The 54,525-nt window shown below is 38.8% G+C and overlaps 1 protein-coding gene across 2 annotated transcripts; it reads left to right on the forward strand.

The window, feature by feature from the left end:
* The first annotated feature begins 28,942 nt into the window (after nucleotides 1-28,942).
* LOC136221969 (uncharacterized) lies at nucleotides 28,943-34,088 on the forward strand. Of its 2 annotated transcripts, XM_066009443.1 has the most exons (7): nucleotides 28,943-29,081; nucleotides 29,217-29,408; nucleotides 29,598-29,825; nucleotides 31,692-31,798; nucleotides 32,407-32,557; nucleotides 33,444-33,596; nucleotides 33,739-34,088. In XM_066009443.1, the coding sequence occupies exons 1-7, from the start codon at nucleotides 29,043-29,045 to the stop codon at nucleotides 33,862-33,864; spliced, it is 996 nt and encodes a 331-aa protein (XP_065865515.1). In that variant the 5' UTR covers nucleotides 28,943-29,042; the 3' UTR covers nucleotides 33,865-34,088. The 2 variants fall into 2 exon arrangements, with proteins under 2 accessions (XP_065865515.1, XP_065865516.1); XM_066009444.1 differs by lacking the exon at nucleotides 29,598-29,825.
* The last annotated feature ends 20,437 nt before the right edge of the window (nucleotides 34,089-54,525 follow it).

Here is a 54,525-nt window from a genome sequence, read left to right on the forward strand (position 1 = left end):
CAATATAGTATGGGATAAGAGTATTTCCAAGAGAGGTTGTTTCAAAGAGTGCCAAAACTTACCACATCATACTAAAATATAATATTTTATTAATTTAATAATCCATATCATTTTTTACAACTTTTATTTAAAATTGCTCTAATAGTAAGCAACTTTAAAAGTTGTCAAAATGACTCCACAAATTATTACTTAATATATAATTTATTTTAATTATAAATATTGTTAACCAACAGTGAAATGAGAGAGAGTCATCAAAAAGGTGCAGCAATAGTATTCAAGTAAATCACATTTTTTTATATATTAAAAAAAATTTGACAACTTTGAAGCAAGGTTGCCAAAAGTTGGCAACCTTCTTGGTACCGACCATCACTCCAATAGTAAGCACCCTTTAAAAGTTGTAAAACTTAATGTCATATCAGCTGTCACTCTTTTGAGCACACTCTAATGGAGATGCTCTAAGGAGTAAATTTAATGTTGATAGTCATAACTAATTGTATCACTAACGTTTAAAATTATGTAATTTTACCTTTCAACGTCAGTAGTCTAGAATAATTTTACCTATAACATTAAGTTGGCCAAAGAGGATTTTAGGATGACTTTTGAACTAATTACCTCTAAATTTGGAGTTATTATATTAAGGATCGGTTCTTCTATGTCACTTGGAGGATCCCAATTCACATTTAGACGTGTGTATTGTGATATCACTTAATAAGTAAAATAGTGGAACTTCTTTGCTGGAGTAGGGTTACTTTCTTTCCCCGGTCCGGTGGATATGGCTGAGGCTCATGCACTTACACTTAGTAAAGGTGCTGACCTGTCTTTTTCTTTACAACTATCTTTTGTTTGTATGTATGAAAACAAATGAATCTCAAATCTTGAGGGTCCATATTACACATATCAAAATATATACGGAAGGTCTTCCATTTGACATAAAAAAAACAAAGAACGAGGTGCTTCTAGTAATTTCTCCTCTTGTCAACGTTTTTGTTATGGAATAGATGTTTGCTTATGGGGTGTTAATAATATACTTTCTCTAATTGGTAATAATAGTGTTTTTTTAATCACAATGTGTCTTCTTAAAAATTTCACTTACAAATGAAAAAATTAATTAAAATATTTTAATTATAGTGTTATTTTATTAAAAATATATTTGTATTGAAATAAAATATCAATTTTCATCAAATTATTACGAAAGCAAATTTGATTAGAAATGCACTATAAAACTATGATTTTGTATTTCACAAAGTATTATTGCTAGTTCAATATAATTCCTTTATAAAACAATTATTTTACAAGTGAAACCAATACTTGGTAGTAGATCTGTCCACGGGTCCGAGTATCCACCCGGTTCGTCCAGGCCCGTACCTCTTGGATTGGACTTGGACAATGCTAATTGATGTAAGGTCTAGTCCAGTCCAGATCCACTAAAGTCTGTCTATTTTTTGGACGGGTTTGAAATTAATAAAAATAGCGCGACCCTGCCCAGACCGGCCTGTTTATTAATTTTAATTAATAAATTTTATATATTTATAGATTTATATATTAAATATTTATTTTTAAATATATTAAAAAATTATGTATATATGTTTAGGTGGGTTTATATGGACTGGGCTTGAGATTTGATTTTTAAACCCGAATCCATCTAAATTACTAGTGGGCTGGATGTGCTTGGACTGAGGACTTTTATAGAAAAACCAGTCTGGCCTAATCCAAGCCCGACCCAGTTCGACCCATGCCATATCTACTTGGTAGTAGTTACTGGTAAATCTAATTATTCGATTACACACTAATAGAACACTTTTTAGTTTCACTTAAAATCTAGTCCAGTTTGTATAATAGAATTTCAAGTCAAAAAACTAGTTTAAATTAAATGACTTTGAGATTTATAACACTTAATTGATTAATAATCATATTTTATTAGTTTATAGATGTAACTCATTTAAGTTCATAAATAACGTCATAAAATATTTTAATTTTTTTTTTAAAGTATAATGGAATTTTCACATTAGCACTTGGCAATAAAGCAATTTAATATTTTTCCATTCTACAATCAGCTATAGCACACTACTTAAGATTCTACCATGTCCTTGTGTCGCCGACCTTTTAGCTAATCATGCCAGGCTCTGCTCTTCGGACATGTGGTGGGATTCTTCTCCTCAATTTTGTAATGGTACTGTGATAGCAGATTCGTTAGGCTTAGATTCTTTTCGGTTTGTTTAATTGCCTTCTTGGCTGGATGATCTTGTATTCTTGTATTCTTTATTCTTATATTTATTCTTTCGGGTTTCTTTCCGGGTGCTCCGAGGGGTGCAAGCATAGCTGGGATGCCTTGGACCCTAGATCAGTCCCCCGCTTTTAATCAGAGAGAGAGAGAGAGAGAGAGAGAGAGATCCAGTGTGACAATTTTTTTATGCTGAGACAAGTCTTATGGTGTGACAATGACCAATTTTGTAATTAAGTAGGGGAATGTGGCAAATTTGTAAATAAAAAGAAAGAGAAAATTGTTTTATTATTTTTCTTTAAAATGCATTTTCCAGACTTTTCCAATCTCGTTTTTCAATTATCATCAAAACTACGTAGTTTTGTTATGTCACACAATAAGCTAATTGCCACATCTAGACTCATTATCGCACTGGATTTCACCCCTATATATATATATATATATATATTAAAAAGATAAGGTCTTGACCCAAAATGTTAGAGATATTTTTGCACCTTAATCCGAGTTAGTATTATGGTTTTTGTATTTAGTTGTTACAGAATAAGCAAGTTTAAGGAGCTGGTGAGACACTTGCAAAGTTCAGGGAACTAATAAATTTTTATGGAAAAGTTTAGGAAGCTCGTGCTACGAAATAAGCAAGTTCAGAAAGCTGATGAGACACTTGCAAAGTTGACTTTTTAATTTCAATTAAAATCTAGTTTGTATAATAGAATATGTGGATTACTAAACCCAGCAATGAATTCCCACCCCTAGCCCCATGAAAAGACCAAACTACCCTTTACCCAAAATTTGAAAAAACACAAAACCTCTTAAATACCCTACACACTCTTTGATCAAATCCGGACTAATTTGTGAACCAAAACATGGAGTGTAACAACAACCGTAAAGGGAAAGCGAAAATAATAAGATTTACCGTATTTGTTTTTTGATTTAAGCTTAAAAATTGAATATGTGGGTGATTTTTTAAAAACGCCGGAATCGCAGTCGGGCGTATGAACATCACGCTCGACCTACGGTTCCGGCGTATGAATATCACGCCCGACCTGTGGTTCGGGCGTGAGGCTATCACGCCCGACCTATGGTTCAGGCGTGATGTTCATACGCCCGCACCATAAGTCGGGCATGATGTTCATACGCGGGCGTGATGTTCATACGCCCGAGGGATTTTAATTAATTTAATTAATTTTTTATAATTTTTAGTTTGTTTAATTTAGTTTAACTAAATTTTTATGTTGTAAATTTTAGTTGTTGTAAATTTTATTTTGTTTAATTTAGTTTAACTAAATCTTTATTTTGTTAATTTTAGTTAAATTTTTATTTTGTTAATTCAGGTATTTACGGGTTAAATTCAATAGCGGGCTAATTTTTTTACGGGTTTAATTCAACAGCGGACTAATTTTTTTTACATAACAGGTATTTACGGATTTAATTCAATAGCGGACTAACTATTTTTTTTTGCTCTTCAGACACGCGGGCGTGTGCCTATCACGCCTCACCTTGTGGTCGGGCGTGATAGCCCCACGTCTCACCGTGTGGTCGGGCGTGTAACGATCACGTCCGACCACACGGTGAGGCGTGGGGCTATCACGCCCGACCACAAGGTGAGGCGTGATAGGCACACGCCCGCGTGTCGGGAGAGCAAAAAAAATAGCTTTTTTCTCCCCCAAAACCCATGAAAGGGTATTTTGTCCTTTGTCAGGGCTAGGGGTGGGAATTTGGGGCTGGGTTTAACAACACCTTAGAATATCAACTAAAAAAAGTAGTTTAAATTATATGACTTTGAGATTTATACCACTCAAGTAAATATTAATTGATTAATAATAGATGTAACTCATTTAAGTTCATAAATAACGTCATAATTTGAAGTATAATGAAATTTTCACATTACCACCTGTTTGGCTCTTTTGTGGGAAATTGCGGGCGTGCCAGATAATTATAGTATTATCAAACTATGGAATGAAATTGAGTGTGTTTTCTAACTTCTAAATATCAAATGATTGTAAGAATTAAAGAGACCGAAAATTCCTAAAGATTCGATTATCAAAACGATACCGACCTTACAGAAAATGATTGAACAACAAATACAAATAAAATTGTACTGGAAAAGATGAATGAACTTGAACTTAAATGAAAATTGAATCTAAGGGAATAACTAAGAATTGTAAAATGCTGAAGTCTAGAGGTAATTTGTTAGAGTTTTTGCTTGGGTTTGTTGAGTTTTTGAGTTGTTGAATTGGGGCTTTGGTCTCGTGATTTCTTCCTTTTATAGACGTTGGAGATAACTTCTTGTTTGCTTCCACAAGTCACGTTCTCCACATTCAAACCACGTCTTGAATAACTGTTTCACTTTAACTTTCACGATGAATTGCTTACGACGCTTTCTAACTTTCCTGCATTCTAATTGGCTCACAAAATACACGTTAAAATATTAACTGACCTTCTGATGTCCCTTTGATTTACCTTAAGTTTACTCTGGGGTTCACCTTAGGAAATTGGTTTACCCCGATATTCACTCTTGAAAAAATCTATTTAAACATAAGTTAGACCAATTAATAAATTAAAAATATATAAAAGCCAAAAAAATTAAATTATGGTGCAAACAATTGCCCCCACAAACATGGATTTAAGAGACGAAAATTTATGCTTAGTCCCTGCTAATCCAAACACGAATCAGTAATGTCTGCAGGAGAAATATATCCAGCACAACCTTAGTTTTCCGATTGTCCTCACCGAGCCACCACACTTCAGCTGTTGAGGAGGCCGACTCCTTTAAGCAAGAGTGCTAACATCAGCGCCGATATGCTTTCCGAGAAGCTGCGTTGTCTCGTCTGATTTATTGGCTCCGTTTAATCTTCCTATGACCGCCTAGTTCAGAGAATCATTGCCGAGGTTTATAAGAATCTTGTCCGTGCCCTAACCGTAATCCGCAAGTATAAGCAATGGAGTGTGTTTCACCGGGTTGTGACGATCATCAGTGTTGCCGATTTTAGGAAAGTGCAGAATCTTCTTAAAGCTTCGGTTGCTGATATTAAATGGCCGGAGATCCGGTTTTGGAAGCAGCATTGCAAGTGATGATGTTGGTATTCTTTTTACTTTTCCTCCAATTGTGAGTAATGATCCTATTCTTGCTTGGGTTTGGTCTTCGATTACTTCCCTTTATTTGCGACCGTTGATGGAGAATTGGTAATCAACTTGTGATAGGAGACTCATCCTTTCGATGATGTAAATGCCATACAGAAACTCATCCTCAAACTTCATCCTCTGACACTCAATTGAGAGCCTTTCATCGCTTCCACCATACTTTGAATTTGAGTCTGGTTTCGTTTATCAACATTCTTATTCTGCTTGCTTTGTTTTAGAAATTATTTTCTTCACAACATAACTTCTTTTTTTTATTAAATTGCAGACCGAAGGATCTTATTGACCATTGCATCTTCTTTGAATCGGTGTTTCCTGACAAAGTCATCCCTGGGGCTGCTGTGTATATTACATGTACAGTCCCTATTGTGACGGGAAAGCTTGCTAGTATCCAAAATTAGAGGACGGATCAATCATTGATCGGGTTCCTTTAATCACGGTGCTACCAAGTTGTACGTGCATCACCGACTCTTGTTGACGAAGTTTCCATCATTCGGTTTGCTTATACGTGGGATTAGAGCCCCTGATCATAAGTCCATAACCAGTTCCTGTTCTGATGAAGGTTTCATGGTGAGAAGGATTAGAGGCCGGATCAATCATTGATCGGTTTCCTTTAATCAAGGTGCCAACGAGTTGCTTGTGATTGCATCACCAATTCAAGTTATCAATGAAGCTGTTGTGGACATCAGTGCACTACCAATCCTCATTCTGACGATGGGTTTGCCGGTGCCAAGAAGCAGAAGCCTAATCAATCAATTCAATGGAGAAAGAGAACTTGTCAATAAAGCTGTTGTAGACATTAGTGCACTACCAATCCCTATTCTGACGATGGGCTTGTCGGTGCCAAGAAGTAGAGGCCTCTGAACATAAGTGCACAACCAGTACCTATTCTGAAAAAAAGTTTCATGGTGAGAAGGATTAGAGGTCGGATCAATCATTGATCAGTTTTCTTTAATCAAGGTGCCAACGAGTTGCTTGTGATTGCATCACCAATTCAAGTTATCAATGAAGCTGTTGTGGACATCGGTGCATTACCAATCCTCATTCTAACGATGGGTTTGCCGGTGCTAAGAAGCAAAAGCCTAATCAATCAATTCAAGAGAAAATCAACATGATTCCATCAAGGGAAAGGTAAATTCTCCTTAGAGAGATTTCTTTGTTAGATAGACTTGATAAACATTGCTTGATGAATAAATTGCGGCCTTGAGGCCTGCTATTATTTTATTGCAACAAAATAGCGGCTATAAGCCAGCTTTACAATTTTCAAAGTGAAATTGCTTTGCGTTACATCAAATACATATTGCCTATATCCTATGGCTGATGCTCCCTCAGTTCCCAAAGGGTGGGATAAAATTTCTTGAGGTACTTTCCATTGATGAACCTCTTATGTGGCTCCCCTTGCAAGTTAGCTAACCAATAAGAATTTCCTTTTAGAACTTGGAAGACTTTGAATGGTCCTTCCCAATTTGGAGACCATTTTCCATATGCCCTAGCTTTACTCCCAATTGATAAGATGAGTTTCCAAACCATGTCTCCTTCTTCAAAGGCCTTTTTCTTCACTCTCTTATTGTATGCTTTGGTTACTTTCTTTTTCTGGGCGATCATTCGATCAAGTGCTTGCATTCTAGCTTCATCAGAATCTTCAAGTTCCATCATCATAGCTTCTGTGTATTCTGCTGGAGTGAGTTCATTTTGTCTGGCTGCTCTGAGGGATGGCACTACTACCTCCATAGAAAGCACGACGTCATGTCCATATGTTAATGAGAAAGGACTGACGCCGGTGGCACTCCTTTTTGATGTTCTGTATGGCCATAAAGTTTCTGAAAGTAAGACATGTCATTCCCTAGGATTATCTTTGATCATCTTTTCAAGGATGTTGATGAGAACTTTGTTGGAGGCCTCGACTTGCCCATTAGCTTGTGGATAATGAGGGTAGAGTGCAACAACTTGATTCCATAATCTTCCATGAAGTCCTTCATCTTCTCTCCGGTGAACATGGTTCCTTGGTCTGTAGTAATTGACTGAGGGATCCCATACATGTGAATGATATTCTCCTTGATGAATTTCATAACATCTCTCTGGTCCACTTTCTTCATTGGTAAGGCTTCTACCCATTTTGTGAAGTAGTCTGTTGCCACGATCATAAAGCTGTGCCCTTTTGATGATGCAGGATAAATTTTTCCTATCAAATCAATTGCCCATCCTTTGAAGGGCCATGGCTTGACGACTGCATACATCTCATCTGCAGGAACTCTTTGAATCTGCCCATATCTTTGACATTGGCGGCATCCTTTTGCATAAAACATACAATCCTTCAGCATAGATGGCCAGAAGTATCCATGTCTCCTTATGAGCCACTTCATCTTGATGCCTGCCTGATGAGCTCCACATACTCCTTCATGGACTTGTTTCATAACTTCCATGCTGTCTGGAAATTCTAAACATTTCAGTAAGAGTCCATCTACATTTTTGCGGTATAAGTCACCTTCCATCAATAAGAAGTTCAATGCTCTAATCTTGAGGGAATAAGGTACTCGTCTTCCTGGGTTCGACAGATACTCTTTGATGGGACTCCTCTAGTCATTAGCTAGATTGACATCTGTATTGAATGTCTCCACTTGAATTCCTCTCTCCATTATGGAAGGATGTCTGAGCTTCTTGATCATTATCAACTTATGGGTGAGTTCTTCTGACATTTTTAAACCAGAGGCTATTTGAGCTAGCTCATTAGCCTCCCAATTCATCTCCCTGGGAACATGAAGAAAGGAAAAGTCATTAAATTCCTGCAATAGTTGAACAGCGGCTGTATAATATGGAGCCAAGCTGAGACTAGTGCATTTGTATTCTCCTGATAGTTGCCTCAGCACGAGTTGGGAATCTCCTTGAATAAAGACCTCATCTACTCCTAACTCCCTCAAGATCTCTAGGCCAATGACCACATCTTCATATTCAGCCTGATTATTCGTGCATTTAAAATCCAAGTTGAAAAACATTGTTGTTTTGGTTCCCATGGGGGATATGATGACTACTCCTGCTCCTGCCGATGTCCTGGTGCTAGATCCATCAAATTTCAAAATCCAACGAGATTTTTCAATACTGAAGATTGGTAGATCTTGATCAATTTCATCCTTCACATCAAGACATGGGTGATCTGCAAGGAAATCTGCAAGTGCTTGCCCTTTAACAGATTTTTAAGGATAGTACACCAGAGTAAACTCTGCCAAAGCCAGTGACCACTTTCCAATCCTCCCAGTTATGAGCGGCTTATTCAACATGTACTTAATCAAGTCAGCCTGAGACACCACCAACACCCTTGGCCCAATCATATAATGCCGCAGTTTGGTACAAGCAAAATACAATGTAAGGCAGAGTTTCTCGATTGGTGAATATTTTACCTCAGTTGCATTCAAGAATCTACTCAAATAATATATTGCCTTCTGTTGGCCCAAAATAAATAAATTTATTTTATATATAATGCTTGTTATCAAATTTAGGATATAGTTTATATTTTGTCTAGGAAATAATAATAATAAATAAAAATCAAAAAAACAATTCGGATACGCGGGGCGTGTATTTGCACACGCGGGGCGTATCCCACACACTCGAAGAAGTTCCGCTTCAGAGAGTGCTTTACGCAGGGCGTGTCTTCCTATACACCACGGTAAAGCGCATCAACAAGGCGTTCCAAGCGCAGGAGCACGAACACGCGGGGCGCCCTTCTCTTACGCAGCGCGTACTTTCCTACGCGGGACGTAACACCCGAGGCGCCGCGCGTAAAGTGCATCAATAAGGCGTTTCAAGCTTCAAGACCAGGTACACGTAGGGCGTAACCGAGGATACGCGGGGCGTGTCGTCTCTTCCGGCAACAGTTGGAAGTAGTCAATGGAAGTTGATGGTAGTTAATGGAAGTTGAGGTGGTGGGATGATGTGGCATGGAGGTAGTTGAGTTAGTTGATCACTAATTACCAAAATACCACTCACTAATTACCAAAATGCCACTTCAAAATACTATAAATAGACCCCATCCCCTTCATTAAAAAGCACACTCAACACAAACACAAATCCCTCTCTAAAGGTCCCTTCCAATGCTCTCTTTTTAGTTTAGTTCTTAGCTCTTCAAGTTCTTAAAGTTCTTTCTCTTGTTCTTCATTTTTTCTAGTTTCAATTCCTTCTTTAGCTCTCTTTTAACTTTAATTCAGTTTCCAATAGCCTCTTGCCAAGTTTTGTCTATTCAATTTAGCATTCCAAGCCTTTAATTTGTTCAATTCCTAGTCAAAACTCTGTTTTCAATTTAATTTTCCAGATTCGTCCAACTACTTTCAAGGCCCGATTTCGTCTATTTAAAATCATTTTTTGCTTTCAATCCCTTCGATAAAGTTGTTCCTGACGTCCTAAATTTCGATCTAGTATATTTATTTATCTAATTCCGTGCTCAGAAACTCTATTTACAAGCCGATCTTTGCAGCCCAAATTCTTTTAGCTATTCTATCCAGAATTTTCCAGATTCGTCCAGTCATTTTCAAAGCCAGATTCCATCCATTTAGAATCCGTTTTAGCCTTCGATCCCTAATACAAAATTGTTCCTCACTTCCTGAAGTTAAATCTAGCCTACTTAATCGTCCAATTCCGTGTTCATAAACACCCAAACGAGCCTCCCGAAGTTAAGGTCTAAATCTGCCCCATTTGCCTACCAACGTTTTGCCATTGCACCAAGCACATACCGTACGGGCCCGACCGATTGCAGCTCCCCAAGGACCTCACGCCGACACCAAAATTCAACATCAATCCGAGATAGCTATTGTGGCTCCGAGTTTGTTGTTGAATTCCAATTTTTATTTTAATTGCATTTCAATTCTTTGTATTTGATTTGCCTTTCCAATTCAATTGAATTAGCTATATATTTAGTATAGAAGTACTTCAATTGTAATTCATTTCCAATTTCATATTTCAAACACTTATTCAATCAATAAAATACCAATTTTTATCAAATCTTGTGTCAATTTCGCACTTTAAATTCCTTTATTTTCTCATCTTCAATTTACCCGCATTAGCTTAAATAAAAACAATTTATCTCGCAAAGTTTCTATAACGGCGCGAGAGACCCAAGAGGGACTTTTTCAATCCTTGCGTCCCTCGCCAATCGTTTCGTTTAGAATTCAAGTTTTTGGCGCGCAATTTCCATAAACTTAACCATTTCAATTGAGAAGTAATCTTCTCTGGCACGCCCGCACCCTAACCACACGTGACAAGGTTGAAATTAGCATATTCGCAAAATATCGCTAACAATTTTTGGCACGCCCAGTGGGACGTTTGTTTTAGGCTTTTGCCAAAAATTGTATTTAGGACCTAAAACCCTCTTTTAATTTTATTGTTTCAGTTTTCCACTTATTTTTCATGCTTTGCTTTTATTTCATTTATTTTCTTGTTCTTTCCTTGTTCAATATTAGTTTACTAATTTGATTTCATCATTTTTACCTAAAAATATTCACGAAGAATGCCTCATAGGAAGAACACGGGAAAAGATCCCATCCCATCGGACTCCGAAGAGAGTCAAAATCAGAACCGGGATCAGAGCAATGAACCCGGCATGCCCGAAGGCGGTGCGGCTGAGACCATGAACAATAGTGGAGGTGCAAACCAACAACCACCTCAAGGCTCACCCTCATTCGACCTAACACCATTTTTAACGAAACTAGAAAACCAAATCGACCAGTTCCTACGCGGATTTTCACAATCCATAAGGGAAAGTCATGAGGACATATGCAAGGCAATGCAAGCCAACAACGAGGCAGTGAACAATTCCAACAAGGGATCGGCTCTCGAGGAAAGGATCGTTGATTTAACCGGAGAGATCAGTAAAATCCCGGAAAAGTGCGTCGAGCTGTTCACACAAAGGTCGACATCTCAAGGACCTGGAGACAGCGGGAAGAAAACACTGACATCAGGAGCTGGGGAAAGGTATACCCCGCCACCAGCTCGAGAATAGAATCTCAGGTTCAATGAGCGCGGTGACAGGATCAGCCCAGAACCTATTCAAGTCCCGCCACCTCAACAACAGTTTAGATCTCATACAGGACCTAGTAACCATACCGAACATTACGAGGAAAGCTATGCTCGTAATGTGGGGGGCAATGTGAGACAAACCAACTTTCACCCACAACGGACGACGAATACACGCATGGAGCCCACCACCGCCAACAACTTGGGAGAGGCCCAATGCATAAGAAACATCGTCCAAGAGATCTATGGGCCAGCCGTGAGGGAAGTATACCGACCCGAATTCCAGAAACCCTATCCACGACACTATGATCAGCTATACCCGTTTCCCCACAATTTTAGAGTGCCTGATTTCGCTTTATTTTCAGGGGAAGAAGGACAATCCACCATGGAGCACGTGGCACGCTTCACCTTTCAGTGCAGCGGTTTAAGCATGGACACGAACTTCGACATGTTACGCTTGCGGCTATTCCCAGGTTCACTAACAGGACCAACTTTCTCTTGGTACACCACCTTACCATCCGGATCCATTCATGGGTGGGAACAAATGGAAAGACTGTTCCACAACTAGTTCTATCAAACGGAGCCCGAGATCTGCGTTGCGGAGCTGTCCCGAATGACGCAACGGCATGGAGAACCGGTTGAAAATTTTATCAACCGATTCAAAAAGATGCGACATCATTGTCGAATCAACATCCTCGAGGTCGAGTTCGTGAAGATTGCCCAACGTGGGTTGGAATTCGAAAATCGGAAGAAATTTCAGGGGATAGATTTTCGCGACTACTACGAGTTGGTGGCCAAGGTTTCAGAGTATGAGGAGTTGATGAGGGAAGATCATCGACGCAAGAAGAACTCTGTGGGAAGCTACCAAGGGGAGGTACAAACGCATGAGGTAGCCATTGCCGACTTAATGAACACCGGATCTCGAACATGTCCCGTGTTGTTAAAAAATCCCAAAGCACCGGAAGTGGTCAAGAGGATCCCAACCACCCAATATACGTTTGACGTCTCGAAAACGGAAGAGATCTTCGACTACCTGTTAAAGGAGCAGTTCATCACATTGCCTCCTAGACATGTGATCCCATCCAAAGAGGAAATACGCGGACGAGACTACTGTAAGTATCATGACAACTGGAGCCACAACACCCAAGCATGCTTTGGTTTTAGAAATGCCGTGCAGGACAGGATTAACCGCGGGATACTCCAATTCCCGGAAAAGAAGGAAAGCATGCTAATCGACGAGGACCCATTCCCAGTAGCCAACATGGTCAATGCCACTTCACTAGTGTGGGGGGGCAAAGGAAAGCAACAGGGCGACGTGAAAACACGACAAATATGGGTACCAAAAGCGACGCTACCTAAGTTGGAGGACAGCTCAAAGCAGTCGCAAAACTCAAAGAAAAGAGACGTGCAACAACAACGGCCACGTTTCGTGACACCCTCGAGCACGTCACCCCTCAATCAATGGCAATTAAATAGCCACAAGAAATTCCCAAGGCCTCTCTCCAGGAATGCAAAGAGAAGATTAAGGAAAAGAGAGGCAGAAAAGAGAAATAGTCAAAAAGAGTCATCCAGCGTCAACTCCAACGATGCAAAAAGAGGAGGAAAAAACCAAGAGAAGAACCTCCAGATCTGGGTTGGAGATTTCATCATACGAGTAGATTGTGCAGCTACCTCTTTAATCTTACCTTCGGACTTTAGAAGCGAAGACATTAAGAAAGAAATCCCCAGGCCTAAGTACAAGGAGCAAGAAGACGCAACACCGAAGGAATCGGGTGAAGAGGGCATGAAGAGGGTTTACTTTGACAAACCCACTCCAAGGATGACTCGCCATATCAAACCTCTATACGTCAAGGCTCATGTAGATGGCAAACCAATCTCCAAGGTGCTCATCGACAATGGATCAGCCGTTAACATCATGCCTATGAAGATGGTCCTAGCCTTAGGGAAATCAGAGGAAGATATAATCTCATCAGAGGTGTCAGTTTCAGCCTTCACGGGAGAAATTGCAACGACATACAGCGTCCTACCGTTGGAACTCACCGTTGGCTCCCACACCGCCATGGCCGCTTTCTTCGTGGTAAATTCAACCGCGAGTTATCAGGCACTGTTAGGGAGAGATTGGATTCACTCCAACTCATGCATCCCTTCGTCTTTGCACCAACTTCTTCTGTTTTGGAAGGGAGACGAGGTGGAAGTCATTCGGGCAAACGAGAAATTATTCGGAACCTACTCAGATGTAGTCGAGGCTAGACTTTACGAGGAATCTGTAGGCCCAATCCGAGTGGGATCCAATTACAAAGAGCAATCATGTGGCGAAGAGATTAAGAACAACCTAAGGCCAATGGCAATCGTGCCCCGTCGAAGGCCATTCCGTGATGAACCGATAATTGAAGAGATTCCATGATCAAGACAACATCCGGAAAAGAAGCGGTGGCTTCAGCCGCTATATCAAAACTGAATGCACAACAACTAGCGGAGAAACTATACCAGGAGAATGACATGAGGGTCTCAGAAATCGAAGCACCCAAAGGAGTAGCAAAACTAGATCCTCAAGGAGAAGAAATCCAGTTACAAGATCTGAAAAGGGCGAACCCGAAGTTAGAAGATGAAGGTTCCATGGCAGTCGATCCTCTAGACAAAGTGAACCTAGGGACAGAAGAGGAACCTCGAGTTACATTTGTCAGCAGCCTGCTACGCCCAACGTTAAAGGAAGCCATCATCGTTTTGCTACGAGAGTTCAAAGACTGTTTCGCATGGAATTACGACGAAATGCCCGGATTAAGCAAAGACATGGTGGAACATAGGTTGCCAATCAAACCGGAGTTCAAACCCTTCAAACAACCAACAAGAAGGATGAGCAAAGAGGTTGAAGGCAAGGTGAAGGAAGAAATAGAAAAACTGTTCAAAGCTAAATTCATCAGACCAGCAAAGTACGCGGTATGGCTATCGAACGTCGTGCCCGTAGTAAAAAAGAACGGTAAATTACGCGTATGCGTAGATTACCGCGATCTAAATCTAGCTACGCCAAAAGACATCTATGTGATGCCTATCGCCGATATGCTAGTAGACGCTGTGTCTAAAAACGAATTAATATCTCTTTGCGATTGCTATGCGGGGTATAACCAAATCCCCATTACCGAAGAAGACATTGCAAAAACGGCATTTCGATGCCCAAGGTCAATCGGCACGTTCGAATGGGTCGTCATGCCATTCGGTTTGAAAAATGCCGGCGCCACATACCAAAGAGCAATGAATGCCATCTTTCACGATTTACTCGGCACCTCCATGGAAGTATACATAGACGACATCGTTATCAAATCCAAGCGAGAGGCAGAACACGTCGGCCATTTGAGGAAGAGTTTCGAGCGGATGCGTAAATACAATTTGAAACTCAATCCTCTAAAGTGCGCCTTCGGGGTCAAAGCAGGGAACTTTCTCGGATTCTTGGTCCATCAAAGAGGAATCGAGATCGACGACAATAAGGCGAAAGCAATCAAAGAAGCACAACCTCCGAAGAATAAAAAAGAGTTACAACGATTCTTGGGCCAGGTAAACTATTTGAGACGATTCATATCCAACTTGGCGGGGAAGTCCAGAGCATTCTCAGATCTGTTAAGACTCAAAGACGAAGAAAGCTTCAAGTGGGACGACAAGCATCAAGCGGCGTTCGAAGAGATCAAAACTTACTTGAGTAATCCACCTGTGTTGATGCGACCAATGGAGGGTACTCCACTCAAGCTCTATATATCAGCGACCGACGAGTCAATTGGATGCTTGCTTGCCCAAGACAATGCAAACCGTCATGAACAAGCCATTTACTATCTAAGTCGAACCTTGCTATCGGCGGAGACAAGATACAGCCCACTCGAGAAGACATGCTTGGCTCTCTACTTCGCTTGCACAAAGTTGAGGCATTACTTGCTCAAAGCGAGAGTTTATGTGATTGCTAGCACCGACTTGGTCAAATACATGCTAAACCAGCCGATCCTCTCAGGAAGAATAGGAAAATGGTCACTAGCATTGGCCGAGTTCACTTTGGTGTACCTCCCGCAATCCTCGATAAAAGGGAAAGCAATTGCAGATTTCGTAGCCGATCACCCAACCAGTTTCCAATATCCCGAAGAGGCGGAACTTCCAATCTACCTGACACATAAAGAGCCATGGCAGCTGAAGTTCGATGGTTCAAGCACAGACAGTTCCAACGGAGCAGGAGTGATCATCACAGCCCCATCCGGGACTAAGACAATATTAGCGGTAAAATTGGATTTTGAGTGCACGAACAACCAGGCTGAGTATGAAGCTTTAATCATCGGCTTAGAAATCTTGAGAGACCTAGGAGCGAAAGAGGTCAAGATTTTCGGCGATTCACAGTTGGTCATCCGGCACCTAACAGGAGAATATAAATGCTCAAGTTTATCTCTGCTACCTTATTTCGCGTTTGCAATTCAACTTCTGGAAATGTTTGATGAGGTTAGTTTGGAGCATATTCCAAGAAATGACAATTGGGAAGCTGACGAGTTAGCCCAAATCGCTTCTGGAATGAAGATCTCCAAAGAAACAGCATACAAGGTCATCATCATCAGAAGACAAGGTCATCCATCCGTGGCAGACAGAGGTGTCCAGTTTGAATCGTTCGACATCGACATCAACCTAGCTCAGGATTGGAGGAAACCCTTTACCGACTACCTCAATGACCCATCTAAAAAAGTAAAATATTCATTGAGCATTCAATCTCGAAATTACATGTTGATGGCAGGTGATTTATACCGTAAGAGCTACGACGGAATGCTACTCAAATGTCTCGGCTTCCCAAAAGCAATGGAAGTCATGAAGCAATGAAGGCATATGCGGAGCTCACCAATCCGGAAGGAGAATGCGGTGGCTTATCAATCGCCATGGATACTTCTGGCCAACGATCCTACGCGATTGCATCACATATGCGAAGGGTTGCAAGAAGTGTCAACTGTATGGCCAAATCCAATGAGTCCCGTCAGAAGAATTACACTCAGTGGTGAACCCGTGGCCGTTTAGAGGATGGGCTATTGATCTAATAGGGAAAATATTCCCAGCTTCATCAAAAGGTCATTGTTTCATCATAGTTGCCATAGATTACTTTTCCAAATGGGTGGAAGCAGCACCAATGAAACAAGTCGGCCAAACACAAGTGATCCGATTCATCAAAGAGAACTTGATTCTCCCAGAATCCATCACCACAGATTAGGGGACCATGTTCACAGGCGAAGATATGAACGAGTTCGTAGAAGAGTACGGGATTAAGTTGATTCACTCCACCCCATTTTATGCACAACCGAATGGTCAAGCTGAGGCGTCCAACAAGATCCTGATCCAAATCTTGGAAAAGATGCTAGAAGACAATCCTAGGGAATGGCATAAAGTTCTCTCAGAAACACTGTGGGCCATGCGAACGTCTAAGACACGAGCAACCGGAGTTAGTCCATTTTTTCTAACCTTTGGTCATGATGCAGTAATACCATTAGAAGTCATCGTGCCTTCACTACGAGTAATGCGTCAGAATGACTTGGAGCCAGACAATTATATACAAGCCATGACCATGGAACTAGAAGATTTGGACTACGAAAGGCAGAAAGCGCTCGATTGCATGATAATCCAAAAGAAGAAAGTGGAAGACGTGTACAACAAGAAAGTAAAAAAGAAAAGCTTCAGAGAAGGCGAACTAGTGTGGAAGTTAATCCTACCAATTGGGACGAAAGACCGTGAACTTGGAAAGTGGTCGCCCAACTGGGAAGGGCCATTTCAAATCCGCAAAGTGCTTCCCGGGAACGCGTATTGGTTAAAGAGCTTGGGCGGAGAACCACACAGGAGATACATCAACGGTAAATACTTGAAGAAATATTTCCAAAGTATGTGGGACGTAATTAATGTAGCAACCAGCCCGCAAGATGTAGAAGAGGCCCGACTACGTGGGGCGTGACACCAAAGACGCCACGCTTGAAATGCATCAATAAGGCATTTCACGGCAGGAGCATAAATACGCGGGGCGTATTCGAAAGTAAGCGGGGCGTACCTCCCTACGCACGGCACACACCAAAGACGCCACGCGTGAAATGCATCAATAAGGCATTTCATGGGCAGGAGCATAAATACGCGGGGCGTATTCGAAAGTACGCGGGGCATACCTCCCTACGCGAAGCTTAACACAAGAGACGCCACATGTCAATAAAGCGCTTCAGGTTCAGGAGTACCAACACGCAGGGCGTATTCGCAAGCACGCGGGGTGTGTATTCTCATACGCGGGGCGTATACCAAAACACGCAGGACGCTTCCCCCATACGCAGGACGTGTACTAGACGTGTGTAAAAGACAGGCTCCAGGAGCTCCACTACGCGGGGCGTAACCAGGTACACGCAGGGCGTATGTGCTCTTTTTCTGGGCATTTACAATTTTTCTGAGCATTTGTATACTGTCTTTCCAAGTGCTATATAAAAGAATAAATATGCCATGGCCAAAAAGAATATATGGATGACTTAGCCAATGTTCAAACGGCAATCAACTCACAAAACAATGCCCATTCGTTCTACACAAATAAATAAAAGAATGAGCATACAAACTCAAAACAAAGAGGGAAAGTACGGGTAACTCATGAACATGCCTCACGAAAACAAACAAAAATCAGGCTTTGGGTATTTTGCCCAAGATTCGCAAAGTTTGGAGGCAGCCTCTTTGTGTTGCTCGCTCTGTCGGTGCCATGCCAACATCTCATCGTAATGATTGGCCAATCGATCTTTCTCACAGGCCAGCTCTTCCTCCATCCGCGGGAAACAAGCTCTAAACCCGAAACTGGCTCTAACCATTTCCGCTTTGGACGCTCGAGCTTCAGCCACCTCCTTCTCCAACGCCAAAAGACGCTCCTCTACAGCTGCAATTTTGGCCAATCGTTGCCTATCCGCTCCTTTAGCATCAACCAGAGCATTAAACTTCTTGTTGTAGGCCTCTAACTCTGCCATATTTGATCTAACTCGAGCTGCGAGACCTGCCGCCACATTTTTCTCAGTAACATAGGACTGATAGCAAAACAACACATGGTTCTTGGCGGATTTCAACGGCTCGGTCTTGAAAGGATGAGCACACGCACCCATCATTAGATCAAAATCAGTCATTGCCCTTGCAATACGGGTGGGAGTCTAGGAATCAAGAGGGGAAGCAACGAGCTTGCTAAGATTGGCACGAGCGTCACTCAACGAGTCATCACTAGGCAAAGATGAGTCTGCTGCAGCAGTAGATGGTCCTTTCAAAAATAAAAAATCCAAACCGGCAAAAGGATTATCAGCTTTAAGACCGACAGGGACCAACAAAGGATGCACAAGAGCTGATTCCTGCCACATTTACAAATGACGATTCAATCAAACAATATGACTCAAGCACCCCAAACATAGTTCATGAAGTAACGGAGTCACAAATCATACAAACCTGAGACAATGGTGCGGCAATCAATCGGTTCAAAGAAGAGGCAGAAGGAAGATGCGTTCGTGCCGGAAGTTGCAATGGAGTCATAGCCACCTCAGTCGAGTCCTCGTCAAGAGACAAAGTGCCGAGCGAAGACGTCAAGTTCCAACGTGCCCCCAGTTGATCCAGCGCCTCATCCTCAAAACCAAAGTATAGGCCCTCGTCAGAGTCGTCTTCTTCTTCCATTTGTCTCGCGGAAGGTCCCGCTGCAATAGCCACCCGCTCTCCTTCATCCATCATGATTGCCTTTCCTTTCCCCTTGTCGTTGGCGTCAAGCTCATTCAGAGCTAGGGAATTCGGATTGTTGTCTTTCCCTGAGCTACCGCTTGAGTCTATAAAAAAAAAATAAAAAAAAAAATAAATAAAAAAAAGATAGAAAAATGAAAATAATAAAACAAAAAGAGCTTACCAACAGGAGGGATACAATGCTGAAAAACAGTCTCCCACCAAGCATCAAATGAAGGTTGATCCGATCCAAGCAAAAGTGGTCCCTGATCATATTCCGCATCTAGAACCGCAGCCGTTATATCTTCATCACTAGCCCCACACCGCTGTGAAGGGGTAGGAAACGGGAGTTGCCCCGGGATAGATTGGAAAAAGCCTAACTGACGTGCCCAAAGACAGGGTGCATATAAGGTCAAACCGGGGTTTGATGAGCGAGAGATTCTAGTCCGGTTCACCCCATGGTGTAACCGATGTGTCGCACATACCATCATCCACCATTCAGCACCTTCATGGGGGGCAGCGGACAAGTAAGAGAGAGCCCAAGATGGTAGACACGAGTTATCTTTTTCCCAAAAAAAGAAACAGCTTGTTATGAGTAGATGGCACCAAAGTACGAAGAAACCTCACAACTACACTAACAGCCAGACTCGAAGAGCTGTAGCAAAGGTCCACGCCAAGATGTCCCGAAGTTTCCATTGACGAGGCGGTGGCCAGATGAGGGAAATAAATAAAAAGCCACAGCTGCAGCAGCCACAAACCACTTCTAGGTTTTATGAATGGTCTATCCTCAACAGTGAGAGCTAGACGGTGGAATGTTGAGGCCAACAACATGGTGCCAAGAGCTAAACGACGGCCCGAAGCCAGAGCCTTAGCGATGATCAATATTTCTGCAGTAGGTCTCAAGCCTAACAGCTCAAAAATATAATTACTAAGCATCATCCACAAAAAATGCACATGATCCTCATCGTCCAATTCCCTCTTGTCCAATTTCTTTCTGATCATTTGGACATAAGTCCCGGCCTCCTTGGATAAGATAGCCTTCACTTCAGGAAACACATTCGTCTCAACACAACTAGGGACCTCCTCTCCGATAATAGGCAAACCCGTCAAAGCCACTACATCACGTAAGGTGATAGACATGGGACCCAGCGGAAGGATCAACGAATTACACATCGGCGACCAATAATTCAGCACCCCCTCCAGTACATTCACACAAGGAGTAATTTCATGACGGGTCAGACGAATAAAATCCCTAATGCCAACTTGGTTCCAAACACTCGCGTATCTCGGCTCTAGGCGATCTACAAGGTCATTCCATCCAATGTAATAGCGAGGAAATATCAGTCCTTTTTTACTTGCAGGGAATTGATAAGTTTTTCTATGGAGGGTCAATTCGGTAGAACTGCTCATGGGATATGGGGGTAAAGGGGAATTATTCGCAGCAACAGTGCTAATAGTAAAGACACTATCCTGAAATTGAAGTATAAACACGATCAATTAAGCCTATGGATGCTACCTTCAAATACATGATCAGGAAATTGCAAAGTTCATTGAAAATTACCTCCTGCAAGCCCAGTGTTATGCCTAAGCGAGAATCAGCGCGAATGGTGTCAGAATATGAACACGCAGCTAAGACAGACAGACACAAATTTCAGCAATACAATCACATTCACACATGGTAGCTCTAAAATTCTTATATTTAATTCCAATTCAATTTATCAGCTTTTTCAATAAATATGATTCTACATACACAAAAGCAAAAGAAAAAGAGAGAAAATAGAAAAGAAAAATAGTTCGCATACCCATATTTGGAAGATTGAAAGCTTGATTCTGGATGCTTGCTGAGCTTCAGGAAAGAAAATGGCAGAAACAAAAAAAAAACAAAAGAGGAAGAAGAGTTGTAGACAGGTTAAGTTGGAGAGTTCTAAGGAATTCAAATTCCAAAAATCCTGCAGGATCCTTTTTTCTATTATCTTAAAAAGAGAAAATATTTAATAAAACTTCTTTTGTACATAAATTTTATTTTCGCTATTTCATTTATGCACAAAAGAGGGGGGCAATTGTTGGCCCAAAATAAATAAATTTATTTTATATATAATGCTTGTTATCAAATTTAGGATATAGTTTATATTTTGTCTAGGAAATAATAATAATAAATAAAAATCAGAAAAACAATTCGGATACGCGGGGCGTGTATTTGCACACGCGGGGCGTATCCCACACACTCGAAGAAGTTCCGCTTCAGAGACTGCTTTACGCAGGGCGTGTCTTCCTATACGCCACGCGTAAAGCGCATCAACAAGGCGTTCCAAGCGCAGGAGCACGAACACGCGGGGCGCCCTTCTCTTACGCAGCGTGTACTTTCCTACGCGGGACGTAACACCCGAGGCGCCATGCGTAAAGTGCATCAATAAGGCGTTTCAAGCTTCAAGACCAGGTACACGCAGGGCGTAACCAAGGATACGCGGGGCGTGTCGTCTCTTCCGGCAACAGTTGGAAGTAGTCAATGGAAGTTGATGGTAGTTAATGGAAGTTGAGGTGGTGGGATGATGTGGCATGGAGGTAGTTGAGTTAGTTGATCACTAATTACCAAAATACCACTCACTAATTACCAAAATGCCACTCTAAAATACTATAAATAGACCCCCTCCCCTTCATTAAAAATCACACTCAACACAAACACAAATCCCTCTCTAAAGGTCCCTTCCAATGCTCTCTTTTTAGTTTAGTTCTTAGCTCTTCAAGTTCTTAAAGTTCTTTCTCTTGTTCTTCATTTTTCCTAGTTTCAATTCCTTCTTTAGCTCTCTTTTAACTTTAATTCAGTTTCCAATAGCCTCTTGCCAAGTTTTGTCTATTCAATTTAGCATTCCAAGCCTTTAATTTGTTCAATTCCTAGTCAAAACTCTGTTTTCAATTTAATTTTCCAGATTCGTCCAACTACTTTCAAGGCCCGATTTCGTCCATTTAAAATCATTTTTTTCTTTCAATCCCCTCGACAAAGTTGTTCCTGACGTCCTGAATTTCGATCTAGTGTATTTATTTATCTAATTCCGTGCTCAGAAACTCTATTTACAAGCCGATCTTTCCAGCCCAAATTCTTTTAGCTATTCTGTCCAGAATTTTCCAGATTCGTCCAGTCATTTTCAAAGCCAGATTCCGTCCATTTAGAATCCGTTTTAGCCTTCGATCCCTATACAAAATTGTTCCTCACTTCCTGAAGTTAAATCTAGCCTACTTAATCGTCCAATTCCATGTTCATAAGCACCCAAACGAGCCTCCCAATTTTAAGGTCTAAATCTGCCCCATTTGCCTACCAACGTTTTGCCATTGCACCAAGCACATATCGTACGGGCCCGACCGATTGCAGCTCCCAAAGGACCTCACGCCGACACCAAAATTCAACATCAATCCGAGATAGCTATTGTGGCTCCGAGTTTGTTGTTGAATTCCAATTTTTATTTTAATTGCATTTTAATTCTTTGTATTTGATTTGCCTTTCCAATTCAATTGAATTAGCTATATGTTTAGTATAGAAGTACTTCAATTGTAATTCATTTCCAATTTCATGTTTCAAACACTTATTCAATCAATAAAATACCAATTTTCATCAAATCTTGTGTCAATTTCGCACTTTAAATTCCTTTATTTTCTCATCTTCAATTTACCCGCATTAGCTTAAATAAAAACAATTTATCTCGCAAAGTTTCTATAACGGCGCGAGAGACCCAAGAGGGACTTTTTCAATCCTTGCGTCCCTCGCCAATCGTTTCGTTTAGAATTCAAGTTTTTGGCACGCAATTTTCATAAACTTAACCATTTCAATTGAGAACTAATCTTCTCTGGCACGCCCGCACCCTAACCACACGTGACAAGGTTGAAATTAGCATATTCGCAAAATATCGCTAACACCTTCTCATATCCTTTGGAATTGTTTTGTGCTAACAAGCATCCAATGGAATCATGAGCGGCAGATAGATAAAGTTTCAGAGGTACACCTGGCCTTGACGGCACAAGTACATGAGGTTTGCATAGATACTCTTTGATACTCTGGAAGGCTTACTGATGGTGTTCCTCCCATTTGAATTCATCTTCCTTCTTTAATCGGAGCAAATCGAAAAATGTCTTAGATTTTCCAGCCAAGTTGGAGATGAACCTCTTGAGATAATTCATTTGCCCCAAGAATCGCTGAAGCTCCTTTTTTGTTTGAGGGGATTTGGACTCCATGGTCGCCTTGGCTTTGTTCTGATCTATCTCCACGCCTCTTTGGTGCACTAGGAAACCAAGGAAGTTTCCAGCTTTCACCCCAAAAGCACACTTGAGGGGATTGAGTTTTAGTTGATGCTCCCTCATCCTTTGAAAACCACATCTCAATTGATCTATGTGCTCCATTTCTTTTTTGGACTTTATGACGATGTCATCAATGTAAACCTCAAGATTTTTTCCAATCATATCATGGAAAATGGCATTCATGGCTCTTTGGTAAGTAGCACATGCATTCTTCAAGCCAAAAGGCATGACCAGCCACTCAAATGTCCCAATAGCACCTGGATATCGAAAGGCGGTCTTTGAAGTATCTTCTTCAGCAATGGTGATTTGATTATATCCTGCCACACAATCTAAAAAAGATAAAAGCTCATTGTTAGCTACTGCATCCACCAACATGTCTGCCATGGGCATCACATACACATCCTTTGGAGTTGCTGTATTGAGGTCTCTGAAGTCCACACAAACTCGTAGCTTGTCATTCTTCTTTACCACCGGTACAATGTTAGATAACCATTGAGTATACCTGATGGGTCTTATGAATCCAGCTTTCAGTAACTTTTCAACTTCTTCCTTCACTTTCAATTCTACCTCTTTGGACATTCTTCTGGGAGGTTGTTTATAAGGTTTGAATTCTGGCTTTATTGGCAGACGATGCTCCACCAACTTTCTACTGAGTCCAGGCATCTCATGATACTCCCATGCAAAGCAATCCTTGTACTCTTTCAACAATGCAATAAGTCTCTCTTTGATGCGTGGATCCAAAAGACTGCTGATGTATGTAAATCTTGGATTCTCAGAAGTTCCCAAGTTCACTTCCTCCAATGGATCTCTGGCTAATGATCTGTCATCCTCTAATGGTGAAGGAGCTGGTTTCAATTCGTCTATCTGGATGACGTTTTCACTTTCTTCTTCCAGAGGCTCTTCTTCATAGATTACTTCACCACCCAAAGCCTCTAGACATTCTTCCTTCTGCAATTCCTCCAACACCTGCTGCACTTAGACTTTTTGTATGGCAGCGGCAACTACTGCCATTTCTATCTCATTATGCTTACTAATCATCGATTTCTTCGATGATCGGTTCTCCTAACGCTCCCCAAGCTTTGGATGGAACGATGGCTGATGGTTGGAGGATAGCTTTCCTTTTGTTCTGACATTGCTTCTTCCAGGTGATACTTTTGGGTCCTCCTCTCTTGCTTTCACCTCTGAACTCTATTGGACCCACAGCTCCATCATAGTACCTTGCCTCCACGGAATCAGCTTGAGTTATAAATGGTTTCCCATCTGCCCAGACAACTTCTACTTCATTTTCTTTCCAAAAAAGCAAGAATTGATGAAGTGAGGATGGCACACACCAATTGGCATGAATCCAGTCTCTCCCTAACAAGATTTGATAGCTTGCTGTTGAATCAACAACGAAGAATGCTGCCATAGATTTGTTGCTTCCCACAGTAATATCTACTAGCAGAACTCCTAATGTTTTGGTGGTTTCCCCTGTGAAAGCTGACACCATCACCTCTGTGGCAATTAGATCTTCTATTGACTTTCCTAGGGTCTTCATCATCCTAAATGGCATGATATTCACTTCAGAGCCATTATCAATCAACACTTTTGATACTGGCTTGCCATTTAGATGTGCCTTGATGTAAAGAGGTCTGATGTGTTTGGTCATGCTATCTACAAGTTTCTCAAAAACCACTCTTTTTGGTTCTCCTGGGCCACTCGATTGAATTGTGACCCCACTGGTGAATGAATCTCTCTTCTCAGGAATAAGTGAACTCTTTTCCCCTTCAACATGATGATCCCTTGAATTTCCTAGGAAATCTGCTGGCAATGTCACTGGTTTTTTATCCCTCTCAGTCTGAACTCTTCTTTCATAATGATTCTCTCCGATGCTCTTCACTTCTACTCGAATTTTTGACTTCTGTCCCCCTTGCTCGCTGGTGTTAGGTTGAATTTCATCAGGACCTCTGAGATACTCCTTAAGGATCCAAGTATGGTAACTTTTGCCTTTCTCCTTCTTGGAGTCTGTAAGTTTCAAACGAAGGTCTCCCTTCTTCCTATTGAGGACATCTCGCATATCTACTGCCACCATGTTCATAGTCACCACTGGTGGAAAAGGATCTTCATCAACCAATATTGCTTCTTTCTTCTCTGGGAACTTAAGAATTCCCTTGTTGATCCTTTCCTGAACTGCATTCTTAAAGCCCCAACAGTTGTTGGTTGCATGATTCCAGGAATCATGATACTTGCAATATGTCTTCCCTTTGGTTTCCTCTTTTGTTGGCAATTTATGACCTGCATGCAAAGTAATAAACTTCTCTTTTAAGAGGAAGTAAAAGAGAGCATCACTCTTGGACACATCAAAGCTAAATTGCGAAGGTTTATCATTGAAAGATTTCTTTGCTGCATCATGTCCTCCGGTGGACTGGAGTAAAGGGCAAACATGAGTCCCCGTGCTTTTGAGATCTGCCACTGCAACCTCATGGTATATTTCTTGGAAATAAGTTCCCATGCCATTCTTATTTCTGTGACTCTCTTCCCTCAATAGATCTTCGTACTCTATCACCTTGGCAGCTAACTCATAAAAGTCTCTGAATTCCATCCCTTGGAACTTCTTCCTCATCTCGATGTCAAGTCCCCTCTGGGCCATCTTCACGTACTCCACCTCTGGGAGATAGACATTGCATCTGTTCCTTATCTTCTTGAAACGAGAAATGAACTGGTCTGCTCTTTCACCTCCCTTCTGAGTAAGCCTAGAAAGTTCTGCAACACATACTTCTGGCTCTGCCCGGAAGAATTGAGTGTGAAATTGCCCCTCCATATCTTGCCAACCATGGATGGAGTTCATAGGGAGAGTAGCATACCAAGTGAAGGCTGGTCCTGTCAGAGAATTTGGGAAGAGCCTCAACTTGAGATGGTTGAAGTTAGGGTAGTTGGCAAGTTCTCCACACTGGATCGTGAACCTTGCTACGTGCTCCAAAGTTGACAAGCCATCTTCCCCAGAAAATATGGAGAAGTCAGGTACTCTGTATCCCCTTGGTTAAGGATTCTCCATGTCAATCGCATGAGGGTAAGGCTTGTGGAACTCAGGGCGGCCAACTTGACGGAGGCCAGGCCCGTACAGCTCTTGGACAACTTCTCTCACTGCCTCCATATTGAATGCTGGAACATGTTGAGGTATGCCATTCTGATGGTGACCATAAGGCATATGAGTAAATCGAGTATTCCTTCCATTGCCTCTATAGTTGCCCCCCATGTCTCTAGTGATATGGTGGCCTCCTGCCTCCTCATGATATGAAGCTGTGTGGGAGGTAGGATTAGTGTTTCCAAAATATTGAGAAACGGGTGACTTACCAGCATTTTCTCGGCCTGTTGAACTAGCGGCCTTCTGCAAGACAACTTCATCCCTCAAATGTGGAATTTGATACTTCTCAGCCCTGGACACCCCACGTCCCTCGTTGGACTCCGAGGAGCCTTGAGGAACATGGTTTTCTCCATGCTTGATTACCCCTGGTTCTGACAGCTTCTGGAGTATTCTATCCATCTTCAAATCCATGTCACTCCACAGAGCTTCCATATTCTTCTCGATGGAACTGAAACGCCTCTCCAAGAATGGTGAATTTTGGACCTCTGTAGAGATCCATGATTGTCCTCTAGGGCTGATAACCTTTTCAGCTTCAATTCGTTCCACCATCTGTGGAACATTGCCTGTTGGCATGACCTCCTCTTCTCCAGAACTGGCTATTATAAGATCTTTGTTGCTCTTATCACTTTTCTTCGGCGGCATTGTGATTGGAGTCCCACTGGGCGTGCCAATTTTTGTTTGGCTCTTTTGTGGGAAATTGCGGGCGTGCCAGATAATTATAGTATTATCAAACTATGGAATGAAATTGAGTGCGCTTTCTAACTTCTAAATATCAAACGACTGTAAGAATTAAAGAGACCGAAAATTCCTAAAGATTCGATTATCAAAACGATACCGACCTTACAGAAAATGATTGAACAACAAATAAAAATAAAATTGTACTCGAAAAGATGAATGAACTTGAACTTGAATGAAAATTGAATCTAAGGGAATAACTAAGAATTGTAAAATGTTGAAGTCTAGAGGTAATTTGCTAGAGTTTTTGCTTGGATTTGTTGAGTTTTTGAGTTGTTGAATTGGGGCTTTGGTCTCGTGATTTCTTTCTTTTATAGACGTTATAGATAACTTCCTGTTTGCTTCCACAAGTCACGTTCTCCACATTCAAACCACGTCTTGAATAACTGTTTCACTTTGACTTTCACGATGGATTGCTTACGACGCTTTCTAACTTTCTTGCATTCTAATTGGCTCACAAAATACACGTTAAAATATTAAGTGACCTTCTGATGTCCCTTTGATTTACCTTAAGTTTACTCTGGGGTTCACCTTAGGAAATTGGTTTACCCCGATGTTCACTCTTGAAAAAATCTATTTAAACATAAGTTAGACCAATTAATAAATTAAAAATATATAAAAGCCAAAAAATTAAATTAGGGAAAATTACAAAACTAGGTCAAATGGAAGGTCCATTTACATATTAAACCCATTTACTCAACCTACTACATATCTAGACTGATTTTGTGTGACTTTCCCATAATACCCTCAATATTTAAGCGTGTATGTCTTCCTCCCGTCTGACTTCGCAGAGGTTAGCATAATGCGAACCCAGGTTAGCATAATGCGAAGCCTGCGAAGCTAATGTTTGGTTTAGTTGATGATTTTAGTTAGCATATGCGAAGTCTGCGAAGCTAATGTTTGGTTTAGTTGATGATTTTAGTTAACATATGCGAAGTCTGCGAAGCTAATGTTTGGTTTAATTGATGATTTTAGTTAGCATATGCGAAGTCTGCGAAGCTAATATTTGGTTTAATCAATGATTTTAGTTAGCATAAGGTACTGTATTTGCAAACCAACAACCCCTCTTCTCTCTAATCTCTCTCCAAACAAAGAAAATCTCTGAGAAGAACAGAAGAAAACAAAATTGAAAAATGGAGATGGAAGCAAAAACTCCAGAAGTAGCCAAAAAACCATGGCATATAGTGTGAGTAGTCTTCTTCATGCTAAGAAAAGGCATATCAAAGAGCAAAATAATGGAGGATTTCAATCTGATGTTCAAAAGAGGAAACAAACTCGCCGGAAAAGAGATCGGCAATCTCATCTACAACCACAATCATTCCTCCTTTAGTTGCAGATCCGACGACGCTCTCTTTCGTATCTCCTTTTCCGTTGAAAGACGACAGCGATACTCAGGTGGATGTGGCGGCGGAAGTTTTATAAGGATTTGAAATCGCAGAAGAATACTTCTGCTACATTTGAGTCGCCCTCGTCGTACAATATTTTGGGTGAAGAGGAAAGAGGAGGAGGAAGAGGAAAGATTGAAGTATTATGGGAAAGTCACACAAAAAAGTCTAGATATGTAAAAGGTTGAGTAAATGGATTAAATATATAAATAGGCTTCTCATTTGATCTAGTTTTGTAATTTTCCCATTAAATCATGTGCAAACAGCACCTAAAGAAAACTTAGTTTTGGTAATAAAGCAATTTAATATTTTTCCATTCTACAATCAGCTATCTTATACTACTTAAGATTCTACCACGTCCTTGTGGCGCGAAAACCGAAACTCAGTTCATCTCGCTCGCTTTCTCAGTCCGCTCCAAATTTTCGCGCGCTTTCCCGTTTTCATGTCCAGTTTAGGGTTTCGTTCTCCTCAATTCTCCGAGGTAATTACACCGATGTTTAGATAATCATATCTGTATCACACTCCATTCTCAAATTCACGATTTCCTGGATTCCTTTCTCTATCAGTACAATTTGATGAATATTATGTTTGGTTTGTCATGTTGAAATTGTTTCAGGATTTTGCTTGGTTACCTACTTGGCTTCAAAATCCTCAACTAGAAGCATCCGGTAACAGCTTCAAGGAGCCCCAATCGAATTTCAGTCAGATAGAAACTTTGTCGAGAGAAGAAGGCCGTTATAATAGCTGCCATTTGTTCTTGTCTGGAGATGATACTTCCCAGACTACCCTTTCTCCATCGCCTGGGAATGTAAGTTGTAGTGCTTTTATTATTTATTGTGGTGAATATTTGATTGTTTTCCTTCCGCTAAATTAAATTAAACTTAGCTTTGAAGTTTTTGGTTGTTTTGTAACTTGTTGTATTAACTCTTAACGAAAGCTTCTTATCTTGTTGGAATTGCTTACTGGAACCTGGCTGATGTCATCTGATGTCGGATAGGTACTTCATCTTCGCTTGCGTCTTTCATCAGATGGGGAATCGCAGGCCAAAGGCATACCAAGGTTTCACTGTGAGACAAGCTCTCTCTCTGAATCTGGAGGTGTTGCTGCAGATGAGTACTCTTTTGTCCAGAATCATGAAACTGGGTGGAAGATTCCTTCACAGTCTAGCAAACCCTTTGAAGGTGCACTTGATAAAGCTGATGAGGGGAATTTTAATTCTCAGGAGGTCAGGTCTTCTAATCAATCAATGGTCGATCCTCTTTGTTCTGTTGTTCCATGCAGTATCTCTATGGAGAATGCAGCTTTTTCTTCAGTTCAGAAGCAAGATGATGGCGAAACTGATGCTCAAAACAACTTTAACACCAAGTTGGAGCTTGGGATTGAGAGTTGTCTAAATGTTATAAATTTAAATAATGAACCTGAGCCTGTGGACAGGGTATCGCAAAGTTTCATGAGTGATGACTAGGGCTTATGGAAACTTTAGTTTTGATGAAAAGTAGTTATTCGACTATTAGTTAATTTTAGGATTTGGTTGAACTTTAATCTTTAGATTTAAAATTTATTATAATGGTGAAAGTTCCGACTATTACTAAGCCCATTTCTTTTTGCCATCGTTATGGATGAACTAACAAGTTCACTTCAAGATGGTATACCATGGTGCATGCTGTTTGCAGATGATATTGTGTTGGTTGATGAGACGAAAGAAGGAGTGGAGATGAAGTTGGAACTATGGAGGCAAACTCTAGAATCTAGAGGCTTTAAGTTGAGTCGAAGTAAGACAGAATATTTGGAGTGTAAGTTTAGCGGCCGTAGGAGTAGGGAGGCAGGGACAATCACCCTAGATGGGAGAGTTGTTCAGGCCTCGGATTGCTTCCGGTATTTAGGATCTATTATCCAAACGGATGGAGAAGTAGATGGAGATGTTGCCCATAGGATTAAAGCTGGTTGGTCGAAGTGGAAGAGTGCTACGGGTTTCCTTTGTGATCCCGGCATGCCTAATAGATTGAAGGGAAAATTCTACCGGACGGCAATTAGACCAGCATTGTTATATGGTACGGAGTGTTGGGCAGTGAAACACTGCCACATCCATAAGATGTCGGTGGCGGAGATGCGTATGTTGAGATGGATGTGTGGTCACACGAGAAAGGACCGGGTGCGTAATGAAATAATTAGGACAAAAGTAGGGGTTACATCTATTGAGAATAAAATGAGAGAAAACCGACTAAGGTGGTTTGGCCATGTGAGACGTAGAGCGCTTGATGCGCCGGTTAGGAGAACCGAAGAGTGGCAAAGGGATGTAGTGGTGAGGGGTAGGGGAAGACCTAAGCAAACTTGGAGGAGGGTGATCGAGAGTGATATGAGTTTATTGGGAATTGAGGAAAATATGGTAGTGGATAGGACGGAGTGGAGGGAGCGAATCTGTGTCGCTGACACGACTTGATTTTCACGGTTTTATATGATGGTTCATGTTAGCCGACCCCGAATCATTTCGGGACTAAGGCTTTGTTGTTGTTGTTGTTGTTGTTGGTGAAAGTTCCGAAGCAACAGTTCGAAGGAAGCTGGGAATTTTCCAACATCAACATTTATCATCAGAATACTGTGGAGAACTGCTTTTGTCAAATCAGAATGGGCATTGTCATAGTGATTCTTGTAAGAAGAATTCTAATTTGACTCTCAGATTTGAACATGAATATTCTGCCTAGGGATCCTCTAGAGTTGGTGGAGTTGTAATCATCTCAACCATTAATTGCAAAATGAATGGATAAGATTTGATTGATCAATAAATGACTAATTAAATATTAAAATTTATCAATTAAATCTCATCCATTAATTTTGTAATTAATGGCTGAGATGACAACTCTACCAACTCTAGAGGCATTTTAACTCTAGAGGATCCCTGATATTCTAGTGCTGGAGGTCATGGACCAAATCAGAATAGTTTCTTGGAAATTGGGGGATTTTTAACAGCAAAATAGTTTTTCTTATAGTTACTTTGTCCATTCCTTGTATATGCCACCTCATTATTTTAATCTGCTATAGTTACTTTGCATGCTATTTTCTTTTTAATATTCTAAGACTTTTTTTTTTCCAGCTACAAACCACAAAATTCTTATATGGCTGTGCAGTCAATGCTGTCATTCTAAAAGTAAAATGGCTTGCTGACTCTATTGCAGCGGGTTCTCGTTTACATCCTGAAAAGTAAGTGGATATAAGTTGTGTTTATATCATTGCTTCCTAGTTCAGTAGTTTGAATTCACACTTTGTTTTGTTTATTATATTATATCAAAACCTGGACCTGCGTGAAGCTAAAGTGGCATGAAGATATCACTGAACTTTGATTTCAAAAATAAGTTGTATGGCTCATATGAAAAGACAATAATCAAAAGGAATTTTAATGGCAATGGTTTATAAGCTATGCATAAAGTGTTGGTTTTATGTTGTCAGTTACTTGACTATGTCTACGTCATATTATCATACAAAGCATTAAGAGAGAGATTGAGATATAGAGAGAGGAAGGAAATTTCTGTGCAGGAGCCTATGAAGAAGGTTCAATCAGGGAAAATTACGTCATATTATCATACAAAGCATTAAGAGAGAGATTGAGATATAGAGAGAGGAAGGAAATTTCTGTGCAGGAGCCTATGAAGAAGGTTCAATCAGGGAAAATTTGGACCTTTTGTATGGTTTACTTGATAAAAATTTAGGATTAAGGGATTGTACTTTTTACTTCCAAATCCCTCTCTCACAGGAATTTTACCTCAAAATTTACTTTCCATGGTTTACTAATTCATAATTGATACTTCCAGGTATATGATTCTAGGAAATCGGGCTGGTACGCCATATGCAGAATTTGGAAAGTCATATCATTATGAAAATAGTAGACGGATATTAGATAGAGTAGGGATCATGCTCCATGGGAAGCCTAGTTTCTGCACCAAATTGGCATTAATAATCAAGGTAAATTTTTTTTTTTTTTTTTTTTTTTATGATTCCAGGTCAATTTTTTTGCTACCAATCCGCACCGCCGAACCCCCTAACCCAAATGCACATCTTCCAATGTTTATATAGCTCTTTGAGATTTATAAAAGTTGATGTTTGTATTCTTGCAACAGGAATAGACTTCCACTAATCCATATTAGGATTATAGTTGGAATAATGGTTTTTACTGCTAGAATGACTTTAATGGATCTTTCAGAAAAAAAAGAATGACTTTAGTGGTCTTTGTTGCCACACGTTTACTGTTAAACCTTTCAAACATTTCATCTATATTTTCTTGGTCATGTCTTATATGTGAACTCTTTCATCGTACTTCCATGTATGTACTCATTTAGCTGGAGGTTTAAATCTCAACACAGCATAAATAGGGTCCAAAGTATGGGGAATCACATTTCAATCATTAGCAATGAAAATGCAAATCAGAAATTAGAAAACCAACTTTGTAAGTTAACTAATGAGAAAAGGCAGTGCTCTTGTAGTTGAACTTGTATGCCAATTTGGCAAGTCTGATGCATGTTTTTTTGCACCTCTTTTGGAACACCTGACATCAAGATTCTGTTCATGCAACATGTCATTTCAGATATAAAAGCATATCTTGCAAATGTAGTAGCTGATAGGCAGCATTATTTATCTAGAAAAATCAACTACTTTTTCTGGAATAATATTTTCTGCCAACGAAAACCTTGAATGAAAAAACAGACACGTGAATGATCCCTGTAATGCTTTTCCTTCCTTTGCCCTGTCAATTGTTATTATCATATGTTTCTGTTAGTTCGCCCTATTTCTCAACAATTGAATGTTAAGATAGCATTCAGACTGAATCTATTCCTATGTTTTTGCTCCTTAGCATGGAGGTGGGCAGGTGTTCAAAACCCTTCAAAGATTGTTTCAAAGGCTTGATGGTGACAAGATATCGGTGGGAGCTATTATTGCCGAGGATGATAATAAAGTATCACGCCATTTGAAGCATTGTGCCTCGGAGAGGAAATTGGCTATTTTGGTTTGTCTTCAGTCCTTTTACCCATTTTTTTGTTTCTTACTGAAAACTGAAGCTGTTAACCAATTGGGAATTATTTGAATTTAAAGAGTTCTGAACTTCCATTTTTTTTTTTTAATTTATTTATCGTGTTAATTTTCTGCAGCCAGCTAGCTGGATAGCAAAGAGCTTACATTTGGGTACGCTCCTTTCTTTAAAAGAAAAAGAGGATATTCCGGTACTGAGGGCACCGCATTTGGCAATGACCCTGGATTGGAGCCAAGAGATCTGAAATGTGCTTCCCATGCCTTGAGATAAGTAAGTGTACAGCAACTCTATAGTTCAACACTGTATTTATATAATTTCTTTATTCTTTCTTTGGGTTAGGAGATGTCTGTATTTCAGTTATGTAATTCTTTTTTTCTATGGAAGCTATCAATTGAGAAAATTAGAAACATAAATTGCTTCAGTATTCTAATATTGTAAACCTATATTAAATATATATATATATACATCCTTCCAATCCTGGTTATCTTAATATAAGCAGATCCTAAGTTGCTGTCATCTCTCAAAAATGTGCAACCAACTGTATAAATTATAATTAAGTCAAATGTGAGCTCAGTTTACTTGTTAATTCTGATGAGGATGAAGATGAGGAGAGTGCTCTTAAAGATTAAGATTAGCCTTTTCCTCATTATTAGAATGCTAAGTTGCTGCCATGAGTTTTGAATGCAAAAAAGTTTGCTACCAACTGCACAAAAGTATTCTCCCAGCTGGTTCCGAGTTAACTACATTCTGTTTTTAAATAGAGTCAGGGGTATGGACCAAATTTAACGCTTTTCGGGAAGTGGAGATAATACCCCTAATATCTTATGCTAAGTTGAAGCTAACCCAAGCTAGTTGGGTACCAGAAGCCCTGATATAAACACAACTCGAAAATGGGCCGTGGGTACTTTATCCAAAAAAATTTGCTACCAACTGTACAAAAGTATGCTCCCAGTTGGAACCTAGTTAATACACTCTTGCTTCAACTAAATAAAGTTTCCAATTGAAAACATTAGAAACATAAATTACTTTAACATTCTGACATTGCAAACCCACTCAAAGAAGAAAATTATATTACTTAATACATACATAGCCCCTCTTAACTTGTAAGTCTATAAATGAGTCGAGTTTCGTTTCGATATATAAACGTGTTGAGCTTGAGCACACTTTTGAAGCTTGAGTCGTAAAGGAGCTGAGCTTGAGCACAGTCAAACTCGGCTCGAAAGCTCGCGAGCAGATTCGGCTATAAATTCGTAAACAAATTTCATAAACGAACTCGATTATAATAGTCATATAAATATGCTACAAAGCTCGTTAAAAAAGTTGATGAACAATAACTAAACATATAATTTTCAAGCTTTGAGTTGTTGACATTTGGAAGTGGAAGGACTGGAATTTCTTTAGCCATGAAAGTATTGCCTACTGATACTTGTAAAATATATAGCAATTAATATGACAAGTGTATTCTATCGCAACAAGTAATAATGTTCTAAGCACGAGATCGAACACAAGAACTATTTGTTATAATTAGTAAATCTACTAACGTTGATCTAATCATTTAGAAGGTTGGATAAAATTGGGGTTTGTAGTAATTAACTAATATGAATTAAAAGCAATAAAGTGAACAATTAACAAGGTAGAAGGTGAATTAATGGAAGGCACAATCTAGGATGAGGGATCCTTTGATTAAATCCTATGTATGGTTTCAGGGGGTTTAGACTTATATTCTTGTTATTAATTTAACGGTAATCACCCTAACAAGAAATACGAACGTGATCAAGATTCATATAACCTATTTACATGCATTCAGCTAACGGCTTGGTTAGGCATATAACCTAGGACATGTAAAGCATTATGTTTTCTGGTAATTAAGACTAAAGTCGTAGCCCAGCCACGAAGCCGCACTCCTAGTGTCCTAGCGAGGTCAAAACATGCAATTTCAGATTAGATAATCTCATGTCGGTTTCATATCTATCTATAATCCTATCTTTGTCACTTTCAAGGCATTAAGCATGCATAACCTGATCAATTGATAACAATCACATAAACCCTAGATACCTAAACATACATAATCATATATAATCAGCTTCACCCCATCCCAAATTGGATGGAGATTAGTTCATAGACAAACCAATCAGAGAGGCAAGATAAATATGATTAATGGAAAACATCTTCAATCAAATATAAAAGCAAAAGAGAAATAGGAGAAGAGAAATCTAAAACCCGTTTTATCGATTCCGATTATAAAGATAGAAGATCTAGTGCTTCTCACATCAGTTGTTCTTCAAAGAGAAAATAATTGAAACCTAATCTAGAAAGGGAAAAACAATTCTGAAAGAAATAAAGCCGGAAATCTAATCTAAAAACTGAGTTAAAAATAATAATGATCTACATTGTGAATGACGGCTCTGTCTAAACACAAGAGATGTCTCCCTATTTATAGAGTTATGGAGAAACCCTAATGCAACAAGGGTAAAATAGGCATGAAAACAGTAATTTGGTGGGTCCCGGTGACTTTAATTCGTGCATCTCAGCAAGAGGAAGGCGCTTCGTCTCGCCGAGACAGTGGACGTCTCGTCGAGACGAGGTCCTGTCTCGGCGAGACAGATGATGTCTCACGGAGACATGTTCCCAAAGGGGCAGATTGATCCGGCTTTTTCATGTTTTGGTCCCTGGTCGTCCGAAAGATGCTCTAATGGTCCCTGATGAGTCCCAAAAATGCTCTGATGGTCCCTGAATATTCCGAGAACTCTCCAATGGTCCTTGGTCTGGTTCGGAAATGCTCCAAGAGTCCCTAAAAAGCTCTGAAAATGCCGTAAAAAGCAAAAAATACTAAATTTAACTAAAAACTATCAAATTAATACCAAAATTAACCAAAAACTAAATAAAAACAATCTAAATTACTTCTAAAAACACTATAAATTTGGGATGTATCACCTACTACTCTTGCTGCTATGATTATGATTCAATGCTTTGATTTTCAGATTAATGATCAAAATAATCATCTTCTTGATATGACTGAACGACCTGGATTGACTGCTCCTATAATTCATGATCTTCTTTGTACTCCTTTAATATGTTTTATATATTTTAGTGAGTTAATTTAAACTTTTTTTTTTCAAAAAGAATGCATTTAATAAGCCTCTACTGGGCAATCAAAGTTAAGTACAGATTGCAAAAAAGACGGAACAACATCATAAAACATGGGACAAGAATAAGAACGAGAGGACTTCGCTAAAGAGTGAGCCACCTCATTCGCTTGTCGCCTTACAAAACAAACAGAATAATTGTTGTTAAGAAGAAGAGAGCGACAATAGGACACCAACGAACCAAACTCCGATATATCGTCAGTTCTGGAATTAATAGCATCGACCACAGATTTCGCATCCGACTCAAAAACCACCTGACTATATCCCTCCTCCGTCACCCATTTCAACTCTGAAAAAAGTGCCAAAGCCTCACATTCTTGCACCGACGGTAATCCAACCACAGTTGCGGTTCTTGCTGCAACAAACCTTTCATCATCGTCTCTTAAAACAACGCATATCCCAACCTGCATGGTATCCCCAAAACAGGCCGCATCCACATTACATTTTAGACCCGAAGACGGCTTCCTCCACTGAACTTCAGAAAGACCCACTACAGCCCCCACAATACCACCCTTTGCAGCAACTCTCGCCTTTCTCCAGTCCCTCAGAACCTCTGCAGCCACTGTAATAGCTTGGAATGAACTTTCCACTACATTCTGCCACAACTTCTTATTTCTACTTCTCCATAGACTCCACAATATCATTAGGAATTTCTCCCCTATAAACCTAGATAAACCAGTCATAGCAGCAAAAATAAAATCCAAAAAATTATCAGCTGCATCCGCCAAAGGTTGCAAAAGCAACAATAAGCCTGCATCCCTCCAAGTACTAACAGCAAAAGGACATAAAATGAATAGGTGCCAAACATCTTCAAGATCATTACCACATACAACACACCTATCCACCGGGATCAATAATCCTTTCATGCACAAATTAAAACGCAATGGCAAACAATTTCTAGCAAGACGCCAAACAAAAAATCTAACTTTGTAAGGAATATTTGCCATCCAAATTTTATCCCAATCACCCATAACAACCAGATGATCATTTGGAGTCGTCACCTCCGTTGCCAATGCATAAGCACTCTTTACCCTATACAGACCCGACTTGCTTTCATTCCAAATTGGACTATCCGATGCAATTCCCACTCGAGGAGGCAGTTTCAAAATTTCCTTAACACCTCTCTCCAAAAATAGCTCTCTTAACAACTCAACATCCCAGCCAGTAGTTCCATGAATAAACAAATCACCAACCTTCAAATCTTCAAGGGCATTAATGATTGGCGTTTCCACCTTCAACTTTCCTTTATCACGGAGCCAAGGATCATTCCAAACATTAATGGACTTTCCATCTCCAATCTTCCACCTAAAACCTTCATTTAGCAACAATTGAGAGCTCCAAAGACTCCTCCATACAAAACTCGGGGAATTACCCAAACGAGCTTGAAGAAAATCCTCCCCAGGGAAGTATTTTGCTTTGAAAGATGATAGATTAGATGTTTGTGAAAGCTATCTTATGAATAATTAAGTTCAGTTATATATATCCTCTATAAATTAATAATATTGGATCATGAAATTTTATTAATTTATAAAAATATTAATTAATCAATAAATTAATAAATATTAATTTATAAAGTGACGAGCTGAGGATGATTCAGTACTTTTGGAACCAGTCACAAGAAAGTAAGCAATTATAGCATCAACCACACTTTATAATTTTTTTGATACAATTTGACAAGAATACACCAGAACTTTTGAATGCAGTGAGAATAGTTAGAGATGAAATTCAACTAAATTTAAATTTCAAGAAAAAACAAAGTACTATAGAGTCATATTTTGCTAAATTATCCTAAGTATATATCTATATATAATTGGCATATGTATCTGAGAAATTATTAATTTATAGAGATAATAAAACAATGTATTTATAAAAGATTGTTCGAAAAAATTATTATCTTATTAATTTATTAAAATTGATCGTTGTTTGAACTGGTCCAAGTCGAGACCAGAAGAAATTATTATTTCAAAATGATTATTAATTTATCGAGTATTAATTTATGAAGGTTTTACTGTGTGGTTGAATTTACCTCTTGCAATCCCAAGATCACTCCCAAATTTGATTAGCACAGATAGTATCAAAATATGCCAAGGTAGCTGCAAGTTCATGCACAAACATTTCAGTTCAACAGATTTCAGCTTGATAGGTTATTTCAGTTTTAAGTTTTCTATTCTGTGAACTTTCAGCTTGTTAAAATTACAACCTCATTCGTTCAAGCCGTTAAAGTTTAACGAGCAATTTAATATATATATTTATAGAAAATTCGTGTTTATTTTGGAAAGATCTTTTGTAAGAATAATTTATTTTCCTGAGTGTTTTTGCCTAAGCTTGTGTCTGGGTAGTAAGCCAGTGGAAAGGCTGTGAAACCTAGAAAGTGCTTTGGATTGTAAGAAAAATAATTTATTATTACAAACAATCTTTTTAAAATGGATACCTTTTTCTATAGAACTACCTCTACAAATTCTATATCAACCACTTCTTCTGATTCCAAGAAAATAATAAACAGTGAAGAAATAGTAATAGAAGATTTTCAAAAATCAATAGATAATTGGCAAATTCCAAAGAAAGAAAAGGATGAAATTTATGGAACTTCTAAATTTCATTTTTTCAAAACAAATTTTACAATTAAGACTGAAGAAAGAGACCTTCAATTAACAAAACCTTTTGAAACAATAAATCTACTTTCTCAACAGTCTTTGAAAAAACATCGGGATAAAAATTTTAAATATATCCATATAGGTTTAATCCAAGTCGGAATTAAGCCTTTGATCAAAGAAGGACTAAATACCTCCATTCTTGCCATCCTAAGAGATGCAAGATTCACGAACTTTGGCGATTCCCTATTAAGTTCTGTAGAGTCTAGTGTCTGTACAAGTCCAATTTCTTTTGAGTGTTATCCCAATTTTACTATCTCCTTAAATGATAAAAATATTTTGAAGTCTTTGGTTTTACAAATCAAAACTCACAATTATAGCATGCTTGAAGGGTCAATTCCAGCTGCTTTAATCTATAGAATTCACTATAAGTCCATGATGTCTGCCTTTGCCACTAAGGTAAAATTCCATAGCAAGAAGGGTGAAACCATCCTTCTACAAACAGACTTAACCAAGTCAAACACTGTGATACTTAGATCTATACTTTGGAAGGAATTTACACTTCCTGAAGAATGGATATTGGAAGGGGTAAATGAACCTCGACCAATTAGACCATTAGAGACTCCCAAACCAAACTCTGAGTTGAAACATATAACTCAGTACCAAGATGGGAAAGTCAAACTTTCATTCCATCGACATTCTACCGGTAGTAGATATTGAGATAATTCCTCGGTCTCAGATACCATAGACCTAGGAAAAGTTGCTAATTTGCCATCTATTATAAACTTGCCATACTCAAATATGGCAAGACATTCAACTTCTGAGATTCATGATTCTATTTTAAGAGGTGTAAATTTCACCTCAGTTATACCTAAAGTAGTTTATGATAATCCTAATAGAGCAGAGAGTTCTGGAACTCAAGCTCGTATTGAGGAGACCCATAATACCCAAAACCAACATAATCAATCTCACATTCCTGAAATGGACTTGCCTACAAGCCCAACGTTTTCAGCCGTCACAGAAAATATTTTTAATAAATTGAATGTTATTTCAAGAGAATTTCATATCAACAAACAACTTCTTCATGATGACTTTTATTCAGAAAAAAACATTGAAAAAAGATCATGGTTTTTTAAAAAATTTATGGATTCCAGAAAAGCAATTCAAAATGAATTTTATGAATTTGTAAATCAAAATCAAGTTCATATTTTCTTTTTTGATTGGTTTGAAATTTATGCTTCAAAAAATTCCATTGATTATCCTTTTAAAAATTATGTTAGCCCAATTACCCTTAGAAATAAGGCACCTGAGTGGGAAATGTTAGATAATAGGAAAGTCCAATCGACTCACCCACCACTTAGGGGTATAAGGCTAGATCACAATAACCAAAAGGTAGAAGCGAAACCCTATAAGACACCCAGTAATGATGACAAAACCAATGTTAAAAATATAATTCTCCAAAATAACTATACCAATACCAATTTGAATACAATAGGAAGACAACTAGATAACAGGCTGGATGGATTTATCTATGTCACTTGTTCATCACATTTTGGGTCAGGACCTTATCTGGTTGAGGGTCCGTTTGGTTTATCTACGGTTTGTTGTTTGATGTTGGAAAAATCCATTTGGTTAATTGCTCCCCCAAAGCCTGGGGCTCCGGGTCCTTTATAGAGAAAATTGGGATTTCAGGCTCTGTTTCCAGCTGCTTATATGTGTCACATTCCATCTTTGCCATGCTTTCCTGAGTGTTGATAGTATTTGTTTCTGTTATCCGCTTGCGTTTAGGATCCGTCAATTCAATTCCCACTAAAACTTCTGACTGTTTTCCGCTAGCTGTGGTGGTTGAGCCGAACCTGGGGATATTCTCTTTCCCTATTGGATTGACATTCACTCCTCGTGCCTGGCCGAATCCTAGAGGTGTTGTGGGAGCAAGCTTCGGGATCCGCATCCCCGTTGCTGCTGCAGAGGACCCCTCAGCTCGTGTCAGAACAGTACCGTCTTTCTAAATGGATAACTGTTGTAATGGTCGTTGTAGTAGGTACTTGGATTGTGGCTGGCTTAATGCTCTGCGAGTAGGCGCTCGCAGCCATATTCCATATGCCCTCCCCACTTTATCTGGTTCCATGAAATCGAGCAAGGCCGGGCAAAATTTGTCTGTGTGTCCGAGATGGCCACGCACAAAACAAAAAGTTGGAAGGCGTTTGTATTTGAAATCTACCCAAAAAATAGCTCCTCATTCTAGGGTAATTTGCATCTTCCTTCTGATAGGTTTAGTAATATCTATGGATACTCGTATCCTTATATATTCCCTCAGAATCTCAGTGAAATTGTTTGGGTCCGCCTCGACGAAATTTCCCACAAAATTGCCAATACTCGTAGCTACTTTTTCAAAACCTATTGGCAAGTTAAAGACTTGTACCCAGAAGTCGGCCTGAGTTAGCTGGATCTCCATTGGGTTCCACCCCTCATCCATCCGCTGAAGGATTAACAGTTGTTGCTCAAAAGTCCACGGTCCCCCCTGTGCTACTCTGTCCCGCTCCCAGGGGTGGTAGAATTCAAAGCGGAAAAGGTTCGGCCCTAGGTCTTCGATGTACATACCCTTAGACGGTCCCTAGAGATCTGCAAGTGTTGATTTCATAAACTGACTCTTCACTGGACGGATGGTCAGGAACGAGCCGATGAGGCTCCATGTTTGGATTTTGTTGTGGGCAGATGTCTCTTCTGGTTGGATAATCAAATCGGAGATAGTTTCATCTTCTAGGGTCATTAAGGCGCTCATGTTTGTAATATTTTCCATGGTTCCGGTATCAGCCAGGCCCGTCCCTGAGCATGGGCAGGAGGGGCGCCTGCCTAGGGCTCAATGATGAGGGAGGGCCCAAATATAGTAGTAGGCTTTTAATTTTACTCAGGTTAAAAAAAAGATGAATAAGTATGGGTAAGTTACATATTAGTCATGATTAGACTAACTATTTACAACTATCCGATATTCTACAAAGAATTTCTTAAAATGTCAAGTACATAAAAACTAAAATTGGTTTTAGCAATGTCAGCATTTGAATTTCTTGAGTTTGTCAAAACAACATATTGTTATCCAAATATTTCAATTGTTTTTCGAATCCTCTTAAATATGCTAGTGACGGTCAGGGTCGGCTTGCCTTTAAGGCAGCCAAGCCCACCGCCTAGGGCTCCCAACAAATGAGGGCCCCAATTTAATATGTTTGTTATAGGTAGAATTTATAAAAATCTAATAATATATTAGGGTCAAATACATGAATATCATAATTAAATATAAAATTACAACTAAGTCATATCACAAAACTTAATTCTTAATATGTCACTATTCTTTATATATTATGATTTTACACCATAGTTTACAAATTTTAGACTCCAATTCATAAACCATAAACCCTGGAAAATATATTCTAGACTTCTAATTTATAAATTCTAACCTTTAAAATATATTAAAAGTGCTGGTTTTACTAATTTGATATAATTGAAAATTATGACTTGACATACAATTAAATCTCGATAAATGAATGTTCAATAAAGTAATAATCTCGTTTATATAATAAATTCTTTCGGTCCCGACTTAGGCTAATGGACTAAAGTAATAACCTCGTTAAATGCATTAAGTAATAAAAATATTTAATTCCTTAAGTGTCCAATAAAAATATAAATTAATAATTATTGAATTACATATATATATATATATATATATATATATATATATATATATATAGACCAAAACCATTCAATCAATCAACTAGAAGCCATTTCTTCTGGAAAAATGCATCTATAGTTGATTGTTTTTTCTTTCCACCTAAACCAAAATGAACAACATCCTTAACTTTTTGAAGTGCAAACACAACTTCTGGTATATTTTGCTCATGTTGTAGCAAGTAGTTGTTTAGGGTGACCATTACTTGAAAGGCCTTTTTTGACGATACATTTGCGACAACGCAATTATCATCTGGCTCTGGATCATTTCCATCATCATTATTCATTATTGACTGGATAAATTATTTATAAAATAATAAATATTGATTTATCGATAAATGAATAATTTATTCATTTATCGATAAATAAATAATCTCGCTTAATGAATATTTTTTTTCGGTCCCAAGGATATGCATTTATTAAGGTTTTACTGTAGTTGTAAATAGTTGTTAAAAGATGAATTTCTGTGTAATTTTCCCAATATATTATATATTATGGAATTAGGGCCCATCATAAAATTTAATTTATTTATTCTTCCATCCAAATCCAATATATATAGTAAAACCTCAATAAATTAATAATGTTGAGACCATAAAATTTTATTAATTTATAGAGATATTAATTTATCGAGTATTAATTTATTGAACTGGTCCAAATCGGGACGAGAATAGATTATTATTTTAAAGAGGTTATTGATTTATCGAGTATTAATTTATAAAGGTTTTACTGTATGTCTATCAAATCCATATTTTACCATTTATCAAAATCTTGCAACGTTTTTTTTTTACTTTAAACAACATAAAAAAAAATAAAAAATAGCTATATATACTACTCAAGAACATGGATTAACTTATTGTCAAAAAAAAAATATGGATTAACTTTATTATCTATAGAAAATGAGACACTAAAGACATTAAATTTAAAAATTTAATTAGTGATTTTGCATCTCAAAAAACTAGAGTAACTTTAGATAAATATTAAAATTTTTGTGTCACATGAATATATAAAGGGCCTATATTTCATATCTCGCTTAGAGCCTCAAATAGTCCTAAACGGCCCTGGTGATGGTTACATTTGCTGAAAATAAGTTTTTTGAAGTTAACATTATTGAAAAAGTTATTTGAGATCATTAATGTCACAGAAAAATTTAAATGATCTAGCCTTTTTATGTATTGAGAGAAGCATGTTAGGATATATTGATGTAGATAATATTATTAGTGATTTTGAATCTAAAAATGCTCACAGACATTATTTTGTATGAGAAACTGAGTAATTAAAGTGATATAAAATGTTTTTTCCATATGAAATATTTTTTTTATTAAATCCTTTGTTAAGTGTAATAGAAAAAGTATCATTTTGAAGAAATTTTTCTATTCACACTTAACTTTCATAATTTATTTTTTACTTGTACTTTATTTATTAGGGCCCTCATTTGGTTATTCGCCCTTAGACCCCTCAGGATCGGCACTGGTATTAGCAGACGAGAAAATCCGATGGGTTGGTGCGGCGGCGGCGGCGCGAGAGGTTTTTAGTTTCATAGGTTTTTACGAATGCCTTTTATTTTGATATACACTATGTAATTAAAATCAATACATAAATAATATTTTTTTCACCTTTAAAAAGAAATATTTCATATTATATATTTTGGAAGGATAAAATTATTTTTTTCATTATAATAAACTTAAAATTTATTTAATTTTCTTTTTAAAAAAAAAAAAAAAAACAACGGACAGCTTAAAAGTTATTTATTTAAGCTGGTATGACACCTGGATTGGTGACAAACCGTTGATTGAGGTGTGCATCGCCCCTCCGCCGAATGATCTCCTCTCCTGGAGAATTGCTGATGTGGTGGACTTGGAGGGAGACTGGATCTGGTCTAAGTTCGACTCCTTTCTTAGCCTGGAGACCCTCCTTAATATTAGAGGTGTGAAGATTAGTAATCAGGAGGAGGATAAGGACAGACACTGCTGGGCCTTGACTAATAATGGTTCTTATTCTTGCAAATCGGCCTATGAAGCTTTTACCCCTAATAGGGCTGATCCTCCTTTGGAAATTTGGAAGTCCATTTGGGCCCTCAAAGTCCCCTACCGCATTAGGAGTTTCCTATGGCTGGGAGTCAAAGACAGGCTCCTCACGAATGCAGATAGACACAGAAGGCACTTGGCTGTATCTGGTGCCTGTAGCAGATGCAGCGGCCATGTGGAAACCTTGTGCCATGCTTTGAGGGATTGCCCGAATAGTAGAAAGGTTTGGGAAGGGGTCCTTCCTCACCACATCCTTCCTTCCTTTATGGGGTTCTCTGATATTGACTGGTTCTCTGAAGGCGTTAATGGGAATTTGTTGGCCAGTATGGAGCACGGGGCTATTCTCTTCGCTATTATTTGTCACCAAATGTGGAAATGGAGGAATGAAGAGTTATTTGCTGAGAAGACTGTCTTTATTCCTGACCTCCGGTTTTACTTCTCGAAAAAACTCTCTGTTATTACAAAGAGTTTTGAAGGAGAGCCCCTGGTTCACCCCTCCCCGGTTAAAGAGGTCCAGTTAGTTGGTTGGAGGAAGCCCAGGGAAGGGGTTGTCAAGTTGAATACGGATGGCTCCTGCCTTAGTAATGGCAGAATTGCTGCTGGTGGAGTTCTTCGGGATGCTGGTGGCGCCTGGCTGGCTGGGTTTACCCATAACTTAGGTACGGGCTCCTCCTTTACTGCAGAGCTCTGGGGGATCTTGTCTGGCATTAAACTCGCCATTCGCATGGGTGTTAAAAGACTTTCGGTGGAGTCTGACAATTTGGAGGCTATCAACAGGATTTCGGATAGACATGCTGTTTGTCTTAAGAGTCAGAATCTCATTAAAGCCATCTTGAGGCTTCGTCCTGCCTTCGATTCTCTTACCTTCTCCCATATTTATAGGGAGCAAAACCGCGTGGCGGATCGCTTGGCAGCTGCTGGGCATGGGGGGATGTTAGGTGTTTCTACCCTTTCCGTTCCTCCTTCTTTTCTGTTACCTTCTCTTCTTGAGGATAGGATTGGGGTCAGTCTTCCTAGACTGATCCCGGGTTAGGTTTTTGTTTGTTTGTTTTTTTTTCTTCCCTTCTTACCAAAAAAAAAAAAGTTATTTATTTAAAATAAGGAATGCTAAAACCGGGGGCGCGCCAAGCTCTAGCCTTGATATACTCCTTTCAGTCCAGTCCGGCGGAGGTTGGTTCTTTATGGTTACCTGACGTAGTCCAATAAGAATTTGAAATCAAGTAAACTTGTGAGACGTGCAGTTTCTTGTTGATTTCTATTCTACAGTATTATCTTCTTCTCCTCGTCCGGTAATGAGTAACCAAGTCGGGTGCGGCAGGGCAACAACCGATGTGGATGTGGTTCCTCATCATTTGGATCAGAAAAAGGTCAGTTTCAATTTCTTCTTCTGATTCATTAATGGAATTCAGAATCGTAATATGCAGATTTAGTGTTTGTTCATCTTTGGCTCACTTTCTGGATTTGGGTATTTCTTTTATGAATAAGAATTTAATCTTTTCCACCAATTTTTATAACAAATGTATGTTCTTATAAATCAGGATAGCTGGAAACTGATCATGGAGCAGCACCAGCACAAGCTCCACAGGAAAACTGATGAGAGAGCTGCACAATCACAAGTTCCACAAGAACTAATCACAGAAATTCTAGTTCGTTCTTCAGTGAAATCTCTATTGTCTTTCAGATGCCTTTCTAAATCTTTGTGTAACATTATTGATAGCAATGAGTTTATACATCTACATCATAATATATCTGTTGAAAAAAGGAAAGACCGCAAGATGATCCTACGAGGAGGAAATCCAATGGAAAGGCGGATAGACAGATTACATGTTTGTGATTTAGATACTGGCGTTGAAGAGAAGATGGAGAAACCATACAAAAACAGTGCTAAGCCATATGGTTACTGCAACGGTTTAGTTCTCTTGTTTGTAGAATCTTTCAGACTTGCTGTATGGAACCCCTCCACCCAACAGTATCGAAAGCTTCCTCGTAACCCTATCAAAATCCCACAAGGCGACCATTGCATTAAAACCGGGATGGGTTTGGGTTATGATTCTACTACTGGCGAGTACAAGGTTGTGCTGATTGAAGAAGTCAAGACAGATAACAATGTTCATGATTCACAAGTTTGGATTTTCGGGTTGAGGTCGAATTTGTGGAGGAGGAGTAGCCAGGAGTTTCCTTACAGAAGAGATATAGTTCCATATTTTGGATACTTTGCTGATGGCTCTTTGTATTGGCTGTGTAGACCAAATAGGGGTGAATATGCTCTCGTTGCATTTGATATGGCCAAAGAGACGATATCTGAAGTGTCTGAACCATTGTATCCGAACAAAAGCCGATTGCCTTATACTAATATATATGTTCTAGATGGCCGTTTATGTATGGGTTTCTTCTCTTGGAATCCATTGGAATTGGAATTTGTTTTTTATGTGAAAGAGAAAGACGGAAAATGGAACAAACTGTTCTCTATTACATCCGAAATGCCGCTACTGTTCGATATAAACCGGTTTAAGGAAGTGAAAGTTTTGGGATTTTGAAAGGAAGGAGATAATATGATAATGTTGGATCTTGGATTCAAGTTTATAGTATTGTATGATCTTGAAAAAAAGACATTTGCAACAACTGAAAAGAGAAAACTAGTAGGTGATGTTGATAAAAGACTTTGCTACTATCCATTCCTTTGTCATCAAAGTCTCGTGTCCGTACGCGCTGCAAACTTACCACGACGGCCATTATCAGGGCGGAAAAGGAAAAGCAGGGAGCCTTAATGAAATTGATGCTGTGAGAAGAAGGAGCTGATCCATATTTTATGGTTTTTTTTTTTTATCTATTTTGTAAAGGCTAGTTAAATATTTATCTAAATCATTTTTGTGTCATTATTCTATTTCTTGTTGTTGATAATTGGATTGGCATAGTCTTAGAATTAGAATTAGGATATTATTTGACAATGGAAGCATCAGACACAAAATAAAAGGCATAACAAATGTTTGCAGAACATGTCTGCACTTAATCTAAAAAGAAAAGACCTTAGGTATTTGCAGTCACCTGCAATTAGAGTGAAAAATGGGAAACAATTACTTGAGGAATGATACAGTTAAACAATATACTACAATTAATAAAGCACATATATATAGGATAGAAATAAATCAGATCAACTAGATTCTGTAGATAACAGTTTTGATTCAAAATAGAATAGTTCCCATAGATAACAGAAATACTAATAAATAAGCTAATATATGCAGTAATAGTAAGTCAGATCATGTTACGTTTCAACTACAAGTCACCATTTAGTGTTCTACAATAAAAATGTTTTTCATTAGCTAGTTTGTGCAACAACCGAGGCGTCGGTATTAGCTTTTAACCAATCCCTCGAGGGTGCCTGCCAGCGGACCGTAAGAAACGAGGCCGTAAATGTATGTTAGGCGGAATATCCAAGAAGATGGAGTCATTTCTGACCGACCAAAGGATCCAAACTGCATTAACAATGGCGCAGTGCCAAAGCGAGAGTAGCTGTGTCACCTCCGTTCTCCTGAATACCTTGCACACGTTGCGCAATTGAATCTGGTAGACTCGAGATCCCCTGCCAAGTCCCTTTGAGCATGAAGTCCGACACCTTAGAAGAAAGTCGTTGCTGTACCGCAGCAGGGATATTCAGCTGAGTAGCAAGCTGTGACGACAGCAGGCTTACAGACCATTTATAGACTATGAAAGAGTGTACCAGAGAGCTAGTCATCACAGAATTGACTAAAGTTAGGCTGCCCACCATGGAGAGAGAATGTGCCGTCCAACGGTTAAAGGCGTTTATAATTTTATCAGCGGAGGCCCCAAGAAACTTGGCCCGAGGAGCACCCTGTAAGAGAGGACCCCCAGGTAGTCGAACGGAAGGCTACCATGTTTTATTCCCAACAAAGCCGCTAGTCTGATTCTTCTTCTGGCCGTTACAGAATCTGCAAAAAATATATGTGACTTTTTCCAGTTCACTATCTGACTAGAGAGGTTGCCATAGGTTGTGAAGATCTCATTAGGAGCTTGGACATTTGAGATGCTAGCCCTGCAAAAAAAATTAGAATATCATCAGCGTATAAACGGTGGGAGGGCATTACCGCCGAGTTGGAATATTTCATTGGAATTATGTGTTGCAACTCGTGAAGAGATGAGACGACTAAGGAAGTCCTCAGCAATTCCAAATAGGATTGGGGAGAGCGGATCATCTTGTCTTATCCCTCTAGAACAAGAGAAGCAACCCCGAGTTCCATTGACAGTAATAATCGAAATCCGGTCCGATGAAAGAATATTTAGGAACCAAACCTAGAATTGCGAAAAAAAAACTCAAAGGCTCGGATAACCCCAATCAGAAATTTCTAATATAAGTTGTCGAACACCTTTCGAACCTCAATTTTTAGGCATATATTGCCCCCAAAACACTTCTTATTTAGCAAATTGACTCCCTCGGAAGCAATGGTGATGCAATGATGAATGTGGCGACCATTAATGAACCCAAACTGATTATCTCTAACAATTCTCCCAGCGACCCATGCAAGTCTATCAGCAAGTATTTTTGAAATAACTTTAAAGATGAAATCCTCATCACAATTGGTCTGTATTGTTCGATAATCGAGGCCCCCAACATCTTTGGAATAAGTGCCAGTAAATTAGAGTTAAGCCCCGTGGTGATCACCCCATCCCTGAAGAACCATTTAACCATATCGCAAACGTCACGACCAACAATAGCATTGTGGTTTCTATCGTTAGCAAATTCACGGCAAATCTCTTAACAACTTCAATTTATGCAACTGTATGGTGCATAATTTTGACACATCTACTTTTTAGTATTTATAGTATGCTAATCGAGACATTTTGTAGCTTTCTCTAATTCCAAATTAGCAATACGTACATGAGAGAATATTTCTCCAAACAAAAATGGTAGACGTCTATTTGTGTGCAATTTGTCAAAGCTTAAATTAGAATGTTTTCAAACATTTAAGACGTCTTTTTGTGTGCAATTTGTCAAACATTGAACATTACATACTAAGTTAAACCCGACTTCTAAAATTGTGTATCGTGTAACTGTATGGTGCATAATTTTGACACCTCTACTTTTTAGTATTAATAGTATGCTAACCGGGACATTTTGTAGCTTTCTGTAAGTTCTAAATTAGCAATACATATACGAGAGAATATTTCTTCAAACAATTCCTTACAAACAAAAATGGTAGACGTCTATTTTTGTGCAATTTGTCAAAGTTTAATTTAGAATTTTTTTCAAACAATTAAGATGTCTGTTTGTGTGCAATTTGTCAAACATTGAACATTACATACTAAACTAAACCCGATTTCTAAAATTGTGTATCATGTAATGATGCTCGCAAAATATATAGCAATTAATAGGACAGGTGTATCCTGTCGTCACAAGTAGTAAATGTACTAAACACGAGATCGAACACATGGACTATCATTACAACTAGTAAAACTATTAGTCTAATCCATCTGCTTAGCGAGTTGAATGTATATTGGGTTGTTGAGAAACTAATATAAACGATAAAATAACTAAACGAGCAATACACGGGGCAGGTTATAAATCAATGAGGGTTACAATCTAGGATGAGGAATTCATCGATTGATTCTTATCTATGGCTTTTGGGAGTTCAGGTTTATGTATTGCTAATAATTGACGGTAATTACCCTAGTAAGAAATACGAACGTGATCAAGGTCCATACAACCTATTTACATGCATTTAGCTAACGACTTGGTTAGGCATATAACCTAGGACATGTAAAGCATTATGTTCTTTGGTGATTAAAACTAAAGTCGTAGCCCAGCCACAAAGTCGTACTCCTAGTGTCATGGCGAGGCCAAATCATGCAACTTCATATTAGGTAATCTCTTGTCGGTTTCATACCTATCTATAATCCCATCTCTGTCAGGTTCTAGGCATTAAGCATACATATATTTCATGCTAGATAATCTTCATTGAATCTTATCTAGCAACATCTTATTCATGCCAGTTTCAAGGCCTTAAACATGCATAAGTTGATCAATTAAAAGCTACCACATAAACCTTAGGCCCCTAATCATACATAATCATATAATCAATCCCCATCCTAGATTGGATGGAGATTAGCTCACAGATAAACTAATCATGATAAAGAGGCAATTAGTAATAATGGAAAGCATATCAATAAATTATAAAGATGAAGATAAAGGGAGAGAAAGATATTTGAAACTCGTTTATCTAGAATTAAGCTAAAATCTGATTACAACTCGGAAAAGAAAAACACTAAAATAACAACAACCGAGACAGGGTATGTCTCGACGAGACGAGGTCTTGTCTCGACGAGACAGACTTCTGTCTCGCCGAGACAGGCTTCTCAAGGGGAGCAGCTCGTCTGGTTTTTCCCTCTTTTGGTCCTTGAAGCGTCCAGAACTCTTCAATGGTCCCTCACCAATCTAGAAAATGCCCAAAAGTCCCTAAAAACACTGAAAATGGCATAAAAAGCAGAAAATACTAAATTTAACTGAAAACTATCAAACTAATACCAAAATTAACCAAAAACTAAATTAAAACAATCTAAATTACTCCTAAAAACTATAAATTTGGGACGTATCATGTAACTGTATGGTGTATAATTTTGACACTTCTACTTTTTAGTATTAATAGTATGCTAATCGAGACATTTTGTAGTTTTCTATAATTTCTAAATTAGCAATACATATATTAGAGAGTCAATGATCACAGAATTGACTAAAGTTAGTCTACCCGCCATGGAGAGAGAATGTCCCATCCAATGGTTAAAGGCGTTTATAATTTTATCAGTGGAGGCTGCAAGAAACTTGGCCCGAGGAGCACCCTGGAAGAGAGGAACCCCCAGGTAGTCGAACGGAAAGCTGCCAGTTTTTATTCCTGTCAAAGCCGATAGTCTGATGCCCTATGTTTTGGCCACAGTTGTTTCAAATAACCGTGGCTGAATGGGTCTTTAGCCACGGTTGTTTGTAACAACTGACTCTAATGCTCTCACCATTAGAGTCGGTTATTGTAACAACCGTGGCTGAAGGCAATAACATTAGAGTCGGTTGTTACGAACAACCGACTCTAATGTTATTATTTTTAGCAATTTTACAGCAGTAGGTTCCAAGTGAACCTGCTCTATTTTTGTCCACTGTATTAACGAGATTAGTTACCCTAAATCGTTTACCATAATCGAGATTGATCCTGTTATGAATTAAATGCAAAATAATGAAAAAATATACACAAATATATGGTAATTAATTAACATGCTATATATATATATATATATATATACAAACTTTGATATATTCACAAATTCACAGTATTCCTACTGTATATTACTGAAATTAACTTCCAACACACATAAAAACTGACATATACTCATCAATACTCTAACGTACTCTATAAAACAGGGTTAAACATATCTGCAATGTTGAAATCATGCACTCTCCTCTATTGTCACTACTGTATATTTCCCTGAAAATGATATACTAAAGTCTTACTGGAGACTGAAGGTGCACAAATTTTTCTGATGCAACAAGTATTCCTACTTTCATCACCTCGTTCATTGCACTGCACTTAGGCTACCAACTCTAGTGAAGCTTTAAGCTTGAGCAATCAAGAGTATTCTGAAGCAACACACAATTTGCCACATCAACATCACAAATCTGCACGCGTCGTCTGTTTGATGATGTATAAAAGCAATAGCATAGCCTAAGGATGCTTGTATAAGTCACATTCTTTTGCATTCTAATTGATAAGCAAACAACTCCCAGTTTTTAATACCTGAAAAAAAATAGTTGTACAGAATTTATGACTCAGACGCCAAAGGAAGGTGATTCTTCCACAGATTTACTTTGTAGGAAGCAAATTCCAGCAAACAAAGCAACAATCTCTGAAATTAATGATAGATTCAAGGAGGCATAATAACCATTCATAAGCTTGGAATTCTGACACAGCTCCCTAACACCTTACCGAAGCGATCATACACTGGTTAGTTCTCTCATCAAGCCTGCGCAATTGTATATTACATTAGATATCTAAAAAGCTGCAACAGTTTTCAACTAAGGATCATGAAATTTGATACTTAATGTTTTCTCAAAATAACAATAATTAAAGCATATATGCAAGCAGCATAGGAAGAATTTTGCAGCATGAGCTTCTACATTTCTTCCCAACTGTTTAGCTGACTAGAAATACATAAAGTTAACAACAACTGCAACCTCATTTTTCAAATTGAAACCGAGACCTACGATCGTATACTACAAAGAAGTATATCAAGGAACATAAGATTTAAATGATTCCTAAGTAGTGTTACATGACATTGAGTGGTTAATTTAGTTACTTACAAAATATATGAATGAGGGCATTTAGTTACTTACAAATTAGGTATCAGACTGTACTGTTAGTGGTTCTAAGCGAGGTGCTCAATTAAATAGTTGAAGTATAGGGGTTAGGATGCATACCATTGAAGGAGGTGTGGATGGGTATTTATAGGCCTTGCTGATGGGCCTAGGGACATTGATTGGCTCGATGGGCTTTCTGCTTATCCTAGCGGGCTCGATGGGTCATATTCATATTCTTAATCAAGCAGTCCCCCCTTGAAAGGTCGACCGTGAGTATTGCATGTGAGGTGCCCTCGCTTTTGGTTATCGCCCTCTAAGCGAGGTGCTGCGAGCGGCGGTAGTGGTAGTCGAGGTAAAATGTGTAGGAAAATAGACAAGCCTAGACGTAGCGAAATAATAAAATTTTATCTATTTTATCTATTTCCCTTTTCCAAGATCTGTCAATTGTTATTTCATATAAAGAGGGATAGAATGAAATACCTTTTGTGAAGAAATATCTACAGTTGCAAACGAAGTGCCCACAACTTCTTATATTCAATCCGTGAGCAACGAACCTTAATAATAACAATCACAATGATTGCCTCTAACAGAAATTGATACGAGATCAAAGAGAGAGTTAGAAATAATGTAAATTAGCCGAGACGGAGACAGAACGGTTCCTCTTGCCCTTTGAATTTGTTGGTCGAAATTTAGGGGTTAGGGTGTTTATTTATAGACTTCTCAAAACCCTAATCCCAATTGTGTTAGGTAATTAAATAATTAGAATCTTATTCGGAATAGGATTACTAATTAGATAATTAAATAAACACTTTATTATTATCTAAATAATAACTAATTATATCTAGATAATTATTATTAATCAAATTAATAATTTAATTATTGTTAGGGATAATTAATTAGAGTTTCAATCACATTAAAGCTTCTAATTAATATTATCAGATAATCCCTTAATTTAATTTATAATCATAATCTAATTACAATTATTAAATCAAATTAATTATCCCTAATATAATTACATATTTCGGTCTATTATGTTAGTGTCTCACTAATTACATTTTCGTCCTCTGGTTC

This window comes from Euphorbia lathyris, chromosome 3 (genome assembly GCF_963576675.1).
Source record: "Euphorbia lathyris chromosome 3, ddEupLath1.1, whole genome shotgun sequence".
In the NCBI taxonomy this organism is placed as follows: Eukaryota; Viridiplantae; Streptophyta; class Magnoliopsida; order Malpighiales; family Euphorbiaceae; genus Euphorbia; species Euphorbia lathyris.

Excerpts from the sequence above, each read along its gene's own strand:
- LOC136221969 (XM_066009443.1), top strand. The coding sequence starts at position 29,043 with ATGTCCAGTTTAGGGTTTCGTTCTCCTCAATTCTCCGAG. Across the intron at positions 31,799-32,406 it reads TCTCGTTTACATCCTGAAAA|GTATATGATTCTAGGAAATC; the intron begins GTAAGTGGATAT and ends TGATACTTCCAG. Across the intron at positions 33,597-33,738 it reads AGAGGAAATTGGCTATTTTG|CCAGCTAGCTGGATAGCAAA; the intron begins GTTTGTCTTCAG and ends AATTTTCTGCAG.